The following is a 56,348-nucleotide window of genomic DNA, read 5'->3' on the forward strand; positions in this document are numbered from 1 at the left end:
CATTGCTCGTCGATCCCCATCTCTTACCAGGAAAATGGGCAGTAGCATAGTTCTCTTTTGACAAATCACATAAAAAATTCTTCACATGCCCTTGATCGTTATCCTTGAATTCTGCCATGCAATCATCAAAATCAGATGGAGTACATGGGTACACACAATTTACCAACAGATTCATCATTTTCTTCTTTAGTCCCTCACCAAAAGCCTTTGGAAATAAAGTACTGACATTCTATTTCCAATGAAGAATACAAAATGTATGTGGAGACACGAGAAATAATTCTTGAAGGCCCTTCAAAATACCATCATGTTTATCCGACATAAATGTGATCACCCTCCCTTGAGACCTCAGTATACCAGGTAATATTGACAAGAACCATCTTCAATTTGCTATCGTTTCTAAATCAACAATAGCATAAGCAACCTCAAAAATCTCTGCAGAACACAAGTGAAAATGCACTGTCAAATGTCAACTACTTCTGAAATTGTGATTGAATGATTTATTAAACAGTGTTTGAACTACTTTTGCAACTTTTTCCTTTATTTGAAAATAAAATCAAAGACCTATGCACAACAAAAAGAACACAGATATAGTCAAGTATCAACAATTTATGAGACTGGTTGAACTATTTCTATAAATGTCATTGAACTATTTCTTAAACTATTCTTCAACTATTTTTGGATATGTTTCTTTTGCACAGTAACAAAACAAGAAAAAAATTAATATCGAATATAAAAGTATAAAATTATTAACTCACTATTGTTGCCATTTTTTGCACAACAAGATAGAAGTGTTCCCTTGTATTTCCTCTTGATAAAAGCACCATCAATTAATAACATCAGGTGACAAAACATGAAACCCTTTATCCATGTATCATAAGCAATAAAAAAACGACGAAATCTATTACTCTTCGGTACAACTTCAAACTTAAAAATAGATCCAAGATTGCTTGAACGAGCAGATTCAACATACCAAGGCAAGAACTTGTAAGCATTGACATCATCACCATTTAACTCAAAAACTGCCCTCTTTTGCCAAAATATGTAGCAGAATAATCAATATCTAATCCATAAAACTGTTTTAAGTTTGAAATGATCTCCTTCAATTTAATAAGAGAATTTGATTGAACATATTCCTTGATGAGAGAAGCAACAAACTGTCGTTCAACAACTTTGTTTTTCTTCTTTCAAATGATACCCTTGCATGTATGCACATTATGCAACTTTCGAATAACAAAAAAACCATTAATATCACACTTGAATGCATACACACGTCAAAAACAACCATCAGATTTCTTCCTAGAACCCTCAGCACTAATGCGATTCTTATCATTCTTCAAATACTTCAAATCAAAGCCACATTCAATAGAAAACTTCTTCAACTTATCTTGGAAATCAACACAACCTCCCCTAAAAACTTGCCCCTCAGATTCTGTGTAACTATCATATTCGCATGACATATAATTGTGGACACCATGAGAACTATACTTCCCTAAATGCTCATTTTCACTAACAACAACCATAAAGTCTGATGTACGGCAAGAAGAAGATATGCTTTCGGTAGGCAGCTGAACCATAGAACCATCACATTTATCTATAACCAATATTTATACAATGGATTTCCCAACAACATCAAGAATCGTCAATATATTCATAACATCGGCATCACAATCTAACAGGCAAATAGGATATTCATTCAAAGCATATTGTGACTTAAAACAACCAACTCTCAAACCCTTAAACCTAGAACAAAGATCAATGCAAATCTGATTAAAGGTAGAAGTTGATGAAATAGAACTAACAACGGATAAACCCCCATATGTAAACTGAGATAGTTTACCATTCTCCATGACTATTGAACAAAAATAAAAACAAAACAATTCAAAATCAATACACAATCTTTTATGCATATAACAATAAATAACAACAAAATGTAACAACAACTTTTTATTAATCTGTTGCAAAACTAAATTCCAATCTTTATAAAACAAATCAGTACCTATTTGTGAAACAATGTACGTATAAAAATGAACAAAAAAAACACTATTTCTAAAACACAACAATCGCAAAACAAAAAGAAAACTAAAAAATAATTATAATAAACACTGTTTCATAAAAAAATAACACTATTTTTGAAAAATGTTAAACAAATCAAATGTGATGAACACGAATTAATTCATAATAAATTTCTGAAAAATTAAAACAAAACCAATATGAACAATATACAATATAAACAAAACAAAAAAAAGACAAAACAAATCAAAACTTACCTGAGATTCTTTGAAATAAGAAACTGCTAACTTAAAATTTCAAAAACCAGAATCAATTTGCTAATCTGAAAACAAATCAACAAAAATATATAAGTCAAAAGAAAAAGCTAAGCGTATTACATGCATAAAAAAATAAAATATAAAAAATAAAAACACACACACAACAACAACAACAACAACAACAAAATTGCATTCAAAACTGCAAAAATAATGCCGATCAACTCCAAACGAAAATCTAATCAAAATATGAAAGACGATCACTCCAGTGAAATATTCAACAACGACGAACAATACCAATGACAACGATTCAATAAAATCTTAGAACATGTAAACACTACGAAACGGTTCTGAAACAAAGGATTGTTTTGGAAATCCCCCTAACAGGAACGAAGAACACGGCGATCGGGATTTGAAAATGCACTTTCAAAATATTCATCGGCAAGCAACACTCAAACCACTCAACCAGATTCAGAAAAAAAAAAAATTGAAGAACAATGCACAACGAAGAACTCTGCAACTCTTCTGCAAAATTAAAAATTCAATTAGTTAGGTTAAGCTAAGTCCAAAAGAACTAATCTAACATAATAATTAAGTTATGGTAACCAAATCCGTTAGGGGTAAAATTGACAAATCACCATGTTATTTTGGTTGGGCCATTTCATTTGGGCTTATATAAAAGTGGGCTTTATACTAACAATTAAATAAACTTCCAATAAGGTTTTTGGTTAAAAACTAAAGTTTTCAAGTCCTTTTGGTTAGTTTTTCTTTAACAAAATGAAAGGTTGGCCTTTAATCCTCGTTTTTGTTGGTTTGCACATGCTTAATAAAAAAACCCTAACTAAAGTCTAAAGTGTGCTAAAGGTGCTAAAAGTCTAAACCATTGCTGCCGTCAGCCATTCCCATTTCTGCAATTGCAGATCCAGTTTTGTCCCTCATCTTCCTCTTCAAATTTCTCCAACCATTGTCGACATATTCGTTCGCAATTGCAGATCAATTTTGTTTGAACATTGAGCTGGAGATGGTGAGACTCGGGGAGACAAATCGACTTTCGCAACATATGTTCTTTCTCAGGCTGCTAAACCGCCCAGGCAGCAGTCTTACGCCGCCTAATAATCTTGTAGATTTTAGAAAAAATTTTGGGTTAATCGTGGCAGAGCACCGCTGCCCAATGCCTAGGTAACCGCCTATACCGTTTTTTAGAACACTAATTCAAATGCCCATGATATCAGTCAGTAATGAAAATCTTGAGCCAAATGTTAAACAAACCACATCTAATTGTCTTCATTTTCTTTGTCAATGATACCATACCACATGAAAATCTCTGTCTAAAACACAAAGCAAAATAAATAAATAAATGTATAAGAAAACTAATTCTACAAAACAAATGAAAAACCAAATTTGTATCAAATGCAAAACTGATTCTGCAATAATAAAAATTTTGATTTTAAATAAAGTAACGGCTAAATCAGATAAATGGTCTATGTGGTCGTAAAGTATTCGGAAGATAGCCCCTGTGGTAAAATATTCAGAGTTAAACCCTTGTGGTAAAGTCTGTTAGGATTTATGCCCAAACGAAAGCTCTCATTAGTTCGTTTCTTAGACTAGGTATCCAAAAATTGATTGTATGCACTAGCTGGGATCCCACTACCTGCATTAGCAGGCCCTATCGACGAGGAAGACATAAGGAAGAGAAAAGGTGTGCCCACTACCAAAATCAAATCGCCTAAACTTCTAGTTCTTGACCCTTTTCTGCTACTTCTAGATTTCCCCTCTTCTAATTCCAAATCCTCATTTTCTTCCTCCTTGATTGTGAACAAAAACCTTGGTGGGCCAGCCAGATTGTGCAGCCTCATAAGCTTTGAGATTTCCACATTTTCTTTCTCATTGAGCTTTAACAGAAAATCCTTGCTCGAACCTAGCTCTAAATCTGGCTCACTAAATTCTCATGGGAATTTGAATTTCCATTGCTACTGTGTGAAAAAGAATTATGTTTTTTGAAGCAATTAAATTGGAAGATTTCCTTTGCGTGGTTGCTGATGTAATCATCATATTCTTCTTCCTCAATATCCCTATTGGTGATTCTCTTCTTCCACCATAGCAGGTAGTAAAGCTCTGCAACAAGTGCCAATCGTAGGCACCCAAAAACTATGCTCAACCTAATTCCCAATACACTGAAAGATTCCATTTTTCTCTGGAATATCATAGCCTCATAGCTCTCAATTCCTAATGTGGAGTCTAACGGAGAAACTAATGGGAGTTTTAGTTTGGATATAAATCCTATCAGACTTTAACCCAAGGGTTTAAATCCGAATTTTTTTTTTTTTTTACCGTAGGGGCTATCTTTCGAATACCTTATAACCACGAAGACTATTTATCCAATTTGGCCTAAAGTAATCAACTGATTTTGAATAAAAGAAAAAAAAAATTTCTTCATAAACTGATTTTGCACAAAGTAATAAATTGATTCTGTGCAGTAATAAACCGATTTTGCACAAAGTAATAAACTGATTCTGCGATGAATAAATGTTGAAATTCAAACAATATCACAATTCTAAAAATAAAAAACTGAACCTGTAATCTATCACATTAAAAACTTATCATTATTTGCACTTTTAGCACAACAACCAAGAAAAGTACCAATATATCTTCCCTTCAAAAACGTTCTATCAAGGAACAACATTGGTCTACACATCGGAATCCTTTAATACAAGCACCAAAAGATATAAATGACCTTTCAAACCGTTTGGTATCATTACAAAGTTTTAAAGAACAAAAGGATCCATCATTGGCACGTACAAACTCATCAAGATACCAAGGCAAAAATCTTAAAGAGAGTCTCATCACCATTAACCTCATTATATGCAATCTCTTTACCATGCCAAGGTGCATGGTGTTTAACACTAAAACCATAACTCTCCTTCATTTCCCTCATAACATCCTTTCCCTTAATAGACAGATTTGAACAAACCTTGGTAGCCAAAAAAGAAGATAAAATAGAAAGACCAAACCCTTTATTCTCATTTTGACGAATACGTCCAGTCCAAGTATGAATATGATTTAATTCTTTAATAATAAAAGAATCATTAGGCTGTTGCACAATAGCATGAACACACCATTGACATCCCTTCAATAGTTTTTTTGAGCAAACAACAGTGACGCACTTCCAATCATTCCTAGTGTAGTTAAAAACAAAACCAACCTTAATGGAGTATTGTATAAGTTTTATACGAAACTCAACTGCACCATCTTCATAACTTTGACCCTTGTAAGAAATATAACTCCAGCACTCATTTGTTGCATAATGGTGACGTCCATAAGAACCATATTAGCCCCAGTATTGGTTCTCATTTCCAGTATTAGTAATTTCACTTAAACAAGAGGACGATGCACTACTAGTAGAAATAACAAACATCTTATTCTAATCATGAACATAAACTTCAATCGCTAGATTAGAAATCAAATTATTCACCAATAGAAAGGTCTGAATATCTTCATTGTACTCTAATAAACAGTTTGCTTCACCGCCATATAATGAGTATCTTAACAAAAAAACCTCCCAACAACTAACTAGAAAACATAGAAGTTAATTATCCACACAAATCCTCGTAACTAGCATATAGATAAAGTGGCACACCTATTGCGCAATTTTCGGAGGACGATGGCATTATGAGAAAGTTGCTTCTAGACTTTTATACAAGTTCAGGCAAACAGAAACCCAACAAGATTATCATCTTGGTGTATTTATATTTCATCGAGTTACGTGTTACACTTCCAAACCTTGGAAGTCTTTTTTTTTAAAGGTTGCAAGTATTAGATGTTGTTTAGCAACACATTTCCACCCGTAGACTAACGATTAGACTGAAGCGAGTTACTCAAACTTTAATGGACATGTTGCATTTTGTTCGCCCCACGAGTTGTATGGTTGTAACATACCATTATCTTTATTTTAGTTGCTTGTGATTATGTGTAGCAAATGATTTCAAATTTCGAGGATGAAATTTTCTTAAGGGGGGTAGATTGTAACAGTTCGTCCCTAGAAATTATGAATTTTAATAAGTGAAGTTACGAAAATGCCCTTTGAGGTAAAGTGTTGACTCTTGTTGACTGTCGTGTTGTGTCACGTAAGAATTATTTTCTTGGCGTATTTTTGCAGTACTTATTGCTATGGACGCGTGGGCACAAACGGGGTGTGATTTGGAGTTATAACGAGAGAGTTATTAACGTTTAAAGTTAGGGATAAAATGGTAATTTTAATTGATTTAAAAGGCTCCAGATTTCTGGAGCAAATATCTGTGAAGCCACTTGTGTGGTTGGGATAAAAGGGAAGAAAGAAACGGATGGCTGGGATGAGAAGGAGAGAAGAGAAATGAGAGGAGGGGTAGGATCAGACCCAATCAAAAATTAGAGTAAGGAGGGAAAGGAGGGAACAAATCTCCCCTCTTTTTTTGTTGGACTCGTGTACCCATGCCACCCAACCCGTTTGGCCGGGGTTATTCCGGCCAATGTTGACCCAATTGTCCAGCGATTTATGTCAAATTAACACTTAGGAAACACTCCATGACCTTCCCTCTACCAATTACAACCCAAAATTTATGAAGTTTGACCTTGATTTGATGAAAATCGTACCCATGGGCGCAATGAACCCGTGTATTCGATCCTCTAAATCTGAAGTGATTTCATCCAATTACTACCACCATTAGACTCTCCTTAAGGTCTAGAACAAAGCCCTAACAAGTTTTGGAGCGTCGGGTTCGATTTGAGGACAAATTGGAGAACACCCAATTTAAAGGTTCCATACGGTTCAAGCTAAATTGAGGCTTTTCCCGGCCAAATTGGCCTTAGTCACAGGTATGAAAGTTGTTCTACTTACTGAGATCTTCATTTCTGTGAAATTTGGTAATTTTGGAAATAGTTGAATTTTTCGGCGAGTTTGGGTTGCTGACCGCCACCAGCGGTGGCGCGTGGTCAGTGGGCCGCCAATGCTATTTTTAGGCTATATTAAATGTCTTGTATTCAGTTTTGATATTTGAATGACGTAGGTTGATCATTGGAACCTAAATTCTCTACGATACGTTATTAGGTATTTATGTGAATCGACGATCCGACCATCGGATTGTGACTAAACTTTAATATGTTATAGTGCATAATATTTGAGGATCACAGGAATTTATGGATTGGGAATCCGACGTACGGATCTTCCCGAATTGGAATTGTAAGTTCGTAAAATAAATGTTAACAACCACTTTGTTTTGGCAATTGGCGGAGATCCAACCGTTGGATCATAATGAAATTTTAGGATGATGTTTTAGAAGCATAATGTGAATCCTTGAAAGTTACTGATCGAAAATCCGAGGAGCGGATCTTCAGGATTGAATTATGTAGGGATGTGGACGCTACCACCGGTCGTTGACCGACGATCGACTTGTGGTCAATGGGGCTTAATCACTCTAAAACGTCTTTAGGGATGTGTTTTACATAAATTACATGATCTGTTGATAAGAATTCTGAGATGTGGTTGATAATTGTCCTTGGCGCCGGTCGCTCGGGACGCCTCAATGGTTGTGCTAGGAAGTTGTAGCACAGACTCCAGGTGAGTGGATCTTTTCCTTTCTATCGTATATATATATATATATATATATATATATATATATATACATACATACATATGATTGATAATTACACAAACGTTATTAAGTTGATTTATGCATATTACCCACTTGTAATTATTATGAATACCTTGAGGCACAGTGCGAACTACGAATGGTTTGATCCCTGTTTAGGGTATGTAGGCAGTCTAACGAGACGTTAGATGCAGCCATATAATAAATGAGACTAAATAATTGGGATAATAGCCTTGCTTGAGGAATTGAGCAATGTGAGGGACATGGGTGGAAAATGTGAGATTTAACCTTATGTTTTGGTGAATAAATGTTGGTCATAAAACAAAGAGTGATAAAGCAAGAAAATTGAATTAAGCAAAACGTAAGTAATGATAATTAATTAAACTAGTGTCTAGTTGGGCTTTTCACCAATAATTATTTCTAAAAGTAAATAGTTTGGGAGTAGGGCATTATTGATTGTATATTTTACGCCGTATTATATATTTTGGGAATACTATGAAATGCATGATTCTTAGATTTGCATCATGGCATATTCTTATATATATTACCTGAACCTAATTATTGTGAATGCTTTGAAGTGCCAAATGACGCTGCAGACGCTCAGGTAAGTTTCAGGTGAGTACATGTTGATGATAGTGATGGTAGTGAGTATGATTGTGTTGAGATGTATTTAATGCTCATTATCCTGCACCTCGGTGTTAGTGCTCCGCTCGTAGCTAGGGCCTAGCCTTCACGTGATCGTTCACCTCCCGCACCACACGCTCACCTTGGATCCAAGGTAGGTGCCAACCTGTCGTACAGACCACATTAGGTGGTCCGACTCGTAGGTGACTTGCGATACTTCGCACAGCCTTCACGTGATCGTAGCACCTGAGTGTATTTATTTACACCCAGCCTGTCGTATAGACCACTTTAGGTGGTTCCGACTCGTGTGCAGGATTTGGTAGATGAGCTAATTGATGAGATATGGATAAGTCGTACATGTCACTTTAGGTGACTCCGACTTATATGCTATCCATGATTGATGAGATATGTGATGAGATATGGATAAGTCGTATAGGTCACTTTAGGTGACTTCGACTTATATGCCAGCCAAGATTGATGAGATATGTGATGAGATATGGATAAGTCGTATAGGTCACTTTAGGTGAGTTCGACTTATATGCTAGCAATGATTGATGAGATAATTGATGAGATATGGATTCAACCGTACATGTCATGTGAGGTGACTCTAACTAATATGTTGATGAGCTATTAGTTCAGCTGTACAGGCCACCAAAAGTGGATTCGGTTGACATACCATTTCATATTACTTTATTTCACTTAGGTTACTTATTCTGTGTTGTGAGATATTTGGTGTGGCATATTTATGAATTTCACTATTCAGAGCATGGTATTGAGATATATATATATATATATATATATATATATATATATGTATATGCTATTTTCTGGGAAAGTATACAGGTGTTACGGCGAGGGGTTACTACCTTTGGTAATTGAAATTGGTTTGAAAAGTTTTGTTTCACTCACTCACATTTTCTATTTATGCACCCCTCCAGGTACTAGCAGCAGAGTTTCCGTATCAACGAGGATTTGTGGCACTTTCCAGTACAAGTGGCTTCTTTTGATGGTATAATCATTATCTTACCTTACTGTACTTTACTTATGCTTTGTACCACGCGTGAAATGGGTACAGATCCTCTCACCGCGCACTCGTGTACTTAGGCACTTTTAGATTTTAATTTATTCACATTTTATACATTATCACACTTATGACTTCGTCACCTTCCTGGTGTTGGCCAGCACGCCTCGATTCAGGATCCTAGTGGATATTCTAGATCGGGTGTGTCATATGCTGTGACAGCCCGTCCCAAAATTCATGTTAACGTACGTGTGAAATTACAACTTTGCCCCTAATTCGTTTCGTTATGTTTTTGGTTGCTTGGTGTGGTGTTGGCAGGTGCTGGGCCACACACACACACTCACTGTCTCTATCCCTTTCTCTGTCTCTTTCCCTGTCTTTCTCTCTCTCCCGAGCTCCTTTCTTTCTTCTTCTTCCTTCGAACTCGTACGGACACACACACAACTACGCTAAATCATCATAGATCGAGGAAACTAAGGGCACAGTCGAGATCGTGAAGTTCGTGGGAGCATAATCGTACCATTTTCAGGTAAGAAATCCGTCGTTTTCACGTCGTTTCGACAATGGCAGATTTGTGTACTGTTCATGCAAACTTATTTCTTCACGTTTTTGGGAATTTGAAGTTCATAGATAGCTTGGTGGTGTCCCAAGGAGCCTTGGAGTGCTTCGTTGGACGAATTTGGACGTCGGGATAGCTTGGTTAGAAGTTGGCCGGTTTTGGTTTGTGTGGACAGGTATGATCTAGTGATTTTTAGCCCTTGAAACTTGTGTAACGTTGTTCTACTAGTCCTAAGCTTCATTTTGGTTCAAGAATCGTGAAAAATGGTTGAGAATCGAGCGAGAAAACACGAGTTGCAGGTTTCCCAGTTTTCCGGCACCGGCGACGGCACCGGAGGTTCACCGGGGAAGGAGACGGAATATTCCGTCAGACTTGACGGAATATTCCTGAAGCCGTTGACGGAATCCGTTAGAACTAACGGAATATTCCTCACGGCGTCAGTTGACGCCGTCAGCGTGCCAGGCACGTGCCTGCGCGTGGCCGGCGCATAAGGGCGCGTGCGGCGGAGGAAAATTTTTCTAAAAATATGGTTGTGATCCTGAGGTTGTGTAGAGCACGTTGGTATATTCTTTTGTCCATTTTGAGCAATGTATGAGAAGTTATTACGAGAAGTTGGTTATGTGCTTTAAAATTAATGTTTTTATAGTTATTTCGCATATAGGTGATACGTACCCCGAGGACGAGCGTGCGCACTCGAGGCAGGGGGGCTACGACCCTTCCACTTACCAGTGAGTGGGCTTTTGATTTTCCGTATATACCTATATACTATATTTTCCTAGAAATTGAATTAATATTTATTAGTTATGCCATGCGTTACATTATCATTATTCATGCATCGTGGGTTATGTTAGTAATTGCATATATATATACATATGCATATTGGGTGCTGTGGACGCGCAGGTAAGTGCCAGGTAAGTGTTGTTCATATTTACATTCAGTAGTAGTTTGAGATGCTTAGAGAACTCATAACCTGCACCCCCGGTGTTAGTGCTCCCGCCCAGAGTAGGGCACAGTCCTTCACGTCATGTTCACCTCCCGCACCACACGCTCAGCTTGGATCCAAGTTAGGTGCACAGTCCTGTCGTACAGACCACATTAGGTGGTTCCGACTCGTAGGTGACCCGCGATTATTCGCACAGCCTTCACGTGATCGTAGCACTAGAGCGTATATATATGTTACACCCAGGCCTGTCGTACAGACCACTTTAGTTGGTTCCGACTCGTGGGCAGGTTCAGTTATTGAGTTTGAGATTTGAGCTCTATATGCAGCCGTACAAGTCACATTAGGTGACTCCGGCTGCCAGATTACATGCTATTGTTATGATTTATACCTGAGCACTTGCATTGTATTATGAGATTCCGACATGGCATATTCTTGAGCATGATTGGCATATCTTTGAGCATGACTGGCATATCTATACATACGTATATATGTTATTTTCTGGGAAAGTATACAGGTTTTACGGCGAGGGGTTAGTTTGTGTTTTACTAAATGATTTTAGAAAAGATTTGTTTTTGCCCACTCACGCTTTTGTTTTGCGCCCCTCTAGGTTCTAGTTGCTTAGCAGTTTCGGTGGTTTCCCAGAGGGTTCTCCCGGCTTTTCTGACAGATACTCACCAGCGTATGGTCACCTTCGGGTGTACTATTGTCGCATCCTTTCTTTTGGACTGCTGTAGGCTTGCTCTGAATTTGTGTCTCACATACGCTAGCACTTGTTTTAGTACTTTGTATGCTAGTTTTTAATTATTCGTACTTTTTATATTACTATCATATTAGCTTCCGCACGTGCACATGGTTATGTCACCTCCGTGTGACGGCCAGCACGCCCTAATCTCAGTCGGGGTGTGTCATATGCAGACATTTTTTTGTGTAAATCCAATCAATACATATATCTAACTATGTAAAACTAATTTTGTTAAATTGATTCTGTTGAATAATGTTGAAATTTTTAATTGATTCTGCCTAATCAAAACATTTTTTTCTGCGAGACTGAACATAACTCAGCCGCTCAAGCAACTGCAAGCTGGTTAACTGTTGTTCTTATCCTTTTTTTAACGTTAAACACAATGTAGCTTATGAATGGAATTATGGAAAGTCACCTGAGGAAACCATGATTATTGATTTCAATCGCAAGCAGATTGTGAAGGAATATCCCTTTGCAAAATCCAATTCATAAAAAAATTTATGAATGCTTTTCCCCCTCCCCCAATATAAACAACCCCACCCGAATAGTAAAAACGTGATAATTAAGAATAGAAAATGCATGGAGGAGTGAGCTGAGCCTTATAATAGATTAGCAATAATGTGATTCAAATTCATCATTGGCGAGAATCGAACCTAAGACCTCTCACTTACAAGTGAAGAAGAATATCACTACTATAGAACTAAATGACCATTAATACATGATTTTAGAAAAAAACTAACTTATCAAAACACATATATATGGTTGCACGTGAGATATAGCCAATGAATAGCAATAATTTTATAGATAGGCAATTTCAACACTCTATACAAAAATGATCGTCAAACTACATTTCGCAATCAGGAAACAAAAGATAATCAAGAGCCCATTGTAGATCAAAGTTTTAAATAACGCATTGTGTGAGGTGTAGCAAGGTCGAAGGATTTTGCTCCAAGGCATTAAATGTTTTGCAGTTGTCCCATTTAGCCAACACTATTTGGATATAGCATGCGCTACACTATTTGCGCAATATTGACGACTCTAGCCTATCTGGGATGTTCCTATTAAAAAATTAGATAGAAAGAAACTTCGTCTTCTTTTTAAATAATTTTCTCGGCAACCAAACAGAATTAAACAAAACTGAAATTCACTTCCGAGAAAGAGGGATTCGTACCCCGCCTAGTGTAATATACAAACAGAGAACACAACAAAATTTTCTCTTCTTTCTAAATTATTTTTCTCGGCAACCAAAATTAAACGAAACCGAAATTCACTTCCAAGAAAGAGGAATCCGTACGCCGCCTAGTGTAATACACAAACAAAGAATAAAACCAATAGTGTAATATACAAACAGAGAACACAACAACAAAATTTTCTCTTCTTTCGAAATAATTTTTCTGGGCAACCAAATAGAATTAAACGAAACCGAAATTCACTTCTAAGAAAGAGGAATCCGTACGCCGCCTAGTAGAGAATACAACAAAAATTTTCCTTCATTCTAAATTATTTTCTCAGCAACCAAACAAAATCCAACGAAACTAAAATTCACTTCAAGGAAAGATGAATTCGTACTAGTTTGTCTTCGAAAAAACATGCGGAGGAGAGGGTCTTGGCAACAGGCGAAAATGAATTCGTTTCCTCTTTTGTATGCACTGTGGGGGTTGAACGACATGATGTTTCCTCTATAACGTGCGGCAAATGACGGTTCCATCTTCGTTCTGTGCAACTGCCGCAACTACTCCTCTATGTGGGTGTGTGGAAAGTTTCGAATTACCTAGAGTGTTTTTTTTTTTTTTTTTTTCTTTTATATTTTTAGCTACGTCTTTGAAACTTTATTTTGTTTTATTTTATTCATGTAACTCAAAAGTTATTATTTTACTTTCTAAAATTCAAAATTCGTTTTATTTTTAGATGGTTTGGAATTGCTTAAATTTTTTAGATGATTTGGAATTGCTAAAATTCAAAATTCATTTTAAATAGAATAAAAAGTTTTTTTTTTCTTTGAAAAATGATGTATCAAAAAGAGCAGAAAGCAAAACAAGGTCTACCCGTGCTTTCTAAAAGCGCGTTTTTTTTTCATAGAGGCGCATAAAAATTATCAATTAATGAACTATTTATGCTGACAATACAATTATACAACCCCTTTTTCTCCTATGCGTTGTTCACTTTTCAACTCTCCATATTTCTCTCACACTCTCCTCTCCCTCTCATCTGGTTCGTGCAGAGTCCCTTTTCTCCTCTTCCTCTCCTTTGGGTCAAGCAACAAAAGGTAAATTTCCTTCTGTCGCAACCTCTTTTTCTGCTTATTTTGACAAGTTTTTGTTAGAACATTGAAATATTGAACTGGTGCAAACTGTAAATCATCTCTCTCCTTCTGCAATTGATTTTTGTATCGAAATGATTGAAGTTTGCTGATTAATTTTGTTAAATTCGATTTTCTGATTAATTTCTAGGACTTGAGGTGGGTTAATTTCTCTGATTAATTTAGTTAAAATCGTCTTTTTCTTACGGTTAATGATTAGAGCTTGCTGATTAGTTGTAACAAGCATGAATACTTGAGCTTTGCTGCGGGTTTTAAAATCGTTGAAGAGTCATAAATGAATAGCTAGAAACATTGAGGATACTTTTGTTCATTACTCAAACAGTAGAATATTTACATGGCATATTTATGTTGACTCTACATTAAGAACCTATAAACAACCAAAAATGCCTCTATTGACTTCACATTAAGAGCTACTTATAACAAAAATGAATCCGTTGCTCTTTTTTTCATGACTTAATTTTCAGCTCCAATGGTTTCTTCTGCTCTTCACTTGTTTCAATAGTTTTTAAAAGGGAACTGTTATTGATACTAAAAAAAATAAAAAATAAAATCTTATTTTGCATTTCAAATTTTCTATAATTAGAAAGAAAAATACACTTTGTGAGAAGTGTAGAATGAGATTTTTAGAGTGTTAATAATAGTTTCCTTTTAAAAAAATTCTAATTTTTTTCCAGATTTTTCTTTGCAGGAGCATCGGGGAAGTCAACCGTCGTATGAATTGGGATATTAGGGGTTTAGGGCCAAAGAAAATGAGGGAAAATAGAGGGTTTTTGGAGAAAATGATGTGAGGAAAAGGGGGAGAGAACCTATCAATTTATAGTTCGTCGTGCAAAGGTCTCATACATTGGCTGAAACGTTCAATTTGCCATTTCAGATCTCTTTGTGCAACAAGATGTTGTTGCGCAAGATAGTAACTAGAAAATCTTAGTGCCTTCCCAACCTTCTTCCTTTGGCTTTGCGCGATGAAAGTATGTCTTCATCATGCAAAGGTATCTTGCGTGACGTGATTCTTTGTCGCACAAGTTTTTTTACTTTTTTTCTTTTAAGATGTTTTTGTTCGACTGTTTACTGAATTTGTTGCGCTAGTGTCAATTTCGCGACAAGGTGTAATTTGTGTAAGATTTCATTGTGCAAATAGTTTTTCCTACTAGTGTCATCACGTTCCGAAAGAACGTTGTTGAGCTTTAAGGATATTTGAGAGTAATTATCATACCGAAATTGCTGAAGAGAATGGTTCAAAATATCTATGTATCATTTTATATGGATTTGGCCAGAAGCATATTCATGAGAAGATGAAGCGCCTCTCGATGGATTATCACTGTTCTAAAAATCCCCGCCTAGTGCAACCTAAGTGCTAGGCGGCTGGCCACCGCTCCGATTAATGTCTAGGCGTTCGAAAGTTAAGAAAGGGCCCCTAGACCTACTGATGCACCCACCTAGACCGCTTAGGCACCTGCCTAGGTTTCAACTCACTTAGACAAAAAATAGATAACTTTCATTTTGCATTTTATTTTTTCTAATAAATTGTAAGAGACTTGCTGAATACTTAAATAAACACACATTATATGCTTGTTCCCCATGTTTTCATTGTGTTCCAATAGCTCATAATATATGTCATTCTATTTTGGAGGTTATGATGAAACTATATATATTTTAAGTATAAACAAACACTTATTTACATGAAATATAATAGATTTAATTAAATCCTCCTAGTCTGCCTAGGCACCCGCCTAGACCTTGCCTAGCCGTCTAGACGCTAGGCCTTAGTCCACCGCCCGAATAGCGTCTAGCGTCTTTTAGAACCTTGTGGATTATATATTATAACCATAGGAGTTGTGAAGGCCTACCACGTGGCTGCCCAAAGTCTTGGTTTCAGAGCATTTTCTTGCTTTGGCACGATCGTTTGAGACATCCAAGAAAGATATGATGTGTTGTACATTCCAAGTATCTCATTGGCATCCTCTTACTAGAAGTATGAAACTCAAGGAGGAGTGTTCATTTACTATTCTTACTTCATCACTGAAGACATGAAGTGACATTTTGTTTTAGTATTTACATACTTGATGGGGATTGTTGCAGCTCAATCTAGTTAGGAATGCAAATGTGTAAATCCTTATGGGATTTGGTAGTATCTTTTAGATAGCATCCTAATTGTACTGTATTACTTGAAAGAGAAGGATTCTCCCTTTCTTACTACTATAAATAAGGGCACAATGGGATGAGATAACACACCTCATAATTCATCAATTCTCTCTTCTCTTCTCTCTTGTCATCGGTCTTTCTCTCATTCTCTCTATAATTCTTTAGTTAAATAGGCCTACGGAGTTTTGACATTTTTATGCAGAAATGTCTATATACAATCGTTATGTTATCATTATGTCGTCGATATATGATTAGTATGTCGTCGTTTGATCATTTATGCAAACCAAAATATTTTTATTGCTACCAATTGCTCTAATTTGAAAAAAAACAGATTATTTAACACAACTTTAAGCATCTCACACATCTCTTTATTTTTAACCATTAAATTAAATAAATCATATAGAATCAACGACCATGATTAAACAATTGTGTGTAAGACGCTAAAAAGGGTGTGCATTTATCATCTTTTAGACTAATCTTGCCTTTGAAATAGGATATCAATAGAGAAACTATTTTGTCAATACGTTTTTTTGTTTAATCAACCAAGGATACATAACGAGTACTTGAATTTATAATATCTCTCAACATTTGTAAGTTGTTGTAAGGATCAAATTCTAGTTTTAAGTTTGTTGGTAAAAAAAAATAACAATAATCAAATAGAAATCCAATGGCCAAATAGTGTTTTATTTGTTTTGTTGGTAATACTATAGCTTTCGTCCCTCTGCAACACTCTCGTCTCTAGTAAGCAATACTATAGCTGCCTAGCTTTGCTTTGCCTTCTTTTTTTTTTTTTTTTTTTTCCTCTCTCGTTTCGTCTCCCATGAACAAACCAACCAATCCAAACCATTGACAGGAATCAATGTAAGTTTGGTATCGAGCCTACTCGCTGACAAAGCGTATCAAGCTATATAGCTTACCCGAGACGCCATTCTTGAGGAAGCTGCGACGCCATACCACACCATCACCACTACTTTTACCCTCTTTTGCCCTCCGGACCATGCTTTCTTCAAGTCCAAGCACCCACAGCGTCCATTGGCGCTCCTCAAGTACCATGTTGTGCACTTCAAGTTCGACAAGGCTACTACGGAGGCATCTATTGGTCATGTTTCCAAGGTCGACGCTCCTCTTCCCGGTCATCCTATCGTCATAACTTCCCTACCTGGCAGCACCCATAGATTCGCTTCTCTCAACCGAGTGGAGGTCACTGAGTGGGATGTCAACAATAACGGACAATTGATTGTCCATGGGGTTGAGGAGTTTTTCTCTAATAACGTGAAACCATATGGGGATGCTGTAAAATATGCAGCAACTGAGATTTGCTTAATCCGCTGGCCATGGCTGTTTTACCTTCTTTCCAAAACCCTAAACTTACGAAATAGAGCAGGAACTATTTCGAGGACATGCATTCACTTTTCATCATGTGTTGTGCAAGTGTGTATCGCACAAATTCAAAATTCATATCAATTTTGAGACTAAATCAATAAGAAGTATTCAAAAGCAACAAGATCAACAGTGAAACTAACATTACTTGAGCTATTCAGTTATAGCATATTGCCCAAAGGCGACGTTTGCTAAAACGAATAGGATCCTAAACAATAGTAGGCAGTTCAAGTACTCCAGCAAGACACTGTAACCCATACTAGCGGTACTCAACTATGAGCGGCCTTTGGTCATATTTTTCCTGGATGTGAACACCCTGTGTCAATATTAAGAGTAGCCGGGTTTGTTTCTTTTGTGAGGAAACTTGATGGTACGAGCGCAAGTGTAGTCAGTTTAAGCAATGGTAGGTTGGCTCAATTTAAAGTACCTTATCTATTTCTTGTCTTGACAAACTGGGGTCTTGAAGCCTTCTTCTCCAACTTTTCCCTCTTCTTCCGAGTCTTTTCATCCTCAACACCCCCCTAATAGTTACACAGTGATATCAAATCATTCACAGAACATCAAAACTATATTACTATCAGGCAATTACAGAAGCAAGAGAGGGTACCTCTGAACCTTGAGACATAAATCCTCTAATGAAACCGAATGATTTGTATGCTCCAAAACCTGGTATCTGTAAACCAACAAAACAAAGTGTAATGCTACCTATTACCATCTGACCCACAGAAATTATTCCAAATATTCTAGTCAAACCATCGAAACTCATCTGATGAAGGTCGTACAACAATACAGTTCCCAAAGGAAAACATGGCCCTTTGTGTTACTCATCTGAAACCTACCACCGGACCACGCAAGCAAAAATAAAAGTGAAGAAGGACCAGATTTATGAGACATTTTAACCACTCAAAGATTAAGTGACAGTGATTACATGGGAGATATCCCCAATTAAACCAGATTAATTTTCCTCTTAAGTCAAATACTAAATTTTTCATGGCCCTTTTCCCAAGAAGATTCCAGGTCACCAGGGTTAACCACCCTTTGGGCAGGTACACTTCCAATTTAGGTATGGGAAGGGAATGATATTTATATTGTTCTAGTATGGGATAAACAAGCCCCCGTTGGGAACAATACCTAGTTGAAATTGGGAACGAAATACATATTTTCAACGTAAGACCCAACATTTTCATTCCTTGTGTGTTAGTAAATTCAGATATGTCAGGAATGAGAACAATACCCAAATCTTACATTCTCATTCCTGGTAAGTAAACACAGGATAATGGTGATGAGTATCTGCCTCATTGGAAAACATCCACGCAAGGTTCTAAGCAGGTAATATATATATATAAATGCGTGGCAACAAGAAAAATGGTTAATTAGATCTCACCAGCAGATATGTGTACCAAAATTTTCCAGAGATTATGGACATGACTTGCACGAAGCATGTGATGTAGATGACATCATGCAAATACCTGCAACGCATGACCAACCAAAAGTCAAGATTTTACCACAAACAAAAGTTGTAATTTAATACCCCAATTATACATTACATTTCTTCAGCATGTAAACTTGTCTGGGTTGTTAGATGTCAATGAAGTAATGGAAGAGAGACAATTGATAAAACATGGAATTAGTTGGTTTTGCTTATTCATTTGATGTTGAGTTCCCAAAGAAGAGAAACACACACTGTACTCTAATTGTGGCCACACTGAAAATTCAAAAAATCTACCAGCTTTAATGTTGAATATAAAGAATCTTCCAATTTGAGAAGTTAATTGAACATAATCACACAATTTAGTACCATATTTATTAAAGTAACCCAGGAGACAAGCACATAACACAAAGTCGAAATCGTTGCAAGGGTATTCCTAAACTTGATCACCCTCCCAACACCCAAATCCTGTACCATCCTATTTCTTTTAAAATTATCGGCAAACAAATGAACAAGAAAGAAAGGTGTTTCAAATGATAAGAAATGTCATTAAAAACAAATACATACCCGCATACTCCACCAGTAGTCATATCAAAGCCACCATCTAGAAGTTCCCCATCATCGCCATAAGAAGGATTTGCCATTTGGGCCAGTTGTTGATAGGGAAAGTAATAAGCGAGAGAAGTGAGAAGCAAAGCAACCCAATTTTTCCAGGTGAAACTAGAATGGAAGATGAGCATCCTTACTAGCACATAAATAACCTACATTGTCAAGTCCCCAACACAACATCAGCATCACTAAGCTTTACCATGGGATTTGTAGATGAAACTATGCATAACCAGAACGAGAGTCAGCCAAAGCTTACATTACAGGCCATGATGAGGTGACGGAGATTGGCCATGTGGCGGGCATTCTCTTCCTTGCGCTTCTTTGCACCTTGATTTGCCATCTCTGTCTAATCCACTCTCTGAAAGACTGTCACCCTAGCAAAATGGAAACCCTGTTAAAGTTAACAATGTTATGTAATGGATGAATTTGGGCCTTCAAACAGATTGAATGAGCAGGTCCGCATATACTCCATTTTTCAAGTAGTGCTTAGTGCCATCAAAGAAACATAATACAATCACCGAAGACTCAAGTACACCGAAATTCCCAAGTTCTCAAGAAAAGACCAATACACAATTAACCTAATTACCGCAATTAAATAATACTCATCATCATGAACAAAACACTGCAACAACTAACAGAAAAGCGAAATATATGTTAAATAAATCAGAAAAAAAAAAGCACTGATCTCTCTCAGAATCCCAATTTCACTACTTGACCCACAGAAATGGATGAAAGGATCATTCAAACTGAATGGCAACCACAAAAGTAAAACCAAAATAAATAAATAAATAACTCGAATCCAAAAATAACTTCATCTCCAACTCAACTACCACTAAGAATGAATAAAAAACAATTAGGTTTAAACTCGAAATTGGGGTTTCTTCAAAACTGAAACAAAACCTAGAAGAAGTTACCTTCGAGGGTAGAGATTGTCTCGCTGAGATAGTCTAAGTTTGTGGGGAAAAACTGCACAAAATTTGGAGTTCCAGAGTGACTTTAAAGAGGAAAAAACGATTTGAAGGAGGAGAGGAAAAGGAAAATCCTCCTTGCTGCTGCTGTGCGTCTGACTTCACGAACAAGAGAAAGGAAAAGGATGTATTTTTTTATCATCTCCCCTCTCTACCCCTCTCTCCCTCTCCCACACGTCATCGGGTAAGTGATGGTCCCAATCAGCCAATCAAGCTACACCACATGTCTTGCACGGTAAATTCCTGTTATATTTTTCTAAATTATTCAGAGCACCGAGGAATTTTTGTTAGGAACTTACAGTGCTTTGTTGCACCGGACTGTTTCGGACTGGACTAGCTGCAAGGACTAAGTTGGACTGGCTTAGACTAGACTAAGCTGGACTAACTTAGTGAAGCGTTTGGTGTAGTGTCGGACTAAGAAGCAGGATAATGAAAACAGGATTATTCACCATATTTGTGTTTGCTTAGACTAGGATTACATTATTGTTCTATTTTAATAGCTCCAATACATGTGTCCAACGCCCTAAAAATTGGAGGGTTTGGAATTGGAATTGGGGTTGGCATAGGTGTAGCAGCATTGAAATTGAAATGGGAGTAACAATCTTACAAATTACTACAAATATTTGGGCACATTGCCCTGAGTTTAATCTCTTGAATTGTTATTGTAATCAATCCACAACTTGCCCTTAAAAGTTGATTTAATTTGTCTTCTTATCACACATTAAACGTCATTAGCCATCAAATACTTATATCAACATAAATTGATCCAAGGATTTCTTAGTCCGACAAATACATCATTCACTAAATTTTCATCCAGGATATTTTACAAAATGCCAGTTAACTATAGTATAGCATTCCAAAGTAGATCTCCATACTTTTACAAAATCCTAGTTAACATTAGCCAAAATACGTCATAGTGCAAAGCTAAGTTAGAAGCCATAACCTAAGATTGTACGATTAATAAAATACATCCATGTCTAAGGGCACCACATAATATACTCATCCGCTTGCTTTGTCGCTTAAAAGCCTTTGGACAAACACTTTCTTGAGTCCCGAATTGATTGCCCTGAATACTCCCACATTTTGTGGTTTTTCCAAAATAAGAGTCAATGCATCAATTTGATCCATAGGAGAAAGACCCATTGCTTCAAGTTCGTTAGCTATGTCAGTATGATTTGCAGTACCTTGAACTAAGCTTCAGTTACCATTTGCATCCTCTTCCCACTTTCAACATAAAATTCTTTCAGTCCACTAATAATTGCCTCGGTTCCATCACTTGAATTTCCCATAGCTCTTTTCCTCTTTCTTTGGCTATTTTCAGATGGGGTGCTTTGTTGGCTTTGTTGGTTCATTGAAGATACAACATTTTCACCTCCAATATCACTTGCACCAACCTGATCATGAATTTGTTCCTCCATCATTTCAGCAGGGGTTTCAGCTACATTACCCGTAGCCCGATCTTTTCCAAATATATATGCAAATCTATTGTACAGTGGAAAAGGTTTGCTTCTCCATCCATCAGCTTCTTTATTTTTCTAAGATTATATGAACATAGCAAAACTAAAATTTAGCATGCATAACAAATATAGCAGCAAGAATATAACTAATGTATAAATAAAATAGGATATGAACCTGCACATAAGAAAGTCATGCGTCATCACTGTCAACTTCAACGCACTTTTTGACATCATTCCATGCAAATCCACTTGTGTTTATCATGTCAAGGACCAAACTATATGTTTTTTTCCATTTCTTCAACTTTGACTCAATATGTGGAGTTGCCTTTATATTTGAATTAGGACATAAAACATTGACAGCTTTCGCTATTTCAATCAAAGTACCTTGTTTGAAAGCACCTGTGTCACATCGTTGCTTCCGAGCAACAAAATCCTCAAGAACGGATAGTAATACTTCTTCCTCAAATGCTTCCCATTTACGCCTTCTTCCTTTTGGCTCTTGAGAAGCATTCAAATTATTGTGGTTATCCATCCTAAACAAACAATATTTGAATGTACTAAAATACAATACAAAGAACCAATTTGCATAATATCCAATCAATTTGCATAATATCCAATCATTTTAATAATATCCAACATATGCATGATAAAAAGGAAAACTAAAATAAAATCTTATCATTAACACATATAGCTAGTTCGGTTGCTGGTTCCTAATTGCTCTCCACTCATTATACATTTCCTGAGGCATGGCATTCCTCTTTGCAGTCCACTGGTCAGATGTTTCAACACTACCAACATATTCACCTTCTTCTGTATTTTGTCCATCTTTTATTATTGGCACATTCTCCATTGGATCTACAGACATCTCTTGCCTAATAAGATTGTGTAGTAGGCAACAAGCGGTAATTATTCGACCTTGTGTCCTTATCGGACAGAAAGATGGACTCCTAAGTATCCCCCACCTTCCTTTTAGCAAGCCAAAACAACGTTCAATTACATTCCTTGCCTTAGAATGCTTCATGTTAAAATATTCTTCCTTATTAGAAGGTGTTCGTCCTTCCCATTCAGATAAATGATAAGGTATTCCTCTATAGGGTGCAAGGAATCCTTCACCATTTGTATAACCACCATCTACAAGGTAATAATAACCTAATAAAAAAAAAGACCTTATATTAGTATTTTGTAGTTCACAAACAAAACTAGACCTAACTTACAAAGTTGAGACTAACTAATAATCTTACCCGTTGGTACCTTAAAACCATTAGGCCTAGTAATTGCATCATGTAGCACTCTAGAGTCTGATGCGGAACCCTCCCACCCCGGAAACACATATATGAACTGCATATCTCCTGAACACACACCTAATACATTAGTTGCGACTCGACCCTTTCTAGTTCGGTATCTTGGTTTGTCAATTTCAGGTACATGCACATCAATGTGTGTTCCATCTAATTCTCCCAAGCAATTCTAAAAAAAAAAAAAAAAAGATAAGCTTTTGTTAATTTATACAAAGGGAATGAAGAGTTAAAGCTTAGGGAAAATGAAAATAATTATCAACATACCTTAAAACATCGCCACCTAGGATCTGTAGAATCAATAGGCACAGGTTGAGGGACTTTTAGTAGGATACCTTGTAATCGCAAAATTCCTTGCAATACACTATTGAAATACCTACTTATAATCTCTCCCGACCTATAAAATCTACCACCAACACTACGATTCTTAGTATGATGTGCTAGTATTTGTAAAGTCATACACACCTGCTCCTCTACAGAGACCAAACCATCTGTTTTTACCCTCCCATCTTGACGAAGTAAGTCACATAATATGCCAAAAGTCCTTCTATCCATTCTCAATTCGTTGACACATTCAACATCAGTATTCCCTATTATACCATTCAGATAACACAAACTAATCTCTCGTCTAACAAGTGAACGGTTAGTCAAGGTGCGTTGTTCAACATGTCTCTGTTTTGCCCTTAGCATCAGCAACACAAGAATCGTACAAATGCAAATCGTCTCTAAATGAGACATCTCTAACAATAAGATCAATAAAAGCTTCCTTCGATCCATATCTATCCAAACAAAAAAAAAAATATTAAGGACATTATGCTACTGCACGCTTTCCATCTGGCACAAAGAACAAACCAAATAATATAATCCAGCTATGCTATATCAGCTGATAAAACAACATTACCGCAAATATCAAAAGCAAACTGAAACAGGTACAAAATTTCTAGGTATACTTGTACCTAGAAAAACAGAAATCATGGAAAAATAGGTAGGGAAATGACAAGTTGCACTTGAACTAATCAATCGTGCAGTGTTTTAGTTTAAAATATAACTCGGGGTGTAGAGAAGAGGGTTTTAAAAAATATGTACGAAAAATCTGAATGAGAGGTTCAAACAAAACATGTCAAACAAATCTGAATGAGAGCTGTCAGATAATATGAAGCAGAAGATTCGAGCAGAATATCAAGCTATCAGTGGAAGCCCAGATAAGCCTCTGCAGTCTAACTATTTTCTAAATATCATAGTTGTGATTGGTGTTTTGGCAATTTTGTCGTCTTTATTCGGAAACTGAGCTTTGATTTTCTGTTTTTCTGTTTTTTATAATGAGAATTACATTGCTATTATCGATTTTATATTACATATTCATCCATGATTCGTACAATATCAGTACTTGCACACATTCTTTCTTTCACATCGGAGTAAGTTAAGCTTTTGAGAACAGCATGTCATTGAAAACTCATGTTCAGGTAACGTTGCAAGGTGATGTCCAAACCAGGTTGAACTAAAATTTGTGGTCAGGAGCTGTATCTTTGTCCATTTGTTTTCACCTATGAGGAAATGTATCTGATATTTTGAACATTTCTGAATCTATCAGTGGCTATGATTTATGCATTGTTGGAGGAGATGTTTCTCTTAGTCTAGTTGTGCAACTTCCTTTACTGATATTTGGAAAATGTCTTGAGTTTGAATCTTCATCCCTAGTTTAAAATGGACCAAATTCTTTATCGAGAGGACCTGTCCAGAATTAGAAATAAAAATATTGAAGCAATCTGAGCTCCAACCATAGGAGAGTGTATAGCTTATTCCTATTTGAGCCACAGGGTTACAGAAGGCCCATTGTCATTCAGTCTATGTACATTTTCAAGGTATTACATTACATCTTCTCTCGTGTATAACGCTTAGTTCTGCAGCTTTTATAAGGTTTATATTGATGAAGACTTGAGGAAGGATCAGTAACTAAAAAATATAGCAGATTCTAAATCTTCGATTAAAAAAAGTGAAGGTTCATTTCCTCGACCTACAAAAGCTTTTATATACTCCGACCATGGTTATGAAAATTCAATAACAGATTGAACACAAAAGGATGATAAAGTGAAACACTACCCCATTTTCTCAGCTCAACTCTCAACTGCCAAACCTAGTTTCATATTTCATCTCACTTACATCTGCTTTTGCAGCAGCAAACTCCTAAAATAGGATTTAATCCAAATAAAACATATTAGTAGTTGTTAGAGTCTGTTAAGACTGTTAGCTATAGTTTAAGACAAAAGAAAGCTCGTGAGAGCTATATAAAGCTTATTGTATCTATGTGTAATTCATTCAGATGAGTCTGGGAAATCCAGAGTCTGCGAAATGCAGAGCTCTTATCAAGAAATGCAGAGCTCTTATCAAGAATCCAATGAGTTTGCAAAATCCAAATTATGGAAGATTGAACACAAGGACCCCTTTCACGTCTATTGAAAAATGATTATTTTTAGAAAGTTGCTAACTTGTACAGTTTTACTAGATGATTGGTCGATTTACTCATACAACAATTTATCATATTCACTAAACAAATTAATATAGGAGTACTTGTAAGTTGTATACACAAGTTACCTAGCAAAGGCAATTTTATAACAACAAAGTTGATCCTTAAGCCACTTTGATTTCTTAAGCCGATAACCATTTACCAAAAGTAACATAATTTGCATTCAACAGATGAACATTCATATGGAAATCCAAAATTAAAGCGAACAAATCAAAGCATTATAACTACCAAAACACAAAAGCCAATGTACTTCTGAATCCTAACAACATCAGATTGAACACAAAAGGATGATAAAGTGAAACACTACACCATTTTCTCAGCTCAATTCTCAACTGCCAAACCCAGTTTCATGTTTCATCTCACTTACATCTGCTTTTGCAGCAGCAAACTCCTAAAATAGGATTTAATCCAAATAAAACCCACATGATTTCTTAAGTCGATAACCATTTACCAAAAGTAACATAATTTGCATTCAACAGATGAACATTCATATGGAAATCCAAAATTAAAGCGAACAAATCAAAGCATTATAACTACCAAAACACAAAAGCCAATGTACTTCTGAATCCTAACAACATCATAATCAACATACCCAACATGCTAAGCAGGCTATTTCTACCAAGGTTGCAGATTGACAGTGATTTTAGTGAAGTTCAGATGCTCTAATCAATCTCAATTTGACCTAAAAATCAGAACCCTAATTTGTTCAAGTGCAGAGGTCTAGGATTCAAAATTTCTCAAACCCAAAACAACAAAATCAAATAAAGCTCAGTAATATCACGATCTGCAAAACAAATGACGAAATAAATCGAAGATTCGAAGTTTACCAGACAACTCGGAGCAGATGAGGGCGAGCAGATGTAGATGAGGGAAGACGTAGAGATGAGGGTAAGGAAGACGCAGAGATGAGGGTGAGGAAGACGACGATGAGCGAGGGCAAGACGACAATGAGGGAAGACGACGATGAGCGAGGGCAAGGAGGACGAGCAGGAAGTCACCCTCGCGATTTTCTCTGGGCTTACGAGTCCGCCCAATTTCAGGGATCCTGGTTAAGACCTCGTAAGGAGGTGTTTAATCCGAGCGAATCCCACCTAATCTCATTAAACCAAATCCTGTAGCAGACCAAACAAGGGACTATAGTCTAGTACAGTCCAGTCCAGTCCTCCTTAATCCTATCAAACAAACGGGCCCTTAAGGGCTACCACCATCATCTTTGAATATTCATTTAAGGATTTATGATTGATTTTTGTACAAAACGAATTTAAACCATTATTGTTAGCTCATTGTGAGGCGTAGTCGACTTCCCCACTTTTTTTTTTTTTTTTTAAGGGAGAGGAAGGTGAAGGAGCCCGTTCGAGGTTCAGAGCCCAAAATTTTGGACTGGATTCCAGCACCTCAACTCGATATTCAGGGCCGATTTTTGTGGGCTGAAATCTAGTACCTCATTGTCTCTGGTAGCCCTTATCCTATTCCCCCTCCGGGCACAAGCTACTAGGGGTTTGCAGTTTGGCCCTCCCCAATGAGTTTCTTTACAGGTGTGAGGGGTCAAAACCCCTCACCCTATGGTTCTAGCCCCCTTTACCACTAGACCAAACTCCTTGGGTCAGTCCCCTACTCCCTTAAATGTTGATAATATCGTTTGTTAAATAAATAAATTTAAAAAAAAAAAAAAGACTTAAAGGGAATCTTTGGGTCCCTTGCCTCCAATAAGAGAGTTCTTATAGTAGAATTCCTAAATTTCAAGTTTTTATGATTTTATGTGATAATTTGATTAGACGCAAATTTTTGTTTATGTTAACCCTTTTTAATTAGTTAAAAGCATTAAAATCTTTGAAAGCTTTGTTGCGGCTCAAAATGTCATGCAAGGCCCAAGAGGACTAAAGGCTCAAATGTTCTATAATGTACATGCAGTTTCATGCTAAATCTTCTTTATATCATACACGAAGTATATGTTTTATTCAATTATCATGCATGCCAAACAAATTCTTTAAGCCCAACACTTACCAAGCTCTCATGGACCTAAGACATGTGGAAGGTTAACAAGGCCCATGGAAAGCTTTTTGATATTGGATATATTGGCTTACTTAGGAGTACCAAAGTCCAAGCCCAACTTAGGGTGATCCCATGCTAAGTAAGCAAATGAGATATTTTTCTGCATGTTATTTTAGCCGTGTAATGTCATTAGCATAACTCCACAACAACTTATCTTCCCAAAGTATTTCACCATTTCCCCAACCAAATTCCACCATTTCCCTGCACCAAAACCTATCTCCTCGCGAATCAATCCTTACACCTGCACCTTTCTAGCTAAATGGAAAAGTAAGCATAAAATGCACTCTTGGCTTTCACCATTAAAGAAATATTCGTAATGATTTCCTGCCAAAGTGTTTTTAGCATCTTTTGACCTTTATATCCCTTTATTTGCTAGATATAAGCTATTTCCAACACCCCATTTTGTCCACAGGATATAAGGCAACTTCTATTGTTCATTTTATCTACTAGGGATAAGTTGTTTCGGGCACAACCATCACCTATTATAAATTGGAAGCCCATATTAGAGAGAGGAGAGAAAACCAGTTCAATTATATGCAGGAAAAACACAACACGCTCAGCTGCATGTAAAGATGAAGAACATATTCCCCCAACTGCTGGAAATCTCTCTTGGATGCTGCAAGCTTTCTATACTAGCCATAAGCCTAGCCTCAAGTCCTCAATTCTCATTCCTCTAATGGAACTCTTATTCCTGTTGCAGAAACCCCTTCTTGACTACTGCAAGTCTTCCATTAAGCTATAGATTCCAACTCTAAGATTTTGCCTTTCACCACTCATCTTCGTCTAATGAAACTCTTACAAATCCTTCTCCTAAATCACATCTTAACTACACCAAAACGATCATGCCATGTCATTTGCTAAACTTGTGGGTGTTTAGCTCCCACACCTTAACCTCTCATGCTAAGCCTTCCATGAGTGCCTAGAAATCCCAATATTTGTTAGTTTAACAAATACTCCTCAAAGTCGCCGGAACCAGCAAGGGAAACACTATGTCAGCACTCAAGAAAATGCTTTGGTAACACCTAGAGAAATACTCTGTCCACTCCCAAGGAAACTTTCAATCAGCACCCAAGGGAAACCCTTCATCAGCGCTTAGGGAAACACTCCATTAGCGTCGAGGGAAGCATCTCATTAGCACTGGAAGCATTTTAGCGCTAGAAGCACTCAATGTAACACCGAACTAAGCACTTGGAACTACTAGAAGAAGAACAAAGAATTCCTTATTATTTGCTTTTCCTTCGGGATGCTTTGTGTCTAGTCGTCGCTAACTCAAAAATGGGGGATGTGAAGGCTTTGGCTCGTCTCTTTGTAACACAAGCTCGTCAAAGCCCTTCAACATGAAAACCCCCAACATATATGGCAACTTCAATGGGGACTAGGCCATTACTCTTGCAATGGCTCCTTGCCTTCACAAACTTGTGACGCACAAGCTGCTTAGGAAACTAAAGATAAGAACTTCCTCTCTTTAGTTTGATTTTCGTCATTTCCTGGTAAAAATAATTATACACAAACATTGCTTATTATTTTTCCTCTTTGTTGTAGTAGAAACTCATTCTCAGGAAAAACAAAATTTACTTGAAAGCCCTCGTGGGCTTAGGAAAAACAAATATGCTTTGTATTGATGTGATGGAAAGCTCCATTCCAGTGACAAACTGCAAGATCCAACAACTTGGGGGCTCCCTGCCTTCACAGACTTTTGATGCACAAGATGCCTGATAGGAGCATATTTAGGCGACTTAGTTAGCTTGTTTTCTTACATTTATGTTGTTAATTCATAGTTATTTTAGTATTTTAAGCTATTTTCGTGTGTTTATAGGTTCATATGGCTAAGGAAGCAAAAAGGTGCCTTTTGGAGCAAAATTGGGCTTGGAATGGATAGCATATGCTTGGAGCAAAATGAATGGACGAAATTGAAGACTTAAAGATGTTGGGATTCCTAATCAAAGAAGGATTCCTAATCTAAGAAGGATTCCTAGTCAAAGAAGGTTTCCTACTTGAAGTAGGAAAGTTAAGCCAACGTTTCCTATTTTTGTTTGACCTTTCCTAATCCTAAATATCCCTATGTTCCAGCAACTTTGAAGGTATCTTATGCATTTTAGGACATAAACCAAAGATTCCTTGCACTATCCTAGTCTATGCCGCACCTTTCTTACCCTTTTCTTCCAAAATATGCCATATATCTTCTTTCCCTTTTATTCTAGTCAATGCCGCAACTTTCCTTTCCTTTTCCATTGGGATTCTGATTTGTTACCCTTTTTCCTTGAGGATTTGGAGCTAAAAACCTTCCCAAATTAATTACTTATTGCCTTAACCTTTCTTCCTCTATATATACATAATCTGCCGCACTTATGAGGGAATTCTAGACATCCATACAGATCCATACGAATTATTCCTCATTCTCCCCATTCATTCACCCATCATCCACCCTCTACCACCATCCAACCTATCCATCCATCACCATAATTCATACCCAAACACCCTTGTGCCGCAACAAAGAAGGAGAAAGAAGAGAGGAGAAACTTTGGACGTTTTGGCCATTCAAGCTTGGATTGTTGGAGCGTTTCTAGGTGTATTCAATCTTTGTTTTCAATGTTTAATTTATATTCTCTTTGTTTTGTTGAAAACATGAGGAGCTAAACTTGATTTAGCTAGGGGAGACTTTGAAACCATGATTATATTTGCAATATGAATTGATTAATTTCAGTTGTGATTTCATAAATTGTGAATGCAATTTACTTAACCGTTTGATGGATGACTTATTCTTGTTTGTTGATTAAGGGTGCACACTTAATTTGGATGCTTGAATTTGGTGCTAGAATATAAGGGAGTTTCACATAATTGTTACAAACTTATATTCACATGTAGTTAAGGTTGTTTTCATAATCATGTTAAGTAAATTCCTAGCATGAGTATCATGATGTCATAGTTACAAGTGCTTTGTCAATGCTTATGATTTTCATAGAACGTAATGATCTTTAATTGTATTTCTATTATGATGTCATGTAGGGAACTTTTGAAGAATGCTTTGGGTTGTCGTATGATGTCATCCAATCCAATAACTAAAGGAGAATCTGAGGGTTAATTAGTGATGTCACGGTTAATCTGGGGTGTTGAGGTTCATGGTTTATCGAAAAAGCAACTAGAAATCAATTTGCATTCGAATGTATCATGTGTGGAGAAGGATCCTCTAGCTATCTAATCATCCATAGTTTTTCCTAAATTCCTCCAAATCTCATTTAAGTCTTTTAGTTACTTGTTTTTACATTAATTTCGTCCAAAACCCAATCCCCTTTATTTAGTTGTGTCAAATCTGTCCTAATTAGTGTTTTTGAGTGTTTTGAGTCAAAACCAATTCTATTTTCGTCCAAATTGAGTCCTAGAGTCTAGTTTGAGTGTTTTTCATTGTTTTGTGTTGTTTTGAGTCTTTTAAGTTTGTTTTGAGTCATATAAGTTTAGTTAAGAGTCTTTTGAGTTTGTTTAAGTGTTTTGAAGCATATTTTTGTATCTTTGAGTCAGTTTTCATTAGATTAGCAATCCCTCCTAATCCCCGGCCTAGAACGATCCCTACTTATATCTATACTAAATTGTCAAAAAGAGGGTTTAATTTGTGTGCTATTATATATCACATCAATGCCAAAAGAGTTGAAGGATAAGATTTTTCTCTCAAATTTTATTTTGCCTATATTTTCTTTCCAACAACTATGCATAAGACCAACTCCAATGGTGGGCTAAAAGCCAAATTACCCCTCAAAATTCCCCCCCAAACGCACTCCAACCCAAGGGGAAATTTTGAGCTAAATGCTAAATGCTAAACCAATGCCAAATTCCCCTTGAAATTTAGCCTAGAAATCGGGGTGGACTATACCCAATATTTATCGGAATTTAAATTTTTTTAGATTAAAATGTTCATAAAATTAATTTACGATAGTCTACATATTTATTTTTTAAAAAAAAAAATTAATTTAACAAAAAAAATAGCCTAAATTCATTCTTTAATAATCCCGGGCTAAAATTTTAGGGTAGAATGGTTGGAGTAGAAAAACTGTTTTTGGGCTAAAAGCTAATTTTTTTGGGCTAAAAAATTTGACTTTTAGCCCAACCATTGGAGATGGTCTAAAGGTTACTTATCCTTTTCTATGGGCTTATGCTTTAGATGTCTATCCTAAAGCGAAACAAATTATTATTATTTTTTTTAATTAATGAGGATAATAAAGGATTAGGCGAGTCAAACTACTCTTAAGACTTGGTCATCGAACTACAAAAGTAGTCTTACTTTTTAACACGCATAGAGCGGTAAAAAAGAACCAAGACTCAAGATTTGGCCATCAGCTACAAAAGTAGGCTACTTCCTTCCCACTCAGAGCTATTTGAAATGGCTAACTTCTTGATAGAATCCTATGTCCCCCATCCCAAAATTTTATTTAAAGAAAAAAAAAAAAAAACAAAGGGATACAAGTGGGGGAATGAAGCCAAGACCCGCAAATAAACCCAAACGAAATAAAAATAAAAAATCAATGATAATGAAAAACAGAACGAAAAGAAATGTTACGGGCATGAGCGGTATAAGCAAAATTTAGAACTGTAGAACCACCAGTAATAAGCACTTCGAGCAGCACCAAAAGAAGCTACTGCATTGGCAACTTGGTTACCCTCTCAATGAATATGTGTACAAATAAAACTCATATGACGAATGCGCCAAAACAAATATTCCAATCAACCAAAATAAAACCAAGGGATTGAAGTAAGGGCCTTGAAAAAATGCAAAACCAAATAGGAATCAGTTTCAATCCAAATATGTTTCCAATCCTGAACCCAAGCTACACAAACTGCCTGAATGAAAGCTAAAATTTTTGTCGCCACTTAACTAGAAAACTCTGTATTCGAGGCAAAAGCACCAAACACATGTGCGTCCAAATTTTGAAAATTTCCACCAAGACCGGCATGACCATTCGCATAAGAACCATCAATATTAGCTTTAATCCAACTAGATTATGAAAGGCGCCTAACCATTGAAATGAAAGAAGGAGCGGTGGGAGAAAATGGAGAAATACCTAATAATAAATAATTAGGCAACACACCAGAAGATGAGTTGCTACAAGGGAAACACACAAAAGCCTCTTTTAGAAACTGAGTAATAAGCCAGCACTTGGAATAATCTAAGGGGGTTGGTTTTTCTTTAAATCTAATTTGATTACGGAGAGACCAAATTCCCTAAAAAAAGTGCAAGCCACAATAACAGAAAGTTTGCAAGAAAAGCTAGAAAAAACTTGTTTAATAGACTCCACCACTACCGAAGAACGACGGAAGATAGCCACTAACCAGTGTCATAAAAATATAGACCAAGGGCATTCCAAAATAAAGATGCTTAAGAGATTCAGAAGTCGAATTGCACATTGGACAACATGAAACCATCATAATACCCATGTGCTAAGAAAAGAATCAGTGAGGAGCCAGCCATGTGAGACTTTCCAAACAAAAGACTATTCCGAGGTTGAATTCGTTGAGACCAAATTACCATTCCCCAAGGGACCTGAGAGTCAAAATTAAGCAAATGAGAGTATGCCTTTTCGCTGATAAGAGACCAGAAGAAGAGCCTAACCAACATAAAGAGTTTGTAAAGGGAGATGAGTAGCACAAACTGAAGTAGCCACCTCCGGAAAAAACATTAGAAAGAATGACAAGTAAATCCCAATGAGAACCCCTAATAAAATCGCTAATAGGAGAATTAATAGTATAAGCTAGTATAAAAAAAAATAAATTAAAGGCCTATTCAACCAAGTATTTGAAGAAAAAGAAATTTGAGAGCCATCTCCAATAACCCATGTTTGAGTTCGATGGGATAATGGGGAGAACATTCTTAAAACCAAGCCAAACAGAAGAATTTTTTTTGTATGTTGATAAGGGAACTAAGCCCCGGTGCATGAAACGAGCACACATAAAAACTGCCTTCAATGAAGATGAAGCAAGCATATCCTAACAACGTTTCAAAAGATGAGAACGAATCAGAATTGACTAGTCTTTCAATCCTAAACTCCCAAGGTTTTTTGGATGACAACATACCTGCCAAGAAACAAGAGGAACGCCATGAGAGTTGGGATCACTTGACCAAAAAAAATTCGTCACCCAATGTTGAAACTTATTCAGTAGGAGGTGCGACCAAGCATAAATCTGAAAAGTATGAATGAGAAGACTTTGAATGACAGAAGTGACCAACTCTAAACGCCATGCTTAAGGAAGCATAAGACCCTTACAAGCTAAAAGTTTTCACTTAACTTTATCTGCAATTTCTTGAAAATAAATGCGCAATGGATGACCTTGAAAAAATGGAACCCTTAAATATTTAAAAGGAAAAGAACCCAAGCCAATTCCAAGTAGAGTAGCAATAGATCTTTGTCTCAGTAAAGCAAATTTTCCAAAGAAAACTAGGGACTTTGATTTATTAACTAGTTGGCCAAAGTTAAACACGTATTCAACAACAAAACGCGTAAGATGCTGTAGATTGCCAAGAGTACCTTGCATGAAGGTTATACTATCATCCGCAAAAAGAATGTGAGAGGGGGAAGGGAGATTTTTTTGGGCACGCATAGTAACCAATTGACTAGAAGAGATTAATGAAGATAAACTGCGACTAAGAAAAAACCCGAAACTTGGCCATTGATCAAAATAGAAAGGTGTGCAGAGCGAAGAAGCTCCTCAATCTAATTAATGAAAACATGAGAAAAACGAAAAGTTATCAGAACCCGCAGCAAAAAATCCCAATCTAAGGTGTCAAAAGCTTTCCGAATGTCTAACTTTATAGCCACATTTCCCCTTACACACTTCTTATCAAGAATATTCATGCATTCAGAAGTAAGAATAGTTGCATCAGAGATGGAACGACCTTGAAGAAAAACATGTTGCTGAGGTGAGACAATCCTTGAAGCAATTGGCCCCAATCTGTCAGTAAGAATACAAGTAATAATTTTGTAAACAAAATTAACCAATGCAATAGGATGAAGCTATGAAACCGAATCCACACCTTGAACTTTTAGAATAAAGAGCACCAAATAAGAATTGAAATGAAGATGAATTTTTCAATCAACAAAGAAATTTTGGATTGCTTGAACCACATATGGACCAATAGTACTCCAACAAAAAAACAACCACTAAACCAATCTAGCCCAGAGGAACTAGAACAATCCATATTTTTGACTACAGGATACACCTCTTTGGGAGTAGGTACCCTAAGCAAAGAAATATTATCCTCGGCCTTAACCAAAGAAGGAATCACTCTTTCAACAATCCTAGTGTTCACATTTTCATCAACTGAATATAATAAATTCTTATAGTGTAAATTCTTATAGTGCGACACAATGTGATCTTGAATAGCCTCTCGATCTTCCAAGCATTGGGGACCATCTTGAGTTGAAACTAAAGACCAATGAAGTTTTTTGAATTTTACCATTGGAAGAAATTTTTTTGAATTTTTATCCCGCCAACGACAACCAGCGAACTCGAGACCTATCTTTCAGAAAAATTTCTTGTAACCTCAAAGCCTCATGGACTGCACTTTGAGCTAAAGATTCCCTAGAAAAACGATCATTAGATGGACTAAGATAAGAAATTTCCTCTTGAACCAAATCCAAATTGCTCAACGAGTTATTCATGAAGGAGTTGACATCACCAAAAGAAGACCAATTCCATGTCCGAAGTTTAGCTTTAAGAGCAAGCAGCTTGGCAGAAAGAGTAAACATAGGACAACCATGAAAATGGAAACTACCCCAAGCATCCGAAACCATAGGAAAAAACTCAGAGCTTTCTAACCACATCTTTTGAAAATGAAAGGGAACTATGGGCACCACTGATAGTTTGTTGAAAGATAAAAGTAAAAGGCAATGATCTGAAGACAATCGAGACATGTTGTTGAACTCAGAAGTGGCCTAAGAATCCATCCACCAAGATATGGTGCTACACTCAGCGAAACGAATTTCGTGACAAGTCTTTTTAGTGGTTTTGGAACTCATGGAACTTAGATGCCAGAAAACTCTAAAGAAAATTCATAGACTTAGTTGCATATCCAACAACTTGGGGGCTCCATGCCTGTAAAGAAAAAAAAAAGATTCATCATGGTCTGTTTACTTTTTCATAGCAAGATCCGAGGACATCATCATCCTCGTTTCCTATGTCATTTTTGTTCACATGCTTCGAGTTTCATTATAAGACATCGACACCACCATGCCACTGCCCATGCTGGGTGTTTCTTGCACCATCGCTGGAGTCTAGGCCAGCAATACTAGAGCCTCTGCCTACTACTTTCCACCATCCAAGTTAGACTAGAAAGATATGATTTTCTCTCATCTCATCTAAGATTAATTAATTACCTTGCCATTCTATTTTAAACTTTTTATGTTTACCTATAAGTTGTTACCTTGTTATGGAACACTACACAAACATATTGGTTTTCCTCCTGGAAAACACGAGGTACTTTAATGACTCTACTCATTGCTCGTTGGAACAATCATAGGAAATATTCCTAATTCTAATTCAAGAAATCTATGATGACATGCTTAGATGATATTGTACTAGGTAAAGCTAACTTTTTGTTCCATATGTTCATTAATTTGTCATATATATGCTTGCACATATTTATGCATGTTCGACATGGAAAGCCTAACTTGCAAAGTATCGTGATCTCCATTTGCTCACATAATTTTATTAATGCAATTCTAGGTACATTACTTAGTACTTAAAGTTTTTAATGCTCATGCTAGCATTAACTACTCTTTATAAGCAAGCACCGCTAAAATCACCGAACCAAATTGAGTATGAGGATAGGCAAAACCTTGCTAATGGCCACTACTAGTGCATACATTTCATGCCAGAAGGAATCCTCAAACAACTTATTATGATTGTGGAAATGCCAGAGACATGGGGGCTAACTTTTATATGCCTTCATGTACTAGCCTACAAGCAAAATGCCATGCTAACCTACTATCAATCATCAAAGCCAAGCAAGTTGTGTTAATTTATCACAATTAAGCACATAGGCGTTGGAAGGAAACCCACGACTGAAGTTAGAGGATGGTTCACTCACCGACAATTCAGTTGTGAGTCCTGTGGTGATACATAATGATGCTTCAAATGTACCAAATACTGTAAAACTCAATGGATCAAACTACCCTCTTTGGTCCAAAGTATTAGAGATGCATATCATTGGGCATGGTAAGAAAGGGTTCGTGACAGAGAGTATCAAGGAACTCAAGGAAGAGAGTGCTTAATGTGAAGTTTAGGAAACAAGGAATGCAATTGTGAAATGATAGTTGATTAATTCCATGGATCCTACCATCATGGGTTTTTTCATCCATCTTAGCACTGCTAAAGAAGTAATGGAAGAATGTATTAGGATGGCTTTAATATCTCTTAGATTTATGAGTTAAAGGTAAAATTGTTTCGATTCTGTTTGGAAGGACGTTCTATTGGTGTGTACTATGCCGATCTCAAGGCGGTGTGGCAAGAATTGGATCAAAGAAGACCTATTAAGATGGAGTGTGCTCTTAACCTAAAGACGCTTCGAGAGGAAATACAATTAGACCGAGTTTATACCTTCTTGGCGGGTCTTGATGATGTGTTTAATAAGGTACGTAGTGATATTTGGAGAACTCAACCTCTACCATCTGTCACGGATGTGTTTTCTGCTATTAGGTGTGAAGCCCAACATCATGCTACCATGATGGGAAGAAACAATCTCAGCAGCCAAGTAGGAGCCTTCACACCAACAATGGCCAAGGTGTCTTGGCTACTCCCTGTTAACCGACCATATGTCTCATCTTCATCAACACTTTCTCGTCCTTTTACTCGGGAGAATAAAGATGATTTAAAGTGTACTTTATGTGGACAGACCTGTCATACTGAGGATACATGTTTCCAAAAACATGGAATTCCTAAATGGTTCCCTAAATTGAAGAAAAAATGCTAGAGAGCGAGCTGCTATTAGAGCAAGTGGAAGCCATGCATCCATTGTTACAGCCGAACATAGTACCAAAGAAGTTGTGCCTACTCCTGGAGATCTGGGTCAAAGTTTGGTGACTAGGACCACTCTTAGTGACTCACCATCCAATACAAGTAGTATGGGGCGTGTCCTTTTAGCCTTTGACGTGGAAAATCATATAGGTTGGATTTTGGACTCTGGTGCAACCGATCATATGACCTTTGATAAAAGTTTGTTTATGTCTATGACAATGACACCTTGGAAATGTATAGGCATTGCAAACGGCACTATGGCACCGGTTTTGGGGGTCGGTACCGTGGACCTCATGTCGGCTCTCTCTTCTCATCACTGCTTACTTGTTCCATCGTTATCTCACAATTTGTTATCTATTCCTCAAGTTACTGAGCAATTAGATTGTGTTGTACTTATGTATCCACTTTTTTGTTTACTTCAGGATATTCAGACCAAGGAGATAAGTGGGCGTGGCACTAAGAGATAGAGGTTATATTATGTGGATGATGTCGTTCCTAGTAGAGCTAATGCAGTTCGAGCATCCTATACCAATAATTTACAAGAAGAGTGGTTGTTGCATCGGTGGTTAGGATATGCTTCGTTTGGGTTTTAAGGCGTACGTTGCCTAGTTTATTTCATGAAATAAAAGAATCAGACTTACATTGTGAAGTATGTATTCTCGCGAAGAGTCATTGTGCTTCATTTTCTCCTAGTATGAATAAAAGATTGTTTCCGTTTGATCTTGTGCACTTTGATGTTTGGGGTTCATCCCCAGTTAGTATTTCTTTCGAAATTAAATGGTTTGTTACTTTTGTTGATGATTGCACCCGTATGACTTAGACATATGTGATGAAGAATAAGAGGGAAGTTAGTATGGTGTTTTGGTCATTCTCTCAGATGGTTTCAACGCAATAATCCTCTGTGATTAAAGTTCTCCACTTTGATAATGGAGGTGAATATATTGGTTCTGAATTCTCTGCTTTTCTTCGGGATCTAGGGATTCTACATGAAACTACATGTCCTAATATTCCGTAACAAAATGGGATTGTAGGATACAATAATCCATCTTGGAGAGATTGCAGGAGATGATTGTAATATCATAGAATTAGTTTCAGTTTACCTAGAATAGCATCACAATTCTTGTATGAATTCGTACCTCTGTATAGCTTCAGTTACGTAATACAAAATATGTTCACATAACAATTTTATATGGCATCAGAGCACCGATCTTGGTGACTCTAGAAGCCCATTCCACTTCCGCCACAAACGTAACCCAAATTCTTTCCATTAAACACAACCAACATGAGCGACGAAAAACTAACAGAGGTGATGCCACACGCATCTGATCCTCTTATCTTACACCATTAAGACTCACCAAGTCTTGTTTTAGTCTCACAGCTTCTTAACGGACACAACTATGGACAGTGGAGCCGCTTTATGCGTATTGCTCTTAGCGCCAAGAACAAACTTGGGTTTATTGATGGATCAATCAAGAGCCCTGCAATCACTGATGCTAAGTATTCAATTTGGCGGAGATGCAACGACATGGTCTTGTCATGGATTTGGCAGTCCGTGCAAGGCAACATCGCTCACAGTATACTCCACTGCAAATCCGCATCAGTAGCATGGAAGGATCTTGAAGATCGATTCTCGCAAGGAAACGATTCAAGGATCTATCAAATTCGAAAAGAAATTGTCGAACACCGACAAGGACAACTATCCGTTTAAGATTATTTCACAAAGTTTGAAGGCTCTTTGGGATGAATTGGCATCATACCATGAGCCAATTACTTGTGAATGCGAGGGAACCAAGATACGTGCAGAAAGGGAGGAAAAAGAGAAGGTCATGCAATTTTTAATGGGGTTGAACAAGAGTTACTCAACCATACGAGGCTCCATTTTGATGATGAGTCCACTCCCAGATACACGACGAGTCTATGGGTTGGTTCTACAACACAAACGCTAAATAGATGTGGCAAATCATTGTGAACCTACTGCCTATGCAATGCAAATAAGTCGTTCGACAACATGAAAAGGAGGCTCTGGTGCTAGCAACTCCAATTCACGCAAGATATTCAAATGCAGCTATTGTGACGGAGGACATCCGGTAGAACATTGCTTTTCCTTATTGGATTTCCCGAAGGTCACAAATGGCATAGGAAGAATATGCAGCCCAGGAATAAACGTACAAATCCAACATCCAACAATGTTGAAGCGCTTTAGTCACAAGCCACTAACCTTGACACAACCAAGGCATCAACCTCCAACAACCCAACGTTCACAGCCTAGGAGTACAATAAACTCATGGCTTTACTTTGCAATAAGAACGGTAAAGATTAGCCACTCACACATGCAACAGGTATATATACACCCACCTGCAATATTGCACAACATAATCCACATTCAACATTATATTAGATTGTGGATAACGGGGCAACGGATCACATTTCTCATCTATCACCCAACCATAATAAAACTAAAACACAACATGATTTTGTTGGTTTACCAAATGGAGGACAAGCTGCAATTGAAAGCATTGGGTCTATTAAATTGTCACCAGAGATATCTCTTGATGAAGTTTTACATGTGCCAAAATTTTGTGTGAACTTGTTGTCTGTGAGTAAATTAACCCAGGCATTGAGATGTATCGTGATATTTTATCCGAATTTTTGAGTTGTGTAGGACATGGATACGAAAAGGACGATTGGCATGGGCAAGCATTTTAATGGACTCTACTACCTCACACCAAGCCCAAACCCTCACCTAGCTAATCATGTTAACTGCACCTTAGGACTTTGGCATCAACGTCTTGGACACCCATCATCAGCCCCTCTTCACTCTTTATGCCAGACCATCCCAGAAATCATATTTGATTCTAAGCATGTTTGTGATAAATAATAGCACTCAAATTAAACCCTCTTATTGACAATTGTAGTAAAGATGTAAGTAGGGATCGTTTTAGGCCGGGGATTAGGAGGGATTGTTAATCTAATAAAAATTGACTCAAGAATACAAAACTAGTCTTGAAAACACTTAAATAGACTCAAAGACTCTTAACTAAACTTATATGACTCAAAACAAACTAAAGAAACTCAAAACAACACAAAACAATCAAATAGACTCAAACTAAACTCTAGGACTTAATTTGGACGAAAATAGAATTGGTTTTGACTCAAAACACTTAAAAACACAAATTGGACATATTATAGCTATTTAGACACAACAAAGTAAAGGGGATTGGGTTTTTGGACGAATTTAAAGTAAAACAGGTAACGTAAAGACTCAAACAAAGTTTGGATGAATTTGGGTATATGGATAGCTGATTAGCTAGCCAGAGGATTCTTTTCCACACATGATACATTTGGACACAAATTGATTTCCAGTTGCTTTCTCAATAAACCATGAACCTCAACACCCCAGATTAACCGTGACATCACTAATTAACCCTCATATTCTCCTTTAATTATTGGATTGGATGACATCATTCGACAACCCAAAGCATTCTTCAAAAGTTCCCTACATGACATCATAATAGAGATACAATCAAAGATCATTATGTTCTATGAAAATCATAAGCATTGACAAAGCATTCGTAACTATGACATCATGATACTCATGCCAGGAATTTAACTTAACATGATTGTGATAAACAACCTTTACTACTTGTGAATATAAGTTTGTAACGATTATGTGAAACTCACTTATATTCTAGCATCAAATTCAAGCATGCAAACTAAGTAGGCCTCCTTAATCAACATACAAGAATAAGTTCTTAATCAAACGGTTAAGTAAATTGCATTCACAATTTATGAAATCACAACTGGAATTAATCAATTCATATCACAAATATAATCATGGTTTCAAAGCCTCCCCCAGATAAAATGGGTTTAGCCCTTCATGTTCACAACAAAACAAAGAAAACTTGAATTAGACATTGAAAACAAAAGATAGATTACACCTAAAAATGTTCCAACAATCCAACTTGAATGCAAAAACGTCCAAGGCTTCTTTTCCTCTCCTTCTTCCTTGCTAGGCTAAGGCACAAAGGTTTAAGGGTGTGAAAAGTGGTTTTTAGTGTATTAGGATCAAGGATAGATGTATGACAGGAAGGTATGATGAAAGAAAGAGTGCGGAATGGTGTATGGATGGTGATGAAAGTTGCGGATTAAGGTGTAGAAGATGAATGATGGCTGGTTATGTATATGAATGAATAGGGTTATCTATGGGTGCGGCAAAGGGTTATATAATTGAGGGAAAGGATCTTAACTTTTATTAAATGGTTTAGGAAAGAATTAGACCCCAAATCCACAAGGAAAAGGAGAATTAAAGTTAGAATAAAAGGGGAAAAGGGAATGTGTTTTGCGGCAGCATCCAAAGGGAAGGGAAAGGGAACTTCCTTGCACGACAAGGAAAGGGAAAGGATAAGGTGAGTGTGGCAATGGCTAGAATGGTGCAATGAAGGTTTAGTTTGTGTCCTAGAATGCATAAGAGACCTTCAATGTTGCTGGAACTTAGGGATATTTAGGATTAGGAAAGGTCGACCCAAAATAGGAAACCTTGGCTTAACTTTCCTACTTCAAGTAGGAAACCTTCCTTGATTAAGAATCCTTCTTTGGTTAGGAATCCTAACATCTTTAAGTCTTCAATTTCGTCCATTCCTTTTGCTCCAAGCATATGCTATCCATTCCAAGCTCAATTTTGCTCCAAAAGGCTCCAAAATGGACCTTCTTGCTACTTTAGCCATATGGACCTACAAACACACGAAAATAGCTCAAAATACTAAAATAACTATGAACTAACAACATAAATGTAAGAAAACAAGCTAACTAAATTGCCTAAATATGCTTCTATCACATGTTTGTGATGTTTGTCCTTTAGCAAAGCAAACTCGCTTATCTTTTGTTTCAAGTTCAATAAAATCGGTTGCACCTTTTGATTTGATCCATTGTGATATTTGGGGACCACACAAAATCCATACACTCCGGAGCACATTATTTCCTTACTATTGTAGATGATTTTACTTGCTTCACTTGGGTTCATCTCATGCGCTTTAAATCTGATACATAAGCCTGGCTGAAATCATTTTTTTCTTGGGTCAAAACACAATTTAATCGTGAAATTAAAGCTCTACATGCTAACAATGGGGGTGAATTTGTATCAATGCGTACGTTTTTAGACACTCATGGCACCATTTCCCAACATACTTTTGCTCACACTCCTCAACAAAACAGGGTGGTTAAGCGCAAACATCAGCATCGTTTGAATGTTGGTTGTGCATTACGTTTTGAAGCCAATTTACCTTTAAAGTTTTGGGGGGAAAGTATCCATACCGCTTGTTATCTCATAAATCGCCTTCCTACACCCTTACTTTCACATAAATCTCCCTATGAACTCTTGCACGGCACATCACCCGAATATTCCCAGCTCCGGGTTTTTGGGTGTTTATGTTATGCCACCAATCTTACTCCCTCACACAAGTTTGACGCACATGCATGTCGCTGTTTTTTTCTAGGATATCCCCTTGGCCAAAAAGGGCTATCGAGTCTATAACCTTGATAGCAAGAAAATCTTCACATCTCGTGACGTTGTTTTTCACCAGCACATTTTTCCTCTTGCTACCTCACCACCAGAAAATCAACTAGATTTCCCCGTCTTACCAATTCCTCATGATGACACAAATTTCATTTTAGTCTAAGCCCAAACACCTACACCATCAAATCTAAGCCTATCTACTAACCCCACCAATTCAACCTCTACCACAAACACAAATCCCTTACCACTCGCACCAGACACCTCGTCCCCACCCCCAAAACCTGCTTCTCCCCCCCCCCCCCAACTGCTCTTCCTCTACTTCGTCAGTTCGACCAAATTAAACATCCACTTACTCGTTTCAATGATTATCAGACACACTATGCTAGTTTGCTTATGCCCAATGTCGTCCCTTCCTCTATGTCCGGTACGCAATATCCACTTCAACGGTACGTCTCTTACTCTTGTTTATCTCCTGCTCATCCATCATTTGTACATAACATATCTCACCTGGTCAAACCAGCTTCTTATGAGCAGGCCTGTCATGACCCCAAAGCTCTTGAAGACAACTGCACCTGGACTATAGTTCTTCTACCTCTTAGCCAATGACCTATTGAATGCAAATGGGTCTTCAAGATCAAGTATCATTCTGACGGTACGATCGAACGGTACAAAGCCCACCTTGTCGTAAAAGGGTTCACTCAACGTGAGGGCATCAATTACAAAGAAACGTTCCCTCCGATTGCTAAACTCATTATTGTCTGTTGTCTTTTCACTATTGCCGCTATTCGAAATTGGCCTCTGCACCAAATGGATGTGCAAAATGCATTTCTTCATGGTGTACTACATGAGGAAGTATATATGTTATTGCCTCCTTGTAACATCCCACATCGCCCAGGGGAGTGGATCCTGTAAGCCTTATATGTATATTCCTATCTCTACCTAGCATGAGGCCTTTTGGGAGCTCATAAGCTTCGGGTTCCATCGGAACTCCAAAGTTAAGCGAGTTCGTGCGAGAGCAATCCCATGATGGGTGGCCCACTAGGAAGTTCTCTTGTGAGTTCCCTAAAACAAAATTGTGAGGGCGTGGTTAGGGCCCAAAGCGGACAATATGGTGCTACGATGGAGTCGAGCCCGGTATGTGGTGGGGGCCCGGGCCAGGATGTGACAATTTGGTATCTGAGCCAATCCATGGCCGGATGTGTGCCAACAAAGACGTTGGGCCCCTAAAGGGGGTGGATTGTAACATCCTACATCGCCCAGGAGAGTGGATCTTGTAAACCTTATACATATATTCCCATCTTTACCTAGCATGAGGCTTTTTGGGAGCTCATTGGCTTTGGGTTCCATCAGAACTCCAAAGTTAAATGAGTTCGCGCGAAAGCAATCCCATGATGGGTGACCCACTAGGAAGTTCTCGTGTGAGTTCCCAGAGACAAAACCGTAAGGGCGTGGTTGGGGCCCAAAGCGGACAATATGGTGTTACGATGGAGTCGAGCCCGGGATGTGGTAGGGGCCCGGGCCAGGATGTGACAATTTGGTATCTGAGCCAATCCATGGCCGAATGTGTGCTGATGAGGACGTCGGGCCCCTAAGGGGGGCGGATTGTAACATCCCACATCACCCAGGGGAGTGGATCCTGTAAGCCTTATATGTATATTCCCATCTCTACCTAGCATGAGGCCTTTTGGGAGTTCATTGGCTTCAGGTTCCATCGGAACTCCAAAGTTAAGCGAGTTCACGCGAGAGCAATCCTATGATGGGTGACCCACTAGAAGTTCTCATGTGAGTTCCCAGAAACAAAACCATGAAGGCATGGTCAGGGCCTAAAACGAACAATATCGTGCTAAGGTGGAGTCGAGCCCGGGATGTGATGGGGGCCCAGGCCGGGATGTGACACTCCTGGTTATCGTCGACAAGGGGAGACCATGGTTTGTCGACTCCACAAGTCCTTATATGGATTCAAACAGGCCTCTCACAGCTGGTTCCAACGATTCTTATTTGCCATTCAAGAAATTGGCTTCCAACAGTCACGTGCAGATTACTCGTTGTTTACTCAGGTTTGTGAAAACTCTATTACTGTGGTGTTGCTTTACGTTGATGACATCATCATTACAGGGAATGATGAGGAAGCCATTAGTAACCTCAAGAAGTTTCTCAGTGGTTGTTTCCGAATTAAAGATCTCAGACCATTAAAATACGTTCTTGGTGTAAAAGTTACATGTTCCAAAGCTGGGTTTCCATTTGTCAACATACATATACCCTGGATATATTAGAGGAAGTCGATTTGCTCAGAGTAAAACCTGCCAAAGTACCTATGGAATCTGATTTGGTATTGACAACGACAAGAAGTGATGCTCTCAAGCACCCAACTCGATATCGACGTTTGATTGAGAAATTGATCTATGTTACAATTACAAGGCTAGAGATTATGTATGCAATGAACACTCTTAGCCAGTTCATGCAAGAACCAAAGCTTCATCATCTTAACACAGCACATCGTCTTCTCCAATACCCGAAGGAAGCACCAGGACAAGGTCTATTGTTTTCTTTAGAAAACTATTCAATTTGATTGGCTATTATGATATGGATTGGGCTAGATGTCCGATCACATTCTGATCAGTGACAAGCTTTTGCATTTTTCTTGGTAAGTCACTTGTATCATGGAAAAGTAAAAAGCAAGTCACAATCGCACGATCTTCGGCGGAAGCCGAATATCGCTCCATGGCTACAACCACTTATGAGCTTACTTGGCTAAGGTACTTATTGAAAGATTTGCATGTACATCACCTTGAGCCAGCAAGATTGTTTTGCGACAATCAAGTTGCCCTACATATTGCAGCAAATCCCGTGTATCATGAACAGACCAAACACATAAAATAGATTGTCACACAGTCCGTGAAAGGATTCAAAGGGGAGAAGTCAAGACCACTCATGTGCAAACGGGGAGTCAGATAGCTAACATATTTACGAAGCCGCTAAGAGCACCCACCTTCCACTCGCATCTTAGCAAGTTGGGTGTCATTGACATCCACACTTCAACTTGAGGGGGAGTGTTAAAGCAAAAAAAAATAGTCAACTATCTGATATGATTTGGAGTGATTGTAGGATACAATAATCCATCTTGGAGCGATTGTAGGAGATGATTGTAATAGCATAGAATTAGTTTCCGTTTACCTAGAATAGCATCACAATTCTTGTATAAATTCATACCTGTGTACAACTGCAGTTATGTAATACAAAATATATTCACATAACAATTTTATACCACCTGCAAAGGAAAATCATTAATCATGCAAAAGGAAGTAGAGAAGAAGAAAATCATAATGGAAGGATATGGAAAATTCACGCTAGAAAGCAACCTGACTCATGCATGCAGAGTATGACAATAAAAAACATGCCAACATTTATCCGGAACAAGTCAGCACGTCTAGAACTGATCACACACGCATACACAATCCGTAAGAAAGCAAGTCGTCACTAATCCTCCTGCAATGCTAACTACGGAAAAGGCAACCACCTTCATTTCCCGCCGCAACCAAGGCGTGTACAAAACCTACATGGGAAACGCCAGTATGCATACCCACGTCATTAACAAACGTGTCCTCTACATCGCCACTGCCTTTTCCCACAACAGCCTCGGCCTCGAAAATGGTCCGGATCACCCTTTCCACTGCAGCCTTAGTCTTGGAAATGATCTGGATTGCCTTTCTCACCAGCATTCTCAGCCTTGGAAAGGGCCTTCGCCTTTCCTACCAGCTGTCTTAGCCTCTGAAAGGGCTTGACTAATAGGAACATATTTCTGTAACTTTGTTATCTTAGTTCTCTAGTTTATTTAGTTAATTTCCATTTGTTTTAATGTTTTATGGTATTAATTTTTCGTTTGATTTCATGTCCAATTGCCAAAAGTGACCAAAGAAGGTTAAATTGAGTAGAAATGAGCTACTTTGGATTTGGATTGGATGGCATGTGTGGACTGCACTAGGGATGGGAATTTTGGAGTCTATATGAAGTCCTTACGCTACAAATATGAGGGTATTGATACATAAGCAAGTTGTGACATGCAAGTTGTGGCAGCATGCTGGAATTAGCAGTTCTTGTTTATCAGTCCATTAATGTATAATGCTCGGATCTAGATGATATATTCATCAACGTTGTTGCAAATTGTGTCTACTACAACATATCCAAAATTGGCATCAATCAAAGCTCTATATCATCCCCAGCTCATCCCGCACTGACAGTTGTTCAAATTTGCAGTTCATAGGTTGTAAAGTCTAAAAATGCCAACATAAAGTTCTCAAATGAAAATGACTTCTTCATGAAGGTTACTCCAAATTGTGTTGACATTAACATATCCAAATTTGTAGATAATCTATTTAATGAAGCGGTCTGAGTGATTAAAATACTGAGACATGTCTAAATTAACTTTAGCAGCTGTCCTCTAAAACATGAGTTGGACTCTTTGCTGCTATGAATGGAAGACAAGTTGAGAGCTGCAGCCTTTGCGGATCAAATGAAGAAAGGAGGAGGAAATTATTCATGTGGGAGAGATAATAAATGACAAAAGTAAAAGAAATAAAGAAACCAATTCACTCATCTACTTCAAGTTGTACTAGTTGCAGTTGCCAAGTTTATTCTAGCTACTGTCCAATTACTTTGTATTGGCTGTACTTCCAGCTTTTATGACAAGATGTGATAAGAAATGACAAGTGGTGCAAGGCCAAAGGAAAGAACGCAAAATCTCCAACTTCATACATTGAAGCCGCCATGTTTAACTTGAGGTTTTGCAAATTGATAGTGTTGCAGTTTTTCTTCTTTATTTTCAGTTCAAAATGCTAGGTGCTATGTCTAGCTCATTTTCTGTACTAGGGGCAATTTTGAGGCCCCGAACATGTTAAATTATATTTAATAACATTCAGTTTATATTCCTTATGATCCTTGATTGAACTATTTTTTTCTTTTCACTGAGCTAAATAACATGATTTTTAGTTTGTTTGTTTAGGTGGCCAACTATATAAGCATGCTAGGACCCTAATGTTAGTATCATATGTGTAATCCGTAATTGTCATGCATGCGTACACTAAGTAGCAACTGTTAATGATCTTAACATGTGAAACAAACTCTAGGTTCAACAAGACCCCGTGAGTACTTGTAACCCTAGTATTGTCTTATACCCTTTTTCGTGTTAATGGTCTTAACATGTCCTTAGTTGCATCTCTTTATAATTTCATCAAAACATTCAAAACCACTCCCCCCACCCCCCTTGTCACACTTTCATTATAATTGCTGCCTTGATTTTATATTCTTTCATTCTAAGGTTTTCTTTTGAACATTTTAGTGTGTTCGATTAATAATTCTCAACAATCCTTTGTAGAAAAGACCCTTTCTTCAATCTATACTAAATAATGACTTAATAGTGCAAGGTTAATTGCTGTTTATTTTAGGCAAACCAATTTTGGTGCCTTGTCGCTGAGGATTGTTTTCCCTAATTGTTAACGAAAATTAGTGTGATTAATTTTTTGTTTTATTTTTTCTTTAAACTAATACGTTAATTTTGTTTTGAATATTTTTAGATACTTGGGTTCATGTCCCAAGGCTTTGATCGTTTAAATAGCATAGCAGAGCGCCTTGAACGACTCAAGAACCCAATTCCTTTTGAAGAAACAGTGTATCCTTCTCTAACACCTTCACATCCAGGTTCAAGCTCTGGTGGAGAGAAGGAGGAACAAGAAATGGCAGCCAATGTCAACCTCTCCATGAGGTAGCTTGATGCGAGATTTATACGCACACAAATTAAACCCTCTTTTTCGTCAATTGTAGTATATGTATAAGTAGGGATCGTTCTGGATCGGGGATTAGGAGGGATTGCAAATCACTTGGAAACTGACTCAAAAACGTAAAATAAAGTTTAAAACACTAAACTAAACTCAAAGAATGCGAAGTTAAACGCTTAAAACACTAAAACAAACCAAAAGACTCAAACATCACCCAAAACACTCAAAACTGACTTAAAAACACTTTCTGTGCAGTTTTGAGCACTTTGGTGAATATGGACGAAATTGGGAAATAAATTTAATCAAAACTCTTAAAAACACAAACTAAATGTAATTCTAACTAATCTAACACTTTAAAATAAATGGGGGATTGGTTTTGACGAATTTAAAGCTAAAACAAAAACTTGGAAACAAAACAGATTGTACAAACGAAATTGATGGAATAGAATGATGAAAAACTAGTTAGAGGGTTCCTTATCCACACATGAACATAAGCATATAATTTGACTCCCAGTTATGACTTCAACAAACGATGAATGACAATGCTCTAAGTTAATTAGGTCCGCTTAAATTAACTTTCAGATTTCCCTAGATTCATTGGATTGAATGGGATACGCATTACAACCAAATTATTCCTAATCAAAGTCCCTAACATGGAATACGCATGATAGAGACATTCAACAAAGATCATTAAGTTCAACGGAAATCATAAACATCGACTAGGCATTCATAACTATGGAATACGCATGTTAATCCAGCCTAGGGTTTACTAAACACAATCGTGACTAGCGATTTTTACTACTCATGAATATAAGTTCATAACGATTAGGTGAAATTCCCTTATATCCTAGCATCAAGTTTAGGCATGCAAATTAAGTGTCGACCCTCAACCCACATACATAAACAAGTTCTTAATCAAAACAGAAAAGTAAACCACATCTAAAGTTCATGAATTCATAACTGGAGTAAATCAAATCATAACCAACAAATGTCCATGGCTTCAAATTCGCCTCTAACTAAAAAGAAATTAGTTCCACATGTTTAACATAATTGAACAACAAGTTAAATTAAACATGAAAACAGAAACAAAAGAAGAAAGAATAAATTGATGGAATTGAATGGATGGAAAGTTAGCTACGGGGTTCATCTCCACATATGTTATACTTGCATAATAAAACGATTTCCAATTGCATTTCAACAAATCATTAATTCTCAACGCTCCAAGTTAATTAGATCCGCTTAAATTAACTTTCAAATCTTCCTAACGTTATTGAATTGGATGATTGCATACGACAACCCAAAACATTCCCCACAAGTCCCCTACATGATTGCATAATAGAGATACAAGCAAGAATCATTACGCTCTATGAAAATTATAAGTGTTGACGAGGCATTCGTTACTATGGAATACGCATGAAACTTATGCCAAGAATTCGTTTAACACGATTGTTTATAAGCAACCTCCACTACTTGTGAATATAAGTTCGTAACTATTAGGTGAAACTCACTTATATTCTAGCGTCATATTCATGCATGAAAATTAAGTGTGCACTCTTAATAAACATACATAAATAAGTTATCAATCAAACAGTTAAACGAATTGAATCCACAACTTATGAAATGCAATTAGAAGTAATCAAATCAAAATGCAAGCATAAACATATATTTCGAATTACCCCCTAGCCAATGGGGTTTTAGTTCCTCATGGTACAAAACAAAGAGAATCAAAGAAACACCTAAACATTCTAACAACTCAAACTTGAATTGTATGAACGTTTAGGCCCTCTTCTCTTCCATTCCTCATTCGTACAAAACAAAGAGTATTGAAATTAAACATTGAAATCAAAGAAACACCTAAACATTCCAACAACTCAAACTTGAATTGTATGAAGGTTTAGGCACTCTTATCTTCCTCTTCGTTGTAGCACAAGGTCTAAGGATAGTTTGATGGTGTGAATGGTTTGGGGAGTGGTGGAGGAATGGAAGAGGAGTGGTGGAAATGGAAGGATGGTGTTTGGATTGTAAGGGAGCCTCACGGCACAAAGGGGGAAGTGTTTGTGGTATGTACAATGGATGAATTTCTGAAATGGAGGAGTGAATGAAATGTGTATGAATGAGTGTGAATCAATTGTGGCTGCAATGCATGCTTATTTATAGGTAAATAAGAGGGAACATGACAGCTAGGAGGTGGGTGGATGCATGTGCAAAACAGCTAGGTTAAGTGAATGTATGTGCAAAACTGATTTATGAAGGGAATGCATGTGTTGGCTTCATTTCTGGAATGTTGAATGTGCACATGAATTAAAGCTAGAGTGATGATGATGAATGCATGTGCAATGACTGGAAATGAAGGAGTAATGCACGGTTTTGAAGTGATTGTGCTGAAAATGAATTAAAGGGTGCATGTGACTTGGAAATGCATGAGGAATGGCTGAAATGCAAGGGGAATGTGCACGGCAATGGGAGGAATTTCTGGAATGATGGCAGGTTGTGTGTGTGAATGATTAGGGTGAATGTACATGTGCTTTGACAGCTAGGATGAATTAATTAAAGGGAGTGCATGTGGCTTGGTTGGAATGAATGGAATGCAATCTGAAATGGGAGATGGAATGGGATGCACGGCAATGATGGTGTTTGTGTGAATGATGGCAGATTGTGTGGGTGAGTGATTAGGTTGGAAATGCATGTGAATGCAAGGTGTGAATGATTATGAGTGCATGTGGGTGAATTAAAGGATGGAATGCATGTGAATTAGGTTGGAAATCTGATGGGAACTCACGGCATTAAGTGGAGTGAAATGATTGAATGTTTAATGGTTGCATGTGGCTGAAATGAAGTGTGTATGCATGTGCACGGCACAAAGGGAAATGGTTTTGGTGAATGGCTGATTAGAATCTAGGGTGAATGGTGTGTACGGTTTTTGGGAGAGAAAGTGTGTTGGATGATTTATGGAGATGCATGTGGATTAAAGGAATGCATGTGCAATGGATATAGGAAAGGTTTAAATGTCCTAGAACTAAAGGGAACAAGGTTCCAACACTTTGGTCTTCAATTAGGTCTTCAATTTCGTCCAACACTTTGGCTCCAAGCATAAGCTATCCATCCTTAGCCCAAAAGTGCTCCAAAAGTCTCCTAAATGCATCTTTTTGCTCCTTTAGCCCTTTGGACCTACAAACACACCAAAATAGCTTAAAGTACTAAAATAACTAAAGAAACATAACGTAAATGCACGAGAACAAGCCATTTAAGTCGCATGAATATGCTCCTATCATAGCTCGTGGCAACTATTGGACCTGCCACACCATTATGCATCACCTATCCAACTAATGGACGTTTTGAGCTCAAGTCTGGAATGCTCCATTGCCTTCCCATATTTCATGGTTTGCAGGAGAGGATCCTCATACACATCTCAAGGGATTTCATATGGTGTGCTTAGGGATGAAGCCAGAAGGCGTGAGTGAAGAGAATCAAGTTAAAAACATTTCCTTTCTCATTGGCTGATGGAGCAAGAGAGTGGCTATATGATCTTCCACCAGGATCAACCACAACATGGGATGAAATGCAACACTAGTTTTTGGAGAAGTATTTACTGCTTCAAAGGCTGCAACTTTGAGAAAAGCAATATATGGCATTCAATAACAACATGGGGAGCTATTATGCAAATATTGGGAGTGTTACAAGAAGCTATGTGCCGCATGCCCTCAATACCAATTCACAGATTTTTCTCTTGTGCAATACTTCTATGAAGGATTGTGTCCTAATGATAGAGCTATGCTTGATTCCGCCGCTGAAGGAGCTCTAATTGACAAGACGCCTGCACAAGCAAGGACTTTGATTGCCACCATGCCCGCTCAAACTCAACAATTCGGAACACAGAGCCAAAGTTCTCACAAGGTGAATGAGGTTAGTACAAATAATGAATTACTTGATCAGATTGCTAAGCTAATTAACCTTGTGAGAAAGCAGTTATTCAAGCACAACAGGTTTTTGGTGTGTGCTCAATGATGGGGCATACAACGGATGCATGTCCAAGATTGACAGATCAAGGAATGTTGGAACAAGTACATGCTTTAGGTGGCAACTTCCAAGGACAACTAATAGGATTTTTACCACCTGCAAAAGTAGGGATAAAAACACTTAAAAATACTTGCAAGAGTACAAGGTTATTGTAGTATAGCGGCTCAAGTAAGGTCGTTTTTCACAGGGATTGATTAAATAATAAGTGCAAAACCAAAATCTTAGTTAATTATTTGAAAAAAAAGATTGGAAAATGTTGATTTTATGACCTAGAATATTAAAACGAATTTTAAATTAAAACAATTAAACAAATTAGCAAAGTAAAGAAAATAAAAGAAAACATTTTGAAAACCAAATTATAAAAGCCTAGGGTTCCGCCGTCCCCTTAATAATCTTATATAGATTTACCAATTACTTATGAATTACATGCAACTTTGAAGGTTATGTTTTCCTAATGCATATTCTACTCATGGTATTCAAGTTAAACGTACATCAAACATGCAATCCGTCTGTGGTATTCAGATTAAATATAAACATGCATGACTCATTACGCATTGTGAAAACCCTTTGAAAAACCATGCAACCCCTGCTGACGTAGTATTCTCCCAAAGTGAAATTACAACTATCAATCACAAGAAGCAATACTCAATCCCCCGGTGTTATTCCAACCAAATTGCATCCGATTACTTATCTAAACATCGTAATGATAGCTAAGCATTAAGATATAGAGACAGTTTAAACACGGTAATTAATAATTCAAAGCATGCATGTATAATGTCATAAGTAATTAAATAAAGACTACATATTCATACTAAGGCTCAAGGCATCGCCCTAGCAAACGGCAATTAGTTACGAACAACCATAAAACAAAAGGAATTTTATTGAAATAGAAAAAGGATAGAAAACACCTTGAAATACAAAACGTCAAAGCCTAGCTAATTTCTCCAAATTGATCCTCCCTCTCCCTAATGGCTAAAAATCCTTATTTATACTACTAGAAAATTAAACCCTACCTAGAAAAGGTCTTAGAACAATACTAGGAAACCAAATAAATTAAAATAAATTAGGAAACATAATCCTAATCAAATATGGGAAATCTGCCCAGCCACAAATCAGCCACGTTTGTATTCCAAGGCTCCAAAACAAGCCCAAAATGACTTGAATTAAAGCTTGAGATGTCCCGAACATAATTGCAGAAGGTCTCAAACCCAAAAGATATCATCTTGGGTGCCAAAAAGCCCAAATAAGCCCAAAACGGCAGTTTGATAGGACTGCGCGCTGCTTCTTTATTTCATTACCACGGTCAAACGGCTTGGTAGAAAAATCTGGAATTTTGATACAATCATCTTGAAAGACTCATGAACATCAGAATCATTCTAAATTTCATCCATTTGATCACTTTTTGCTCCAGAGGAAGTCAAATGCCCTACATTGAAAATATGAGGAGTGTTACCAAGCCAACCTCTCCCAAATCCAAAAAGTGGATTTGAGCAAACAAAATCTATGACACTAAGGTGTGGTAAGAAAGCTTTGGAAGAGCCTCTTATGACTAAGAAAGCAAGGTTATTGGAGGAGGACAAGGCTATAGCAAGCAATGAACAAGGCTTCCCTAGTTCTCAAACTGTGCAACCAATGCCTTTCAATTCAAATGTATATAGTGAAATTCTGATTTCCACTAATGTTCTTAGTGTTCCTTTTCCTCACAAGTTTGCAAAATCAAAGGAGGAACATGAGAAGTTCATTATGGATACAGTTCACAAAGTTTAAGTGAACATCCCTATCCATGATGCCATCAAGCAAGTTCAAACATATGCAAAGTTCTTGAAAGATCTTTTCTTACAAAGAGAAAGCAAGCAAGTTCCAACATATGCAAAGTTCTTGAAAGATCTTTGCATTACAAAGAGAAAGCGTCAACAAGGTGAGACCGTTAATGTAAGTGAGAATGTGTCCGCCGCTCTTCAAAGGAAGCTACCACTTAAATGCAAGGATCCAGGTAGTTTTACTATTCTGTGTACCCTTCGAAAAACAAGGTTTGAATGCGCTATTTTAGATTTAGGTTCTTCTATCAATGTTATGCCATATAGTATTTATGCAGCTTTAAGTTTAGGAGACCTTAAATATGATGGTATTATTATCCAACTTGTTGGTCGTTCTAATGTCTATCCTAAAGACTTGTTGGAAGTTGTTTTAGTGCAAGTTGGAGAATTCATTTTTTATGCCGATTTCTATATGCTTGAGATTGAGGAGGAGTCACCTTTCAATGATGCCATGCCCTTGTTGCTTAGTAGATGACACACCCCGACTTGAATAACCTTCCAACTAAGGGTGGAAATGTGCTAGTTGACACTAAATAGACAATAAAACCTCACCGAAAGGGTGACAAAATATGCGATGTGAAATATTTCGAACTGAAAGGCTCATTGGTTATTTATTTAACCTATCAACTAGGTTCCTTGCACAACCTCCCCACTTGGGGACATAATCTAGAACTAATTCCAATTGTAATTGATATCACATCATCAAAGCAACAGTAGTGCATATAACAGTAAACCACAAAAGTATGTGTTATGCTATCTATAATCAAAAGTAAGTTTACAATTGATTATAGCATGACAAAGGCTAGCAAAGGTGAAATTACCCACATGGAGTAATTCCACTACCTCCACGCTTACTCACCTTTCTCAACGTACGCCTTGCACTTGCTAGGACCTCAGCGGGCGCAAAACAAAGTGTGAGTGGACTAATTTTAATTATCAAGTCAAAATCATTTTCAACATACTAACCCCCATTTTGTAAAAACATATAGTGAAACTACATAATAATAAATGAATATCACATCAATTTCCATAACCGATAGCATACAATCAATAATTCAGAAATTATACCAAGGCTGGGCACAGGCTGGGCGGGGCCTAATTTTGAAGGAACCGGACAGGACTCGGATTAAAAGAAATGGGCCGAGTACAACGTATTTTAATACAAGAACCGAACCTAACTCGGCCTATTTAAAACAGGCAGGTTCAGGCTGGATCCATGAGTCCTTGGTTTTTTTTTTTTTTCTTTTTTTTTTTTTTTTTTTTTTTTTTTTGCGAAATT

The 56,348-nt window shown here is 37.3% G+C and overlaps 1 protein-coding gene, 1 long non-coding RNA gene and 1 pseudogene across 8 annotated transcripts; 1 reads left to right on the plus strand and 2 right to left on the minus strand.

Moving 5' to 3' along the window:
• The first annotated feature begins 13,881 nt into the window (after positions 1-13,881).
• On the plus strand, positions 13,882-15,676 carry LOC137730457 (uncharacterized). 2 transcript variants are annotated; one of them, XR_015957616.1, is made up of 2 exons: positions 13,882-14,043; positions 14,772-15,676. It is a non-coding gene; the product is annotated as an uncharacterized LOC137730457 (long non-coding RNA). The 2 variants fall into 2 exon arrangements; XR_011068165.2 differs by having other exon boundaries at positions 14,786-15,676.
• A 2,001-nt stretch (positions 15,677-17,677) lies between these two features.
• Positions 17,678-20,734, minus strand: LOC137730968 (uncharacterized). 6 transcript variants are annotated; one of them, XM_068469991.2, is made up of 7 exons: positions 20,572-20,734; positions 19,914-20,031; positions 19,616-19,809; positions 19,004-19,088; positions 18,227-18,292; positions 18,047-18,140; positions 17,678-17,920 (listed from the first exon to the last, which is right to left on the minus strand). In XM_068469991.2, exons 2-6 carry the CDS (start codon positions 19,995-19,997, stop codon positions 18,048-18,050), a joined length of 522 nt encoding a protein of 173 aa, XP_068326092.2. In that variant the 5' UTR covers positions 19,998-20,031; positions 20,572-20,734; the 3' UTR covers positions 17,678-17,920; position 18,047. The 6 variants fall into 6 exon arrangements, with proteins under 6 accessions (XP_068326092.2, XP_068326091.2, XP_088544402.1 ...); XM_068469990.2 differs by having other exon boundaries at positions 17,678-17,935; XM_088688276.1 differs by having other exon boundaries at positions 17,678-17,935; positions 19,914-20,048.
• Positions 20,735-21,398: 664 nt separating this feature from the next.
• LOC137730487 (uncharacterized) lies at positions 21,399-22,614 on the minus strand (annotated as a pseudogene).
• Between the last annotated feature and the right edge of the window lie 33,734 nt (positions 22,615-56,348).

Source organism: Pyrus communis, chromosome 16 (assembly GCF_041283825.1).
Source record: "Pyrus communis isolate YQ-2024b chromosome 16, ASM4128382v1, whole genome shotgun sequence".
Taxonomy (NCBI): Eukaryota; Viridiplantae; Streptophyta; class Magnoliopsida; order Rosales; family Rosaceae; genus Pyrus; species Pyrus communis.

What these genes read in the sequence shown, in the direction of transcription:
- LOC137730968 (XM_068469991.2), bottom strand. Translation starts at nt 19,997, where the DNA reads ATGGCAAATCAAGGTGCAAAGAAGCGCAAGGAAGAGAATGCCCGCCAC. An exon ending in ACCTCATCATGGCCTGTAAT is followed by an intron (nt 19,810 to 19,913) that starts GTAAGCTTTGGC and finishes TTGACAATGTAG; the next exon opens with GTTATTTATGTGCTAGTAAG. An exon ending in ACTACTGGTGGAGTATGCGG is followed by an intron (nt 19,089 to 19,615) that starts GTATGTATTTGT and finishes CATGCGTTGCAG; the next exon opens with GTATTTGCATGATGTCATCT.